The 60,948-nt window shown below is 39.8% G+C and overlaps 2 protein-coding genes across 2 annotated transcripts; one reads left to right on the top strand and one right to left on the bottom strand.

The window, feature by feature from the left end:
* The first annotated feature begins 4,324 nt into the window (after positions 1-4,324).
* LOC104565411 (interferon-induced GTP-binding protein Mx) lies at positions 4,325-18,978 on the top strand. The gene is made up of 13 exons (XM_088539358.1): positions 4,325-4,669; positions 6,249-6,441; positions 7,427-7,564; positions 8,925-9,079; positions 10,497-10,635; positions 11,123-11,321; positions 12,062-12,140; positions 13,119-13,241; positions 14,039-14,180; positions 14,695-14,853; positions 15,357-15,433; positions 16,623-16,871; positions 18,726-18,978. The coding sequence occupies exons 1-13, from the start codon at positions 4,439-4,441 to the stop codon at positions 18,966-18,968; spliced, it is 2,127 nt and encodes a 708-aa protein (XP_088395484.1). The 5' UTR covers positions 4,325-4,438; the 3' UTR covers positions 18,969-18,978.
* A 1,258-nt stretch (positions 18,979-20,236) lies between these two features.
* TMPRSS2 (transmembrane serine protease 2) lies at positions 20,237-32,998 on the bottom strand. The gene is made up of 13 exons (XM_010212108.2): positions 32,842-32,998; positions 31,561-31,756; positions 31,143-31,226; positions 29,735-29,854; positions 28,320-28,449; positions 27,107-27,217; positions 26,271-26,314; positions 25,609-25,783; positions 23,650-23,825; positions 22,373-22,468; positions 21,878-22,020; positions 21,149-21,301; positions 20,237-20,954 (listed from the first exon to the last, which is right to left on the bottom strand). The coding sequence occupies exons 1-13, from the start codon at positions 32,854-32,856 to the stop codon at positions 20,943-20,945; spliced, it is 1,455 nt and encodes a 484-aa protein (XP_010210410.2). The 5' UTR covers positions 32,857-32,998; the 3' UTR covers positions 20,237-20,942.
* Between the last annotated feature and the right edge of the window lie 27,950 nt (positions 32,999-60,948).

Raw genomic sequence — 60,948 nt, 5'->3', positions numbered from 1 at the left:
AGGTACAAGTGAAAACATTCTGGTCTTCAAAGTGTTTTTCTGTGAGCAGGAGGGCATCTCTGCAGAGGTGTAGAACAGAGCCATTAGTTTGTTTGCCAAGAATAGAGGGTATGGAGCAAATGAGGGTTATGAGGTTAGCAGGGAAAAAGACTCTCTGTCGCTGGAGCAAGAGGCAGGAAAGAAGAGACTGCTATATAAAGTACGTGTAGAGCTAGGCAAATTGTCTCAAAGAAAGAAAAGTGTCAAAAAATAAGATTATTTCTCCCAATTTACAAGACTCTCTTGGCCAACGCACTGTTAAATGGTGGGTTTCCAGCAGCAGCAAGGACTGTACTAGGAGGTATTTGATGCACAGTTCAACACAAAAAGTGCTTTTTATTCATCTCTTGCAAGCTCTAACGTCCCATCTATTTACATGACAGAAAGGGGCAAGGAGAGGGTTGACTCTATGGGGAGGGTGAGGGGGTGAGAAAGGCCTGTGTGTTTGTTCATCTTGTTCTACAGTAAGCGCTGAAGGAGACTGTGCTTCGTGCAATGCGCGATGGATGCAAAGGGATTAGGACCCTCCATTAGGCTGTTGGGTGTTGCTGTAATGCACACAGCAAGTAACTACACGGACCCCGCAGAACCAACAGGGGAGAGAAAAGTGCTGGCAGATGGGAAAATGTGAGGGGAAACTGGGAAGCTGGACATTGCGGTAACAGCAGAGAGGTGGGTTTTGCAAAGGGAAACAAAGGGAAAGTGAAGACAGGTTTGTTTTGGTGTTTGTAGTTTCTGACTAGGATGCCAAGAGGGACATGTGGGTTCGATTCTATGAACAAGCAGGGCAGCATGACTAATTTTGAGCCTGAAAGAGCGTCAAGGTTTTTGCTGTCTGACTTAAAGCCACAGATTCAGCTGTTAATTGGTTGGTAAACAATCCCATGTTATTAAGAAAATACATATTTAGCTCTAAAGTTTTTGGAGAAAAATTTCAGAACTGGGCTTATATAATCTTAAAATAATAGAAAGGAAGAATTTAGAATTCCTACTATTTCTCTCTTATTTTCCCTTTCTTTCATTCTCTAGGATCTTGTGGTTTTAAGACAGTTACTCATTTTTGGTGCTGTTTTTATAATAATTTACAACAATAAACCCAAGAGTAGGTTATACAGAACATTTTAAAACCACATTTGGTCTTATGTCATCTTACATTTATTTGTAACTGTTGAAATATTAATACATGAGAAACATAGGAAGTTTAATCTCCATGTGAGGAAGAACTTCTTTCCTGTGAGGGTGACAGAGCCCTGGAACAGGCTGCCCAGGGTGGTTGTGGAGTCTCCTTCTCTGGAGATCTTCAAAACCCACCCTGTGCCACGTGCTCTGGGTGTCCCTGCTGGAGCAGGGGGATTGGACTAGATGATCTCCAGAGGTGCCTTGAACCTTAACCATTCTGTGATTCTGTGAGAAAACATATATTAAATATGAGGAAAAAAAGGTATTATGGATGCTAAAAAACATCATTTGAATACCTTACACCTGTCACAAAATAAGACGATAGATCACACTGTAAAGCTAAATGTCAATAAGGCCAGCTGTTCCTTTGAGGAGTTTAATTTCTGTTTTCTGGAAATGCCATGTCAGAAAATTTGCTAGAGTATGAGGAAATGAAAGTAGAACAATAAACAGCCCGGTTATTTTGAAATATGTCTTACATTTAGTTTTGTTTCATGAGTTAGTTTCATTTCTCTCCCACTCTCCAGTTCTCATCCTCTCTTTGTGGGAGGAGAAAAATAGAAAGGACCAAGAGAAGCAGGAAAAGGCTATTGTTTCTTCTTGCTACTGTGGACACTACACAGGTAATAATGTCTTTCACTTCTCTTTTAAAGTATCAAGGGATCTTAAATTATCTTTAATTCATGAAATTGATTGAAAGATGGCATGTAAATTGGAGTGCACTTTTTTAAATTCACAGATTGTGCATACGTAGCATGTTTTTTTGTACTGTGCAGAAACATGTTCTAGCGTTATAAGCAGTGCATTCTTTCGCTTCCTCGGAAAAGGCAGATAGAGCTGACAACTGACAGATAGCTCTGATAAGGAAGAGTGTTATCCCACTTCTACTATTATCAGGTCATTCACGTATGAAGTTTTGCTAGTTTCAGAGGACACTTGAAGAAACTGCCTCTCCTTTTCTTCTATCTGTCTGTTTTTCTGCCTGTGGTTCTGCTTGCTTTTAAGGCTGTGAAGGCTCAATGCACGATGTCTGCATGGCATGATGAAGGGTTGCCCCAACCTACCTAACTTTATTCAGATCCGGGGGCAGAAAGGTTGGGTAGCCACTGAAACCAGCACATTTATTCACTCTGCTGCTTTATATAGGTATATTTTATAGCCTGCACATCCACGTGGCACTTCAGTCTGCACTGTAGACCTAGCTGGAAAGGGAGCTTATGAGTGTGGCAGGAAATACCTCTGAAACTGAAATGTTTCAAACTTTTTAACTAGACACTTTAAGTTTCGGTAAGTTGGTTGTGTCACAGGTTTATCTTTCAAGATCTCCTGTTGTTCCTGGTTGCCTTACTATGTTATTTTTTGCATTTTCTCTTATTTTTTATAAGGATGTCTAAAACTTCTGTATAACCACTCTGTGAATGAAATATGTCCATATTTATGAGGCCACCTACTAAAACCTGTATGTGAATGACACTTAAGGAATGTGAATAAAAATGTAAAAGAAGGGACAGAAAATTGCTGCCTGGTAATATTTCAGGCAACACAAAAAATCATATGAAGTGTTCCTTCTTCTAAATTGAAAAGAAGGGATAGAATAGATTAGACAAGACAAGAGAGGCCGTAGAAGGAATTATTATTAAAGACATTATCAAAAAATATGTCATGTGGCAATAGAAAAGGACAAAAGAATCTGGCTACCAGAGGACAGGGAATGTATATTCATTGCAGGTTAAGCACTGAGCTCTCACTCAAGCGGAAAAAAAAACCTCTTTGTATTCATTAGTAGAAACAGTTGTTGAAACAGTAGTGAAAAGGGAGAGGCGCAGAAAGATGGACAAAGTGTGCAAAGAATAATTATAAAGAAGAAAAAGTAGGTCAGTTATCTCTTATTTCTGGTCAAAAATTGAGCTTATTCTCTCTAGTCATTTAAGTTTATTTTTTACTTTAGCATTTTCTTTTATGTATCAGCTATATATTGCTATTTGGGTATCTAAATATATGAATGGATTATTTTCTGGAAATATATTTGAGCTCATGACTGAGTCTCTCTGACCAAGAGCAGGACTAAAACAAGATCTGGCCTAAGTTTTCTTAATAAGGCAGAAATGTCAAAGAAAAAAAAAAAAAAAAAAAAAAACCTTTGTGATTGTTTTATTACAAAGCAGGCCAAAACAGGAAGTGTGGAATTAATGTGTTCTTTTTTTTTTCTTTCTGTCTCAACTTATTTTGTGTCTGATCTTCCTGTTTTGACATCTGCTCAAATTAGAAAATCTGTAAGTTTAATTCAGCCAAAAAAAGCAAAAAAATAGAACAAAAAAGAACAATATTTATTTCAAAAAAATGCTACTTCTCATTCTCTTTTCTTATTCTTTTTCATTTATCTTTCATTCTCATTTTGGCTTTGAAAAGTATGGTAATCACTTGTTCTTTATGTTATTTTCCTTGTTCACACTTTTCCTGGAAAATGTCACACTGTAAACCTCCAGGCTCTTCGGTCACTCATCAAATTTTCCAGGAAAAGCTCATAGCACAACCTCACTTTTAAATGAAGAAAACCCAAGCAAGCAAATAAAAAAGCCTCCCAGACCACTTTTCCCAATACAATGTTGAGCAACAGTATGTATTTGCTTCTTGAGAGGGAATTTTAAATAGGAGAGGGAGCCCTAAAACACTAAGCTTAGTATCTTAGGAGCTATTTCTGTTACTGCTTCCCTTGTCCATGGGTCCCTCCATGCCCCTCTTAAGCAGACATGCAGCTGTGAGAAGGTGACCTCGAGTGACTGCAGCTAAGCAAGCATTCACTCAGTCTGGGCAAACCTGCCCAGTAGGTGCTGTAGTGACAGAACATCTCAAAATACTTTTCAGCAAAAATCTTTCACTGAGGAAGATGAGCTTTCCACAAAAACTAGCTTAGCATTTCTTTTCTTGTTCAGAATATTCTCGTTTACTCTCTTGCCACTTTTGCTTCTAAAAACCCGAAAAAGCGGAGGAGAGGCAGAGAGAAGTTTTTCAAGTGTATCTTCTGGAAAGCAATCATTGTTTTGGCAAGAGATGTGGCACTTGAGATCTGCTGAAAGCTTGACAGTAAATAACGGCAGTGTTTTCATCTTCTCTGCTGTTGCTACTATTGCAAGTTGGATTCACTTAACGTCCTGTGTTTGATTTCAGAAGCTGTACAGAAGAGCGGCTGGACCAGCGATCACCTTTTTGTGAAACACTGATGAACAAGCCGCAAGATAAGCCAAGAAATCAGCAGATCATGGATAAGAAACATTTTCATCCTTCTGTGGAGGAAAGGGACACTGTGCCACCTTCCAGACAAGCACTCAGAGATGCTTACGCAGTACCTCTTCCACCAGATTTCGATGATGAAGAAGCTCCTCTGAAACAAAACGAGATGGCATCACCGGCAGCAACGCAAAAGGCTCCATCTGAGAGAAAATCTCAGAAGGTGCAGAAAAAGTTAGAGAAATTGTATTACGAAATACAGGATGAGGTAAGCCAGGTAGCAGAGGAGGACACAGATCGTCCTCTCAGTAACTCTCGTGTTTTGCTTTGTGCCCCCAAATCAGTTCCTGTGTCTCCTTGGCTGATCTGTACTTAGGTCTAAAGGCTGGAGTTCTGGGATCAGGGCCCAAGCAATAATTTGTATAACTAGGAAGATGTCTACATACAATTAATCTGCAGACATAAAAAGTACAAGTATAAAAAGTAGGATGGGAACAGCCAAGCAGCAAATTTACTGTGCAATATGTATCTATTTCATTGCTCACAATTAGCAAATGTTAAATGGAAATCCTAGAATCTAAGATACTTTTTTACATAAGGCTCCAATACCTTCAACAGGAATATAAAGAAATCTTAATATATATCCATATTCTGTTTTTAACACTGGATTGGCAGGGCAGATATTTTTCGAGTCTGTGGCATAGTAAATGAAATTCTGAAGAATGGTTAAGCATTTACTAGCTAGCAAACATTGTAATGAAGATAGTGGAGAGGTGTTACCAAAATGCTTTTAAAATACCTGCATATGGGAATGAATACTGTCTTTCTTATCTTTGAAAGACAAATCTACTCTTCTTGCTTACATCTGATACACATATTTTCAAATATGGTTTTCTTAGACTAAGGTGATGGTTAGCCACTTCAGCTTTTATTTTCTAAAAATGAATGAATGTGGTTGGACTGTTAAGTCTTATAAAATATTGATGTCCTCAAAATTTATAAATGCTTTTATAAATCAGCAGTCAGATTGGAACATAAAAGGAGGAACTGCGAGAAGGTACCAAGCTATCCCTTCACTTACCTGGCAATATTTAGCAGCAAGCAGACCAGTTTTGGGAAAGGCTGGAAAAAAAAATGGTTTCATAAAAGGAAGATCCCGTGTTAACATCTGGTACATATTACCAAAAACAAAAAATGGCATTAGTTAGTCATTTAAAGGAAATCACTTGCTTTCATTTACCTTACTTTGGATTAAAATGAGGCAACAAAAGAAGACATGATTTAAAAGATCTTTTGCCACCTATTAAAGACACTAGAGCAGAATCCCTTTGATGTCTGCACACAAACTAAATCTTCAGAATTCAAAATAAAGATTTAATATGCTCTTCTGTACTAAATTATCTTATTTTTGATTGTATGCATTCATTCGCATATATCCTTCAGTACATTTATAGATGAGTAAAAGCAAGGATGGAAGTTATCAAAAAATAAATGAACAAAACATCTTTAGTAGTGGGGTCTCTTCTTACTTTCCACCTGTATAGTTCTCAGATGATAACTTATGAAGTTTGGTATTTTTATCAAAAATGTTCCAATCACTAAGTCAACCTCAAATAATTTGGTTGTATTTGCAGACACCTGTTTATAACATGGTAGCGCAAGGATGTACAATGATATGAAACATAGAGTGACATCAGTATGTAAGGTTTATTAAAGGATGATAAGCTGGAAGAGATGCCTAGAAGGTTTTGTGAAAATAACTTAGCTAAAAGTAACAAAAAATGCAACTTTAATTCTAACAGATAGAAGAACACACCTTGTACAAGCAATATGAGCAAAAGATCCGCCCCTGCATTGATCTCATCGACAGTCTGAGGTCTCTTGGAGTAGAAGAAGATATGGCTTTGCCTGCAATTGCAGTGATCGGAGACCAGAGCTCTGGAAAAAGCTCTGTCCTGGAAGCCCTGTCTGGTGTTGCTCTTCCTAGAGGAAATGGTAAGAATTTGTCCTTTCTTTCACCCAAATTTCTGAATTTTATATTGATGAGGTAGAAGAGTTTTTTTTTTTTTTTTCCATCTGGGAGTAGATAACTCATGATAGAGACTGTATCATCTAAATTGTGGAACATAGGGATGTTGTCTCCCATTAGAATAATGTCTTCCATTAGAATAAATGGATGCGCAGGTGGGGAACTGCAGGGTTGTGCCGACAGGTTGCATGTTCTAAACAGTCTAGGAATCAAAACTAAGAGAAGTATAATGTAGCATACTTGCCCAAAATTGCTGATAGCCTGAGAGGCAGCATCAGCTGACACAGCGTATTCCCCAGAAAGCTATACTGCAAGTGCAGCAGAGTCTCACTTCCATACGAAACACTGATTTTGAAATTTGCTTTCTTGGGGGTTAGGGTTTGGGGAATTTTTTTTTGGATCACAGTTTTCTTACTTTTTTTTAGGATAAAATATGAAATAATCTTTACATGATCACCTGCCTTCGATGTTTTCAAATCAGAGAAGGTTGTTGGAAGTTATTTGCAGCACAAGATGATTCACCTTGCAGCTCCATATGTATATATGTATGTGTGTGTGCCTATGCTATAGGCCTATACACCTGTAATTTCCACAAGTTCTGAATCAGTTGAAATTGCCTCAGTTCTCAGTGCATGTAGTCTTTTGGGGGGACTTGAGAAAAAAAACTTTTTCATAGGATGGTGGTGCAGCATTGAAGCAGGTTACTCCATCCAAGTTAGCAAGATGTAGTTGGACAAAGCTGAGAGCTGATCACATCTAGAGTTGGTGACAGTCCTGCTTGGAAACAGGAAGCTGGATGACAGCCTGTTAAAGGTCCCTTGGAACATTTTTGTGGCTCTATGAAACGTACTATCTATCTTTGTGTACACGACACCATTTGCAGCACACTTACTGTGTATTATATGTAACAACTGCTAACATGAGTTAATTCCATCTTTGGAACTATTATAGGTATCGTTACGAGATGTCCCTTGGAACTTAGACTCAAAAAAACAGCTGGTACCCAGAAATGGAAAGGGAAAATTAGTTACCGACATATCAGTGAAGAACTTGAGAACCCCTCAGAGGTGGAGAGAGCAGTAAGAAGAGGTAAGCTATAACATATTCCCCTCTGATATGACTTGCTCAATCTCCTGTCACTACCTTTTTCTTAAGATGGACAGCAGTCCCCATACTAACATACAGTGTGATCATAACTGCTAAGAAACAAATTTAAAGTAGAAGAAGGTGGGATAGCATAGATACATGAAGAGTGTTTTACTACTCACCACTTCAGTGGTGAATATGATCCATGATGTCTGATAAAAGCTCAAGCCAAGTCCTCAATTGGATGTTATTTATCTGTTTTTTTGTCTGTTGAGTTGTGAACATATCAAGCCTTAAATGGCTCATATTTCCAGTGCAAAAGCCCAGGGAAAGATTGTGGCATCTAGGGCTGGAAACCTTATGATTTTGGAGAAAATTAAAGAGCACACATTGGAGGATATACAGGGTTTCTACCAGTTACTGTGAACACAGCCCCAAGCATTGCTTTACTTTTATGATATTTCATGCAGTGCAAGAAAACACTTTTGTTACTCAAAGGGCAAATAAGCACGTGCCCCAAATGTCTTTCTGGACATAGGATTTGGATTGTCCTTATGTTCTTGATTTGCACTGCTCTGCTACCTTGTCAAGTTGTTTCACTGTGTTTTGTATAAGTTGCTTGGAGTTTTTCAAGAAATATTTCAAAAAATAGTGATGATATTAACTGAGTAAGATAGCTACAGAGTTCATCTCTCACGAGAAGTTACTTGTTTTGGTATCAAACATCAACAGAATTTATAAAATTGCATAGCTATATGAAGTAAATGTAATGAGTGTGATTCAGTGCTCACAGGAGAATGTGTGTCCCTGCTCCTCTGTGTTGTTCACAGTGTTCATCTTATTTCTGTATAAGACATGGAGTAAATTCCTTGAGCTCTCAACCTCGCAATCAACTTGTGAAGAATATAGAATAATATCTATTTATCTTTCAAAGCTGTCAATAATTAATTAATGTCTGAAAAGAGATTTGATATTGAGAAAGCACTTCTGTAACTGGCTAGTATCCTATCACTTCTGTTATAGTTTGTTATATTGCTTGTCATATTGTTTTGTTATAGTTTGTTATAGTTTTGCATATTGGGATGCATTTTGTCTGTTTATGTGACAGTAAGTCACATGAATACCCTGCAAAATATTATAGTTCACATTCAAAAAAGAGACCATATATTCCCTACTAATTTCCTTAAGATTTTGCATAAATGGATTTCCATGCTTGGCCATGCCAGAGAAAAAGTCATACCTGAAAGAGCTTTAGGTGGTAGTAGATACTTTTCATTGTATAGCTATTGTTTTCCTTTCTCAAATTCACTTTGGTGCATTTTTTGAACCTTGTATTCATTGCCTTGCTCTTTTCTCCTTGTAGCCCAGGATGTTGTGGCTGGTACTAGAGGTGCCATCAGTAGGGAACTAATTTCCCTAGAAGTCTGGTCCCCAACTGTGCCGGACCTGACACTAATTGATCTTCCTGGAATTGCTAGAGTGGCTGTAGGAGATCAGCCAGAAAACATCGGTGACCAGGTAAAACTCAGTCTTATGTGCTAACCTGTGCAAAAGGTCACTTTTGTAACCTACCTTAAATGTGAGTCTTTGATACAGGATACTGGGGTTGTTATACTCAGCTTCCAGGCCAGAATTAAAGCTACAGTATTGTAGCTAACCAGCAAGGACCAGGATCCTTCTCAGTGCCACAGTGCAGGAGCAAGCTGGCCAGGCTAGCTGTAAATGAGTCTTCTCAGGTGCTTGACATAACCACCCATGGCAGCTTGGCATAACCCAGTTGTATGGACACTGTTTCATAGGCAGACTGTCTCTGAACACAATGCTTGACTGGAGATAGATGGGTCTCAAAATGCCTTATGTCCAATCTGTGGATGTATTTAGCAAAGGTGGCTACAGTCGAGGTCATGAAAGCTCTACTGGAGCAAGCAGGAAAACTTTCTCTTACTGGCTCAGTGCTCTGTTGTGCCTCACATATAGGGTTGATCAGAATGTGACCCACTCTTTTTCTGATCACCTAAACGATCCCAGCAGACCATTATTCATGTAGCTTTTAGAAGAAACGGCTAGGGAATGCCAACATAGCTGTATAATGACAGGACCTAAACATGATAAGAAGGAACTGGGTACAGTATTTCTAGTAAGATAGCTTCAAGTACAAAGTTGGAATAAGAGTAACACCAGCTGGACATGTCAGTATAAGAATGAGAAAGGACTGGGTAATCTTGCAAGAGCAGCAAAGGAAATAAAAATGGGTTTTACTCTTGGGATAGGAGTAATTTAATTTTACAATAAGATAGTAATTTTTCATCTATATAAAAGAGAGAGCAGCTAGTGCAACATCATCCATACATTTCCATTGTCCCCAGAAGCCTGCATGTTTCAGATATGGAGGTTATATAATTTTATTTTGTCAGAAATCAATCTGGAAGGCAAGTATAAAACATAGAGACAACTTAACCAAAACTCTGGATAAAGAGTTAATTTAATTCAGTATAAGCACAATAGAGCAGTGTGAACATTTGCAATACAACACAAACCATGAGAAACTCTGTTATTTTGGCATTGCAACATGGAAACAATGCCAACTAAATGTCTCATAAGATTTGTTTTTATGCTAATGGTCCACTGAAATAGAAGTCAAATGCATTTGCCTTTCCATCATGAATGTGATGGGGTTTTTTTTATAGCTTTCAGGACAAGTATAACAGTCTGTTTTCATTCATGTTGGATGATTGGATATATCTTTAGAAAGCAGGAGGCTGCATTCTTTTTCTGACATTTCCAGGACATCTTTTAGCATGTAAAAGTACCCTCAGTGTATGTGACACTGCATGGCATCAGACAGCGAAATTAATTGGTATTGACAGAGATGGTCACATCCGACATGCTAGCATCTGATTTTACTGAACTTCATCACTGCTGTATTATATTACAGATCAAAAACCTACTTAAAAGCATTATCAGCAACAAAGAGACACTCAATTTGGTAGTGGTGCCATGTAATGTGGATATTGCAACAACAGAAGCACTGAAAATGGCTCAGATGGTGGACCCCAAGGGAGAAAGGACACTCGGTGAGACTTTTTTATGCTACAAGTTGAAGTGTGTGTTTTTTTCCATGCAATCTAGTGTTTTGTACCCCTCACCAGTTCTGCAAAGTTTACTGCTACAAATTAAAAAAAAAAAAAAAACTAAATAAGCTCTTGTAAATTTATTTACAAAACTGAAAGAGAGCCAGTACGCTTTCAGTACCTTGGTTTTGAGTCTTGCTGACACTGGAAACTTAAAACCTCAAAGCTAATGGTGGGAAAACCTTGCTGTTGTGTATTAGAAAGGTGAGCAAGGCAAAAGGTGTGGTTGGAAGTCCAACTGTAGAGTAAGTTTTACAGTGCTAAGCCCAGGAGCTGAGAGCTTTCTAGGAAAGAAAAAGCAAAACAGAGATAAAAAGTTACTTTAGAAACACTGTACAGAACATTCCTGCTCTGATGATAAGATATCCTAATGGATCTTCTCCACCTTTACTTTCTGTGCAAGTAATTTTCTCTCTGTGTGACTTAACAGGAATCCTCACAAAACCTGATTTGGTGGACAAAGGAACTGAGGAGTCTATTGTTAAAATACTACGAAATCAGATCGTCCACCTCAAGAAAGGTTACATGATCGTGAAGTGTCGTGGGCAACAGGACATCCGCAACAATCTGACCTTAGCCTCTGCGATCCAGCAGGAGAAAGTTTTCTTTGAAACTCATAAACATTTTAGGTAGTTCTCATGCAAAGGATCTATTCTAAAGCGCTAAAGTCACTGAAGGAAAAAAGAAAGTGTTGACTTTCTGAGACTTCAGTTAGGATTGCAAACAGGAATTCTATCTGCTATTTTTTTGTCATTGCCTATGTAGTGTTGCCCTGCAGTAAGTGAGCAGAATTTTACATGTCAAATGATTGTTTTAAATATATTTTAGTTGCAAGTTTGAGGAATTGCTTAAGCTCCCCTCCGCTGGAGAGGTGCAATGAACCTCAGAAGTTCAGAATAGCCGCAAGGAAATCAGGCCAAGTATCTGAGCACTTCAAGTTAAGTACTTTGCTGAGTATTTCTATTCACTGAAAAACTGTGAAGTTTAGCAAGAGAAAAAATAGCTGTCTGTGTTGACGGCACCGGCACCGTTTTCCCCAGAAGATGACTTGGCAGCAAATCAGCTGCAGTATACATACAAGTGAAAAGGATTTCAGTTCAGCATGCAGTTTCAGTTTCACATGCAGCAACAGTGCAACAGTATTCCAATGTCGTGATAGTAAACGCTATTTTTAGTCTGTTTCCTTATCTTTAACAAGTATCAGTAGTTGTCAATTCTTGTAGAAAAGCTGTTGGGCTCAGAAGCTCCTGAGTTGCTCCTGTGTCTGCACTGGCACTCCCCTTGCATAGCAGTAAAAACAAAGGAGTGTTGCTCCCTTACCCTGTAAAAGTGCTCAGCCCATAATCACCTTTCTTCCCTTTTTTGGCAGCATTTTTCTGAATGAAGGAAAGGCTACTATCCCTCTTCTGGCAGAGACGCTCACAAGAGAACTTGTGGGACATATTATTGTAAGTATAGAGATGTCACATTAAGCTTTTTGTATGTTTTACTATTTAAAAATAAGCCAAATCCTTTAGTCTTGGATTGCAATTAAAAAAAAAAAAAAAAAAAAAGTTAAAGTTATTTGCATAGCATTTATGGAAACCCATATCTGTTCTCAAATTTGCTTTTAGCCTAAGTAAGGATTGACGAGCAAATCACTTCATTTGCCTGTGACTCGTAACCCTTGTTTTTTTATTGGTAGTGATGATATTTCCTTTTGTTTGCAAACAGCTTTGATGGCTTGGTGACAAGTTATTAATGTCAGGTTGCCAAAGCAAAATAATTTCTGTGAACTGAATATGTCTTCAAAATCTCAAGTAGAAACTTAATTACTTTATTATAGTATAATGTTAATATATTGTTTTATTATATATGTAATATACATTATTCTATTATGGCAAAATGCTGAAATACAAAGATCTTTTCAATTCAGGGCTGAAGGAGGAAAAATATATGTATTTATGTAAGCTTACATAAAATAAGAAATCAAATAAGCAACCGAACAGCTATGATCAGTCACATATTTATCAGAAATGAAGGATTCCGTACCTTCCCCGCATCACCACCTCTCTGCTACCGGGGAATGGGACATACTTTTTGGCTCACACTATAAGTGAAAACTTCTGCTAGACTACAGCTGTTCTGCCCACCTCACCACAAGACCCAGCCCTGATATCAAAGCCTTTCCCTGTCATTTTTTTTTTTTAAGTGAAGGTCATGTTTGCACTTCTGTGTTGTCCCGCTGTCATCCAAGGGATACAAGCAACAGGAAGCGGAGCTGCTCTCAGTCTCCTAACAGCAACAGTTTATGTGCAGGCTTGAGTCAGTCTCAGCATGGTTTTCTTTCATTTCCCCACTCCTTCACACCCCATCAAAAAAAATTAAAAAAGAGTCATGTCCAAACTACCTAATCATCTTTCATCTTTCTGACTTCCACCCTCCAGAAAACTTTGCCTACTGTAAAGAACCGAATACACATTGAACTCCAAAAAAACTTCCAAGAACTACGCAAATTCAAGAGAGGCACACTCAAAACAGAATCTGAAAAGCTGTGTGTACTCACAGATGTAAGTATAAATGTTGGTTTAGTTACAGAACAGCAAAAGGAAGTAGGTGCTGGAGAGATAAATGTTTTACAGATGGCAAGACATTGCTGAACCATTGGTGTGCGTTACTTGTAGAACCTGCCATTGAAGGATCTTGACAATAAATTGCACAAATATCTGCCATCATGTCTCCTGGCAAAAATAATGGACTAGAGGACCTTTCAGCACTTTCTTCTTTTTTTTTCTTTTTTTTTTCTTTTTTTTTTTCTTTTTTCTTTTTTTTTTTCTTTTTTCTTTTTTTTTTTTTTGTGATTACGTGACAAGAGAACTAAAGTACAACGTGATTGGTCAAAATCAGTCATGCTGGAGAGGGAAAACTTATAGTCTTCCTAGCGTAGCATTTTGGAAGATTGCTGTTGTTTATGGTTCTCATAAGATTAAATGAGGCCCTGATATCAAAAAAATGGTTTGCAAGTGCAGCTGGGTTTCTCTGCTCACGGCAAGAATCGTAACTCAGAGTGTATTTTCTGCAGGCCAGTGGCAGCACTTGTGCAGGCCTGTCAGTCTTCAAAGATTTTGTCTGTCAGGTCCGTTTTAGAATTTAGTAAGTGGTTGTATGAGCCCACAGATCAAGTTAGTCTCCCCTAGATGTGCTGATTTTGCAGAAATACCAGGAGCAAAAGAGGAGTAAAGGATATTTTCAATGAACAGTGAGCCTACTTGAACATCAAACAACTAAAGATTTACTTAACATATATAAATTAGTCTGAAAAAATGAAATTTTACTACCTTGCTTGCTTTTTTTTAATATATTGCAGCTAATCAAATATTTTAATGAGGATATTGCTCATTCAATAAAAGGAGAGGAACATATATCTGAAAACGAAACCAGGTTGTTTACAAAAATCCGCAGAGAGTTCCAAACTTGGGAAGCAGTTCTCCATGAGATTAGTATGAAGGGTAAGCAAAGAAAAACATCACTTGCATTTGATTTGAAAGATTCAGTATTTCTCATTTAAGATGGTAAATTCCTATAACATTAACAAAGGCATAATGACTATGCTGTCTTAACCAAAACGATCTAGTCTACATTAGGTTCCCTGAGATAAGCCTCTTTAGTGGATTTTATTTTAAATATATATATATATATATATATATATTTAATACACCTCAAAATTGGCTGGTAGTGTCAAAATCCGAGAGAGTACCAATTACAGAGAGTCAGTAATTTTGAGCCCATTCATCATTTATGGGTTGCTTTCTGTCATTTTGGATGCTTACTCAAATGAGTGAAATGTCTCATTCATAAGGCAATAAACTCTCTTAGTTCAGTTCTGTAATAACCACATTCCTTAAAAGATCAGATCAGTAGTAAGTCCTGCCAACAGCATTTCCAGAGAGAAGACATAGACTTCCTTCTTAAATCTGTAATTTATAAATCTAGTATTAAAGCAATTTTCTTTTAATTTTACAGTTACAGATAGTGTACCTAAAAATGTAGAGAAATACGAAGCCCAGTATCGTGGACGGGAGCTCCCGGGCTTTACCAATTACAAGACTTTTGAGGACATTATAAAAGAACAAGTCATGAAACTGGAGGAGCCAGCTGTTGCGATGCTGAACACTGTGATTGGTATGTCTGGTGTCTCTCATGTGGCCTTCACTCAGGAAGTGCAATGCACAAACCCTAAAGTAGGAACTTAGCATCTTTGCAAATTCATTGCACATTTACTTTTATTACACACCAACTGTGTGAATGGGTGGAAGTGTCCATAATTCATCCAGTGAAAAACACCAAAGGAAGGAGTATGTTGTCATCCCGTGTCTCCCGTTGCTGACCCACCTGCCTAAAGTCCTGAATTAGACTCTGTGACTGTGAGATTTTATTATCCGTCCAATCCAAGTAGCCCTTGGCAGGGGAAAGAGGGTTTATTGGAGGTCTTTTGGCCATTTCTGCCACCAGGCTACTGGGAAGGGATGCAGACGTCAGCAAAAGAGTAACACAGAGAAAGCCTGACTTGGAACCTGCGAGCATGATGCTGACTTCCAGTTCCTGTGCTACTCCCCTGTGAAAACAGCTCATGGCAAGACCATGAACTTGACTGATTTCATATTGTTTCTCTCTTCTTCCCATAGGCATCGTTGAAGAGTTTTTTCTGTCAGTGACTAAAAAGCATTTTGCTGAGTTTCACAATCTATATAGAGTTGCCAAGGTGAGAGACTGCATATAACTTGGGATAAGACAACAGTAAGACAGAATGCCACTTGTAAATACAGCCTTGCTTATGGTACAATAGAACATTTATAACAAAATTAATGAAAGTGTATTTTGTCAAATACGCTTTGACAAAGCATATTTCAATATCTTTTGGCAAGGTCTAAAATGCACCTTTTTCATTCATTCTGGTTGCGTTTTTGATGCATAAAACACTGGGCTAAGAAAACCTAGTATGCCTGTCTTGAAGAGTTCAGAATTTGTTTCAAATTCCAGTTCTGCATGTGGGTCTTTAACATCGAGAATTTAACAGTGCTTTTGGCTTTCTGAAAGGCAAGCCAGAGTGTTAATCAGTGTGGCAGTCTCACTGTTCATGAAAGACAGCCAGAAGTAGACAAGCCCAAAACACCCCGCTGTGGGAGAATTCAATGATGCCTGTTCAGGTTTTGGTGGTGTTGGGTGCTTTGGGGTGGCAGAAATCAGCTATTTCACCCAAGCACAGATGCTTCTAGGGAGCCTCTTTAGTCATAATGTGAGAAAGATGAAGATAAGGTAAGAAAAAGATTAAAGATAAGAAAAAAAACTTCATTTTTTTAAGACTTCAGTCTAAGGGATGCTAAGAAAGTATTTCAAGAGACTTTCAGGATGACTGAAGGGACCCTCCTGCTCCCTACAATGTTTCAGATGAAAGTTTCAAAAAAGACCAGTAAATAGCAGTAATAAAAAAGCCCAAGAATTAGGAGTGATTTGCTGACAACAGATAGAAGATCAGAGTTTTCTGAGGAGGGCAGGAGAGGAAATGGAGTTCATATGGGTACCACTGTCACTGTTCTCTGCAAAAGCAGGACACGATGAAAATACCTGCAAAAACCTGAGAGCAGGCTGAACCCATCACTGGAAATTGCTGCCTGCTCCCATCAGGCTTGGTATTTTCCAGGAGTCATGTTTTGCCAATCCTGTGCAGGAGTTTAGGGTGAGGACATAGTGTCACGTTTCCTTGGTCTTTCACCAGAGAGGAATCAGTATCTAAACCATGATGATGAGCTCCCAAGCGCCAGGCTGGGATTAGACAGTGCAGCAGTAAGAGCTGTGTCCAACCTTGCCTTTCCCTGGGGACAGTGCTGAGTACTGGCATCTTCATAAACGAAGCAAACTTCTCAATAGTTCACCATTTTCTCCTATCCTAGGCCAGCATTGAAGACATTAAAGAGAAACAAGCAGCAGAGGCTGAAAGAACCATCCGGACCCAGTTTAAAATGGAGCAAATAGTGTACTGCCAGGACTACAGCTACATTGCTTCTTTAAAAGCTGTTCAGGAGGAAAGAAAGAGCGCCCAGGTGAAACCACAGGTGTTCGGTCAGGGCTCTGGAGCTGTTGCAAAGCAAGATCCCTCCATCGCCGAGGGAATGATTTTGCACACACAGGCATATTTCAGCGTAAGTTTACAGGCTACAGACCAGTATTTCTGCTGCACTCTGCATGCTGTAGGCTCTGCCCTGCGGCCCAATCTTGCTGCGGTGAACACAAGCATCAGCGCCAGGCACCAAGCAGTTCCCTGCACTACCACACACGAAGAGTAGTCACGGGGTGCTGGTGCCCTGTCCATGTAGCTTCTGTCCAAATCAGCTTCTGGCAGCCAGCACTGAAAAAGCCAGGGTAAAACTGGCGCCACGGGCCACATCATGTTAGAGTGCGGCAGCAAAGAGAACACCTGGAATTGAGAACTTGCTTTTCTGGTGTTGACCTTTGCTTCGTATAAGTCCCTCAGAACGTAACAAGTTAAATATTAATAACCGGTAGCTTAGGTAGTGGCTCACCTTGAATTTCAATAGCAGGATTTTCATGAATTCCTACATTTCAGTGTTCAGGCTGTCCTTCCAGGAAGTGGCAGTACGAGAGCATGAGCCAAAGGCGTATTTGCAAATTTCCTTCCCTTCCCTGCTATACACTCTGCTGTTGGACAAAGACTTGAATGCTAGTTGTACTTTTTGACAAAAGCCTCAAGCACCAATTTTTCAACAGTAACAAACACCAGGGCATCTCATCACGTTGTACTTAAGATGCTGAATTCACCTCCCTTGAGACTGGAGCCCTTAAATGTCCATGGCTTTTGAAAATAGTACCCACGAGCCTACCTCATTTATGGCAGCTCTGTGAAGGTCTGGGGGGGATTTAGCTTCAGAAAACAATCACATCTGAATCACCAGCCCGCCCTCTCACCATAGTCAGTGGTGCCCAGAGAATGGGTAGGCTCAGTAAGTGCCTTATTTGGCTCAGTAAGTGCCTTATCTGACCCAGTTCTATATTGACTACCTCTCCACAGACTAGGTGGGGAGCTTAAAGACCTAAATGTAGGGATCTTTTCATCTTGAGCTCCCCTCCATCCTCATGTAAAGGACTTGCAGCTGGTAAGCTCTAGAGGTATTTAAGGCCAGTAAAAGTTTAGACTTCATTGGTAAGGGACTGCTTAAGCCCTTTAGGACTTAGAAACCAGATGTACCTTCACCTGGTTTTCCCAAAGTTGTTCTCGTTGGCTCCCACATGCAGAAAGGAGAACAGCACTACTAGCATCTGAGTCTCTCCCCTGGGTTAAGGATAACTGGATTCAGGTCCCACCCCCCAGCAGTGGAGAAGCTTTGAACCTTCCCTTGCCCAAAAGCACGAGCTGATAGCCCTCTTCCCACCACAATGTAAACTTCTTGGTGGCAAGAACCTCTCAATCTCAGATAGATAGGTTGTCACATTAAGCAGAAAATTATCTTGTTAAGATACAAATAGTTGTATTCACAATCAAATGTTGTTATTGTCATAGACATTTTTTTCCTTAAGATTAATGCTTATTCCAAAGTGTTCAGACTTAAAAGGACAGCCACATCCAAAAAGACATCTAAAGGATAAAGAATTCCAAAATATAGGAATTTACCACCTTGGAAAATTTCTGTCCTATCTCCTGTATTGTAGTGGATTGGTACTGTTCATGCAAGTCAGGTTTGAAACTAGAAACTGCAAATAAATAATATTCATCAGATATGTCCCTAGTACAGCCGATAGCCTTTGATAGCCATCAGAGATGTGTAGGGAATAACCTATACTGAGTTTAGATCCTTTTGGGAAAAAATGAGCTGGTGAAATTCTCAAGTCTCTTAATATTTGTTTTTGTTGGTGGTGTTCTTTAGGCACTTTTAAAACGTGCTGTCATTTCTCACTAGATTGTCTATAACTCTTGCCTATTGCTTGGTTTGGAAGAAAAAAAGAAATCTCATTGTCATTCCTTTCTCTCTTCCTTGCAGAGAGCAAGAAGTCGCCTCTCCAGCCAGATTCCTTTGATAATTCTGTTTTCTGCCCTCGAAAACTTTGGAGATAACTTACAGATCAAAATGCTCTATCTTTTGCAAGAAAAGGAAAAGTTGCATTTTTTACTCCACGAAGAAAGTGATGTTGCTAAATATAGAAATTCACTCAGTGAGCGAGTTGATCGTCTCACCCAAGCCTACCAGTATCTAAGAAACTTTGCCAGTCTGTACTTTCCTTGAATTTTGAAGTGTTTTTTCAACTGTTGCTTTCTAGTATTATTGACAAGCTGTGTATAATCTGCTAAAATATTAATGTAGTCATTGCCCTTTAAAACTTACTTTTAGAATTCTCGAAATTGGGCCTTCTGCTTTATTTCCCACAGTATATACACACATTTGCCTATATATGAAATTAATCACAATATCATATTATAAGCATTCATTTTATGAGCTTATGGCATATCATTAAAATAATTATTAAAAAGCTAGAGTTCAGAGGGATTTGTTTGTTTGCTTTTTAAGGTGAGGATGGAGAAATGTTGAACATTCCTTAGATTTGCTGACTCTTCATGGTATTCCCTAGGGCACACTTCATGCTCCCATGCTATTGAAAACACCCTCTCACACCTCGAGAAGAGAGGCAAGTACACATCGCTTCAGGCAGGAGTAACAAATATGGGTGCATTAACAGACTATATTAACAAAACAGGGTGTGACTACCTCAACCCACTGCCGTTAGGGCAGCTGCCTGGTCTGGCTCACGCTCACCAGCCACAATGATCTCATCCGACTCAGGCACTGAAGAACCTCAGTGCATGTGGACATGCAACTTATTCTTCTGGCCCTGGGTTCGGTCAAGTATTAGAAGTATTAATGTACTGGAATTAAAAAAAAAAAAAAAAAAGAAAAAATCTTGAATCGAGCACTTGAATTTTGTTTAAAACAGATTTTTAGAGCACTTCAGACACGGAATTCAACAACTGCTTCCAAGAATACCCATGAAAACAAGTACAAACCACCACAGAAAACTATTTGTAAAAAAAAAAAAAATTTATTTGGTGTAGTGTTTGCTTGCAAGACAATTGCATTTCAGTACCAACAGAGAAAACAAGACTAGTAGAGTCTTTTCACACAAAAGATGCATCCTTTTTATCAAAAGTGACTTGTTATGGCTTTTTGATCCTCTGTACTATGATTATAAATTATTTAAAAAAATCCTAGCTGAGATGGCGCTCTGATACTTAACATATTTTATTAAAAACATACATGCAGATTCATAAAGGAGAGCTTTAAGGAATTAAAAGCCAAATTTAATAAATGAGGTAGTCATCTGGTTAGGCAGACACAGATCTGTGTTCTTTGCACATAGCATCCAGCCTGTGTATGCACAGCTGCAACCTGAGGCCTACAGCTTGCAACACAGCCGTAGACTGAGCAAACCTTGCCCTTTGGGAGGCATGCTCTGATGTGTGCAGGTACCGACCTCCCCAGCAGGACCCTTATTTCACTGCTCCCTGCTACAGCCTGGAGCGACGGCAGGTCTTGCCCTCGGGGAATTCACAGTGGCTTAAGGCAGAACAGCGCTTTAATTACTGAGGTGGCCAGATGGATCTTGCCTTGAACAATCCGACCTGGACAACAGCTGTCAAGATCCTGAGGATTTTTAACAGGTTAAATGTACAGTATGTTTCTTCTGTGCCTCTACTGTAGTGCATGAAAGCTTCCCTTCATATATTCCATATATACCAAAAAAAAAAAAATTACTTTTTTTTTCCTTAAAATGCCAACCAGCAGCTCACAGATTCTATGTTCACATCATTTTAAAACACTACTAAACCAACTGCCTGAACATCCCACTACAAAAATCTTAAGTTGAATTGTGATCAAGATTGTCATTATGAATGTGCACCTGATTATCCAGTGAAAGTTACTTAAACAGAGCGAGCAGTTGACTTTCTGCTTTCTCCAAGCAGAACAGCTTTCTGCCAGGCACCACATTCAGGAGAGAGGTGCTTATTGTGATAATTCTTCATTGATTAAATCAGTCACTGTAACCAGCACAGAACCGAGTGTGTGATCCTTCATGTTGCTTTTTAAAAAATAAAATTCAGAAAGAAAAATCATCTGCAAGGTGAATAAATATCCCAGGAACCCATGGCTTCATTTAGGCTTGTTCTCAGAAACATCGATCAGCAAGAAGGACAGAGAGTGTTGTCATCTGTTTGCCTGTTTAAAAAATAGGGAAAAAAAGAGGCTTATTCAAACAAAGCAGCTCTGCTAAGAGACTCTGTCTTACCAATTATTTGGATACTTCTCAAGGAAATAACTTTAGTGCCAGACAAGATTCAGGTTATCAATATTTAAGCTCAAATTTCAGGATCTGGGGTATTTAAAAATATTAAAACCTCCAAATATTTTACCTGCATAATTTTATAAATCCAATCTGTAAACACAGTCATATTCCCATAAACTCCAGGTCTGTTGGGAGTAGCACAGCCAGTTCCCCAGCTGGTATCTCCAACCAACCACCACACAGAGTTTTTACTAGTTACTAAAGGACCTCCACTGTCACCCTGCACAAAACATAAGCATATCATTAGTTAACAGACCACCTGGAAAGACACAGTTCGTATCATTTCAGGAATAGGTTCAGATAGGCTTAAAATAAAGAAATATAATTTCCAGAGTAAAACAACTTGTTGCAGCAATTACAATATTAAATGTGATATGCATGAAAACTTTTTGCCCAAAGCATTGAGACAGTTTATAGACTTCCCCATTCACAAGTGCAATACTAGAGTACTTATGTGGCTATGAAAAGCATTATTCATTTATTTTCAAGCACAAGACAACAAAACACACCATTAAAGCATTGAAAAAACACCTGCCTCACCCTCCTCATGTTTTTAGCAAGAACTGAGCATTGCCAGCTATTCAGAATATCGTAACAAAAGCTCTTCCTTTTAAAAGGATGCAACACAAAAGGAACTACAAGCCTGTCAAAAATGTTAAGTCACTTCAAGTTTTTTTTCTTTAGTACAATCAGTTTATAACTAGCAAAAGATTTTTTAAAATTACTAATAATATGACTTAAAATAATCAATCACATCATTATCAGCTATTTAAAAAAAAAAAAAAAAATGAATTACCTGACAGGAATCAATTCCTCCTGTGAGATACCCAGCACAGACCATTGTAGGTAAAACCATGCCATTATAGATATAGATTGAATTACAACTAGAACGTTCTATTAAGGGTACCATAGCAGAGTTCAAGCTATCTGATGTTTTGCCTGAAGTTGAGACATATGCAAAAATACAGACACAAGGACAAAATTAGAACAAGCATCAGATAATATTGCTGTCACAAACCCCAAGATGAAAAAAAAAAAAACTTACTGGAAACATAGGAACAGACATTTAGGCGTATGACTCCTAGCATGACATTAAAACTCCCTTCCAAGAGGTCAATAAGTTCTAGTGCATATCGTAAAGCAAGAGGAAGTGGAGCCTGCCAATTGCAACCCCAAATAATATGGAGTATTTATTGATCTGGCTCATACTTTCTGCTTATAGCCCATGAGATGTATTTGTCAGACTGAAGGGGACTGATTTTGTACAAAAGCATCCTGGAGCTGCTCTTACCTCCTTCGTACTCTGCTCCCCACCCAGATATCCAGCACTCCTGGTTGGACTGGAACATCATTCCCGGATTGGGCAGACAAACTGGCCTTACATTGTCTACAAAGCAAACAGAGTGGCAGGCTGTCATTCCAGATGTCCAGGCATAATTCAAAATAAACACACTGGAAACATTTGAGCATGGCCAGCTCTTACTTTATACATAAATACATATGCACCACACATTTTCTCTGTACTTCAGAGAAATTGCATTTAACTGCACCATGTAGGCAGCAGTGCAGAGCTTAGGAGCTGCCCTTTCCCAGATGCTGCTTAGCCTTGACCTCAAAGTGAGGAACAAGCACAGTGAACCACACTAGCCCAATTCTTTGAGTATCAAGGTAATTAATGCCAGCTCTTTTGAGTAAAGGAGTAAAAAGGAGAGGAAAATCTTCAAACAACTTTATCAATAACAGATAAGCAACGGGCCCTTCACAATAGATTTCTGCACTCTCTTTGCAAAATCCTGCTGAAAGAATAATAGAACAAGTGGGACTGGATACAAGAAGTGTTAAATGCATGGGAAAACAAGGCACAAAAATGTGTATGGTAAACAGACAATCTCCATATTCTCAGCATCAGAAAACTTCTTTCAGATTGTTTCTAGTAGCTTTAACTTGAGGCACTGAAATATAAAGCACCTATACAGATAGCACCTGTATAAAGTCCTCTGTTTAAATAATTCTTGGTCTTCTAGTTTTTATTGCTTGCTTACAACCAACTGACACCTTTAAGAAAAGGTTATTTCAATTTAACAAGTTTCAGAAACAAGCAAACAAAAAGAATCTGAGCAGGAACTTGGAACATTTCTCTTTTTTTTCCATAACATTTTTCTATATTTGGCTTAAAGCTTAGTCAGTTGCCACAACGTTATATCCTGAGACTACGCATATAAGAGCCAATGATTCTTACGCACCATATAGTATTTTGCAGCAGAAGTACAATACTTAGAAGGAGAACAGTGAACAAGTCAAAAGCTAACCCTACCTCTGCAATAAATTTCTATATACAAACCCTTGGTATGTACTAGATTTGAATAATCCTTACTTAGAAAATTCTGTGTTCAGCCCCCATCACAGGGGAAACAGCAAGATGTCTCTACCTACACTTCATGTTCTTCCTATGGGTAAGTGTCTAGAAGGATCTCTTGACTAACTTAGTAAGTTTTAAAGGATATGCTTATCACAATTTTTTCTTTTTCTTTTTTTTTTTTTGGTCTTTAGGAAGAGCAGAGTACATACCATTAAAAGTTAATGGAGCCGCTAACTTCATAAGGGCAACATCGTTGTCTTTAGAATCTGCATCATAATCTGGGTGGGAAATGACTTTTTGCACACTGTGTCCATCGCTGTAGATCATATCTTGCTGATTCAGGATCCCAGCATAAACTCTCCAGCTGTACGGGTTAGAATATTTCCTAGAGAAAAAGCAAAAGGTTAGAAGGTTTGCTTCTCTGGTAAGGAGTCACAGTTTACAACTTCAAAATCTATTATCCCCAAGAACGCACGTACATTTGACAACCCTTTCTGAACACAAAAGTAAACAGTAACCTTTCACTTATTTACTTTTGGCCACTCTCTCCACACCTGCCCACTTCAATAGTGCTATATTTTGCTGATGTTAGTCCAAATGAATTAACACATTCAGAAAAGGAGAAAGTCAGTGCGCAAAAACTATTGTTCCATAAACATCAAAAAGCCACAAACAGGAAAACAGTGCAAGAGGGAGATAATTTAACAAAGATCTCAGAATCAGTTTTTTGAAAGCCTGAGTGCAAGACATCAAGTTTAAGAAAAGCTTGACTCCGGTTTCTAAAAATAAATACATAAAATTCTTTGATATACGTTAAGTATCACTGGCTATCCCCTTAGCCACTTAGCAAATTACATGGGAGACTGCCGCACTGTGGTCTCTTTATTGATTTCAAGACACCAAACAGTCATTCCTAAGTCTCACATGCCAGTAGTATTACTTTTGTGTTATATCAGAAGCACAGAAGATTCAGAAGCCAGAGTGAGGTAAAACAGAACCCTTGAAGAAATTTCAGGCTTTAAAAAGTGCTAGAACTATTTACGTTTTACGTTTACACTTGCTAGATGTATGTTAAATGGTCTCTTGGTGCAGTTTACAAATGCTCTGTAGAAAACTGCCCACAGGGTTAAACCTCACTCTGGAAGAGCTGCCAAGGCTGCAACTAACTGTCCTGCAAACAGTGGGGACTGAAAACCAGCTTTGTACCAGCTACCGCTCGGTTGCCATTCCTAAAACTTTTACCTGTTACAGAGCCCAAGCTAGCAAACAGAAGAGGAATAAGATCTTCAAATAAAAATAAACACTTGCATTCCTTTCTCAAGGTTAAGGACAAAGTCTTTTTTCCTTGTCTTAGCCCCTAGCTGTGATCCAGCTAAACAACAACCATTATTTTTTTTTCCTTAATTTTAGTGGACAAGTCCTATAAAAGTGGCTAATAGCACATTCTGACAGAGGACACAAGGTACCAGACTTCTGAATGCCCTCTAAGATTCTGTTTTCATAGGTTAAAAAAGACAAAACACCAGCTTTTTGCTGCCGTTGTTATTGCTGATACCGACATAAAGTAAGACTTTGTTACCCTGTAGCCCAAAGATGTGGGGAATTTAAGATGTATCTGCTGTTAAATTCTGCACATCTTTGGGCTGCAGGGTAACAAATCTAGACCAACTTTAAACTGATCACATGTTCAGTTGTGTGATATTAGAGTTGTGGGTTTTTTCCTTCCAAGGTTTTTTCCTTTCCTTCTTCTTCACAAGGGCCAAAGTAAATTTGGTACCTTGAATTTGCAACTTATTAGCCTGATATCCGAGCCCAACACCACTATCAAATTTAATTTCCACCTTTACCAAGTAAAATCAGATTTCCTTTCTATAGGATGCAAACAGCAAATCTGCATCTAGTTTCTTCTAAATCAAATCTTCCCTCAACACCTTAAAGCCACACAGCTGCACAGCTGCATTAGCTAACAAAATGTGTTAGCTAATACCTGCACTCAAGAGGGGAAAAATGGCATTCAACTTAGTTATAAAGTGGGAAACCAGAAGTCTTACGTGGTTAACCTTTATTTTGGCCTGAAGTGACAAGAATAGCTATTCTGAAGATGAATGCAGATAAATACATTTATTTTGTGGTACTGTGGATGAGCGGCCCCAGGGTTTGGCACTCACCCTTCCACGCAGTGAGCAGCGGTCACTATCCACTCAGGGGTGATGAGGGAGCCGCCACAGATATGGACATCCTGCACGTGGAGGCTGACCTGCCACGGCCACTGGCCCAGTGATGCAGCGCTTCCACCCACGATTCTGCTCATAATTTTCGCGTTTTTAGTGGACACGCCACAATCTAAGGGGTTACATATGCAGGCATTAGTTAAGGAACAACGTAGTCTGGAGGACAGTTTCTCCAGGTCAGTTCAAGATGACAACAAAACAGTGGTTTGCTACACATTTGAAGGCTGCTGCATTCAGACATCTTTGTCAAGCCACATAAATACACATTTTTGTGCTACGCAACAAAACAGAAAATAGTTAGAGGTCATCTCTTCACAATCATCACAGTTTGGAAAGCAGAGCCCACCCAACAGCCACATGCCACACAGCAGACATGTTACAGGCTTCCCACCACAACTGCATAGCAATGGCCAGCACGTCTCATCACGGGAAAATTAGTATAAGGAACTGGTTGGTGACAATAAAGACAAAAGCAATTGGGGATCCAGTATCTTCCTTGTCCCACCCCAGCTTGCATATCCCCTGTTTGAGGCTTGGGAACCACAGCTAAATCATCTACCCATCAAAAGATGGCAAGTGTGAGAAACAAAGTCACTTACTTATGCAGCGCAGAGAAACCACATTTCCTGAAACACAGGAGTCACTGCAACAGAATCAAAAGGCAGAGAGGCTTTTAGGCACACAGCGGATCCAATGGTGTACACAAGCCACCCTGTAGCTGTCTCCTGTCCTTCCCAGCTACGTGCCCTGCCTTCAACACTCGCCTTCCAGATGAGGCTGCCTCCTTTCTTTACGCTCTCCAGCTACACTAATGGCACCCATCTGGCTACCGTCGTTTCATCCATTCACCAAAATTTTTATGTGGAAGAGTGCAGGCACTAGCACAGGCAGGCAGTATAAGAGGCTTGTAAGCCCACTGAGGAGCAAAACGAAGGAGAGCCTAAGGAAAAATTGAAGTGATATACTAAGAGACCTTTGTTGGTACAGCCATCTACAGGCTAGAAACTAAACTCTTCAGAGGTGTTTAATGATAAAAATGCCTTATGCAGTGAAAGATCATTTTCCAAACCATGTGTTCATGTGACTTGGAAAAAAAAAAAAAAAAAAAAAGGAAAAGAAAAACAGTACCAACTGCCGTGAACGTATTGCAGCTATTAGCTATTGCTATCATTCTGAAATTCATATTAATGACCGGATAGGCTTATGATTGCTTCCTCAACAAGGAAATCTTCTAGATAGCATAGAATGGGACATTTTCTCTAAGAGAAAATGAGGAGTGGAAAGATGGAAAAATGAGAGCTGCAGTTTTAAGTAGGGAGAGTAGTTGCTACAACCACATTAAAAGCAAACTCTCCTCTGATAATTCACATTGAAATATGTCCTAAAACTTCTGAAAAGGCTCCAGATAAAAATGAAGAAAGTTAAGCAAAGATACCTGGTATAGAGCCTTCTGTACAAATCTATATTCTCAGCACTTGTATTCAGCATCATAAAGCTTTCAAAGTCAGTTTCTGGTGCTACTCCTTTACTATAGTAATACGTATCTCTGCAAAACAGAAAGAATCCGTTAAGAAACCAAATTGTTTCAGATTTCAAATACGCAAAAACAAACTGTACCAAGCTAAATCTTCTGACATGAACAACACTAAAATACCTTTTTTTTTTTTTTTTTTTTTGGCATTAAGCACACAACATATTAAACACAGTATAGCGTGAGAAGCTCAGATACTTTAAAGATTGATTTATCAAACTCGGATTCACATCAAATAATCAGATTAAAATGACATTTTTATCTAATACGCATGCATGGTAGGAGTCTCCTGCCCAGTGAAATGGAGCATGATGAAGCAATGCTTCTACTAGTGCGTTTACACATATAGCATAGCAAATTTCTGATCCAAAGAGCAAAAATAGTAATATTTGCATGGGGCAGCCCCAGTGATAATTAGTGTTAATAAATACTTGCCCTCCTTTTTAGTGGAGGACCACTCTGTGTAGTTACTGTGAGGCTGTCTTACTGATTTGGAGACACTCTGGTCATTGCTGGTTCAGAGATTTTACTACCAAGTGTCCCTGTGCAGTGTGGTCACGTAGAAGCTCTGCCTTGACAAAAAATTTGCCCCATACGCCATGCATACCACAGGACAGCACCTTAGAGAGCAGTAGCATAAAGTATCTCAACTACAAAAAAAATGTAGGTTATGGAGTTATGTGGAGCCTATCTGGCTAGCCTACTGGGTGCAAAAATTTATGATGATCTTTCATATTTGTTAGTTGTATTCTCAGAACAAGAGAGGCTTTCCATATAACACTAACAATGACAGATTAAAAGTCAGATTGGGTGTTATTAGGTAGTTACAAAGAATTGAAACTAAACTGAAGTAAGTTCCTAAAGACCTTTGTGAAGGAATGCATTAGATGAGTGATCCCACACCATAAATGCTTCATATATGCCAGGAGCTGTGATATGTTGCAGAATTGAAGTTTTGTTACAACACCTGTCATTATTAAAATCAGCCCCATCTGCATTCATGTGAGCTAGATTAGCAACTGCATTTTGTATCAGATGATAGACATTCTTAGGGAACCAAGGTAGGGAAATTTAACCTTTCTACATATTTGCAAAGTCTGAGCAAGATTATACTTACACATCGTAGCCCATGTCTTGACACGCTATCTTTCCGTAATCGTCATTCCAGCCATCTTGGCAAACGGGATACCAGGAGTTGCTGACAGGCGAATAAACTTCCAAGACAAAGTCTGGTCCATAAAGTCTAACTACCAGAAAAGGAAGAAGACGGAGGAACACCACAAACACTACATTTAATAGTCATTCTCTGCTTAAAGTTATTGTTACCCATGATATTTGTTAGATGATATTTGTTTGCATATATGAATTAACTCATGCTAATTTAATGCTGTCCTCTATACAGGTTTGGGATACATACCCAGTAGACAGAAATAGCACAATAATTGAATTTCTTGTGTAAGGCGATTTAAAAAAAAATACTAGTGTAAAATTCAAAAGTACAGTCTTTTCCATCCATCTTTCATCTCAGCTTTTAAACCCTGAAGATTCCTTCATATTCTACCACTGATGACTTCAATGTCTGATTTTTAAAAATCTTTTCTCTACATGCACTGTGGGTTTATTAATATACCATATTTTATATATAAATAAAATAGAATATATTTATATGTAATGTATTAGTACACTGTATCTTAACATATTTCTGCAGATAATGTTTTAGAGCAAGAATGTAACAAGAAGCAGTCATCATGTTTACATTTGTAGAAGGATTTAATATAAAATAGGTCAAACAAAAGAGAAGATGGAACAAGCTTCTACGAAACAGAATATTCAACTAAGTGAAAGGAACAGATTTACAGCTTACTTCCTTAAACACTGACACTGCATGACGCATGTACAGAAGACTTCAGAAGAAGAGAATAGGACACAGCAAGAGTTTTCCATAGAGGCACTGACACAACATAAGTATTACAAACATAGTTTGGAATGGACAAATTAATAACATTTACACCTTATACTCTAAATTCTACAATAAAGCTTCCTTTGCCATCTTTTCAACTGAAAACACTAATCAAATCAGGCTGCTTTCTAACACAGTGGAGCTATGAAGTAGCTGAAAAGAAGCACTGACAAGTCAAGGAAAGAGGAGTGCTAATATGTAAGAAAAGAAAAGCCAGGCCACTGAACACAGCTGGATTAGTACTATCACTTCAAGTCCTACTAAGAATTCAATAACAGTGACTGCCATGCAAGAGCCTACATCTCATTTAGATCTGCACAAACTAGGTTCACCTCAAGAGATAGTATTTTTAAAACTGATTTCAAGTTAAGCCAGCCTAAACCCCCAAGTTAGTCATTTTGTATCAGCAATGCAGTGTGACCAGAAAGAGACTGAAGATCAAGACTGGTCTTCAAGCCAACCTCAACCAAGACTGGTTTAGGTTTTAATTTAGACAAGCTTTGGGCAAATAAGTTGCTGAAAACCTCTTACAGTTAGTGGAATCCCTACCCCTACAACCTGCAGATACTCACCACACCGATTTTCGTCCTCGCCGTTGGGGCATTGGATCGTCCCGTCACACCACTGCGAGGCCAACATGCACACTCCTGAAGAGCCACACTCTATTAGAGAGCCAAGACAGCGATTCTCCACTGCAGGCGAAGAGCAACACCCAAGTGTTAGACTGAGCATCAACTTAGCATGAGGTGACTACTGCAGCTCACATCTTAAGGAGTGTGCTGGGTTTGACAGAGCAAAATATTATCTTAATCAAACAAATTCAGAGATGAGAGGAGACCTAGCCTGACACGACAGAAGATTTACTGCTCTGTCCTTTACATTACTAGCCAGATTAAGTCATTGATGCAGCTAATTGGATTTTGTCTGTTGCCTCCCTTGAATTAAGCAAGCACCATCAAGTTGACTAAAAGGAGTTAACCTTGCATTGATAGAACTTATAAACAGGAGGAAAGTCATTAACTCCAATTACAACCCGTTGCTTTCAGTGCAATTCAAAACAAGATTAGTCTGCTGAATATAAATCAAAGTGGTAAAAAACAAACAAGGCCTAAGAATACAAAAGCACAAAATGTTATCCTAACAGTTTTAAATGAACCCTCTTGTCTCTTATGCTTCCCTTTCCTCTATTACAACAGGAAAAAAAAAAAAGGAGTTTCCTAAAAATACAGTAAATTGTTTTCTACTGTGCTTTTAAAATTGTTTTTAACTGAAAGTGAAATTAAGACAGCACCAGACAAACTTCACCTAAGCTGAACAGAATGGCTCTAGCCCAGTTTCAGAGCTCAGTCACTCCACTTGGATGATTTCCAAGGTTAACATATCACTTGTGTTTCCACTCAATGTGGTTAGGCTGACACAACCTTAACACGCTTTCTAAAGGAAAACTCTCACAGAAAATAAAATAAACAAGTGTACATGAGTTACTTCATCAGCTCCCAGAAAGAAAATAAATCTTGACTATACTCTTATGGTTAAGTTATCAAAATTTATTTCAGTTTGCTTCCTTCACTTGAAGCTCAGTGAAGAAAGAAATTAAACTAAAGTTTAATTCCAGAGACAATACACAGCAGTAATTTTCCTAATGAAATTCCTTGTAAAATATGCTATCCAAGCAAGGTCATGCTCCAGCTTACCCTCCATGCAAGAGGTCACACAATATCACCCATATCACACAATGTCTAAAACACATTTATTCGACAGAGAGAAGGAAAGCAATAGCAGCAGTGTTTATTCCAAACAACTGAGCAACTAGGTAGCCACAGAAATTGATCTCTTAAGAGACCGGTGACCAAGAGTTTCCTCTCTTTAATTTTAGCACCAAATGGAAAATAAAAATGTATATTTCTGATTATAAAAGCACATCTTTGCTTTATTTAACATATATTCTGTTACAACAACAATAACAAAAAAAAATCTTACCAAAATACCAAATGAGGAATGCAGCTATTATACAACATATGACTATTAAAATGGATATGATAATGATTATGATTTTCTTTGTTTCTGAAATGAAAACAAAGACAAAAAGACAAATTAGGTTCCTGAATAAGGTAGTTTCTAGCACTAAAGCTAAAAGTAGTTTCTAGCACTGTATTTTTTAGAAATTAAAAGCAGACTTTTTGATGGTCAGACTTTTCTCCATTCCACCACTCTTCCTCCAGATCACATATGTTCCTATCCAGTTACATTGGCATCCCAGCTACTAGTACTACTTTTTCATCCATAGAGTAGTGACAGTCCTCGTGGATTCCTTCAATACAGGAATTTGAAAGGAAGAACCCTTTTATTTGTAAACTCCCTCTAAAAAGCATTAAGCCTAAAATCCTGACAATCTTACTTGGTGCACAGGCTCTCCTGGATGAACGTGCCACTGGCCTGCTTGACTGACAGGTAACAACTTTTGGGACGTAGTTTGGCACTGACGGAACATTTGTAGAGAGGTACGGCGGATATGCCTGAGCACCTACTGGTTGTCTGGCAGGGGGGGAGTTTTCTGACTGAAAGCCATGATTTTCATAGTATGGTGGTATCCCCTAAAAGAAAACATTTTGAAGAGGGAAACAGGAGAAGACAGAAAAAAAAAAAAGGGCAAAATAAGTTTAAAGATGTAATTTTGCTAATGCAGAAACCACCACACATAAATTCACCATATATACTTAACACATATTAGTGACTCAAATTCACATAAGGAAAGAGATGTACAGATTGTTAGCCTAATATGTCACCCTTTAAATAACAACAATAATATATGGTGCTGGTTAAGAGATCAGTTTCCTGATCCAAACCACTCAACCTAAAAAGGATTCTTGAACCCAGTCAACCAGGTGGCTATACATTTCAGCAGAGCATCTGACAGGATGGAAATGAGCAGCAAAATGGCTGGAAATGACCTTTAAGACCATCGAGCCCAACCGCAAACCCTTCAACACCTTGCCTGCTAAACCATGTCCCTAAGCGCCTCATCTACACGTTTCTTGAACACTGCCAGGGATGGTGACTCCATCACTTCCCCGGGCAGCCTGCTCCAATGCTTGACTACTGTTTCCATGTAGATATTCTTCCTAATGTCTCACCCGAACCTCCCCTGGCACAACTTGAGGCCCTTGTCCTACCCATGGTTATTTTGAAGAAGAGATCAACCTCCCCTCACTAGATCGCCTTTCAGGTAGTTGTAGAGAGCGATAACATCTTCAGAGTCAAGACAGTTTAAAGCAGTACCACCATCAAAAGAAATGTTGGCAAAGGACAGTGCCAGTGTATCCAGGAGTCCCTGTCTAGGGAAAACACTTATTGACCCATTTTGTCCTATGCCAGGACTAGCCATACCTAAGCCATTTCTGAGACACATTGACCCACAAGACCTTGGAAGACCTCTAAGAACTAGTTAGAAGCCATTCCAATCTGTCCCTCAAATACAAGTTCTAAAAGTACAAAACCCTCACAGTAGTATTTGAGCAGGTGATAAAGTAGCTATTTCAAGTCTCTTTCACCTCTTTTACAGTGTATCTTTCCCATATTGCATAAAAGAAAATGGAAGAAATGCTTACATTCACATTTAAAAACACTTTATAGGCCCATTAAAAAAAATAATAGAGAGGAGAATGTTTTGTTTACTTACTACAGTAGAGGTCATCTTCCTTTGTCAGAAATGCTGAAATAATTCAAGTGTTTGGAAATAAAGTGTCAACCTACAAAGAAACAGAAAGTCATCACAATCAAAAGCTTCATCCAGCTTTGTTCTCAGCTCTCCGCTGGAAAAATGCCAAACCAGGGGAAAAAAATGTCAGAAGTATTTCAAGAGAGGGTATAATGTAGGATATAGCATGAAACCAGATCTTAATAGTCTCTCAATACATTCTCAACTATTACACAGTGGCAACTACTCATTAACACGAATGCTACACAGACTAAGATTAAGTTAGTGCTCACTCACTAACAACATGAGAGTTAAAGAAAGAATATTCTGGCAACCACCCATATGGTATCAGTACCAAGTTCAGTTCCTCCCGTCTCTCTCAGCGCTTACTCATATATCATTCTGAAGTTTATGACACAGAAATGAGAACATGAACAAAGCACCAGGAAGTGCACTTCCAACTAACTCATTTAATACTGCTATAATGACTAGTCCCACAAGTCACAGTGTTTTGACTCTTCCGCACTGTGAAAAATGTATCTCTTTGGTTGTATTGAAGTCACTACACCAAAAACAGGGAAAGAAGCATAGCAGGGAGACAATATGCCATATAAATATAACATTTTAAAAAAATTTACATCCCCCATTTAAATCATAGCAGTTTATTTAAAAGTCAGAAGAGGCAAAGGAAAAAAAAAAAAAAAAAACAGATTAGAACAGATAACAAAAATTCCAAGTGTTTGGTGCTACACTTTTAACACAGGCAGTTACGGCACCCAACAATCATTTTAATAAAGAATTAATTTAATATGTGGAGACCTCTCATACTATTACTCTACATTAAAGCACAGGAAGATCCTCAGTCATCCGCTGAGAAATACTCTTCTCCAGCCTCCGGAGTGGTACCCCGTGTGAAGGCACAGTCATAAACTCTGTTGAAAGCCACTGTTATCAAGAGTAACTGAATTAAAACACAACATATTTCAGCCTGAAGGATAACATCATATTTTAGAGCTTGTACTTCGATGTCATTTTACCTCAGACTGAACTGCAAACATCTTAAAGCAGATTTCAACAGCAACTTAGCACACAGAGCATGCCCATACTTTCGCACAGTCCAATAAAGATGATTCTGGTATTTGTCCATTAAAGACAGCAAAACAACTTAATAACACACCATTGAACCCTTACTTGTGCAGCATATTGAGGAAAACAGGCTTTACTCCTACTTACAGTAAGTGCATCAAGATTGGTGACTAAGTCTTCAAACCTTCTGGTTTATGTCGCATCCATTCTTAACTCATCTCGCCATAGTAGTGCTGGGAAGCAGTTCTGCCCAGACGTAGATTGGAGGCCAAGTAATACTTTGAAGGAAGATATGTTTGTTCCTTGTTTCCTGAAATGTACGCCAAAAGAGTGGTACGAAAGCTTAGTGATAACTGAATAAAGACTACTAGGCGTTTCTGAGGTGAGCCAACAGGCACGCTATAACCAAAAAATACCAAAACTTTCCTTCTACAACATTACAGTTTGAAATGCTTTGCAAGATGGAAGATAACAGTCATCTTCATCCCATTTTTTTCAGTTAATTGAGAAAAAAAAAACCCTGCTTTTTAACCAGCTTTAAAATCATTGTTACCAAAGCACTTCTTGTTAACTTACTTCCAATACAACTGCTTATTAATATTTTTTTTTTCTGTGTCAGGACATAAAACACAGCAAAGACTTGGGTATATTGTACTTCCAAGGAAATATTCAAAGGCTATTAAAAGAGATTAAACCAAAACCACTAGTTGCACTCTTTTGAAAGTTAGGCAAAATCAATGGATAGCATCCAATACAATCTGTTGTAGCCTGTTTTTATAACAGGCATCCTCATAACATATACCTCAAAAAGTTTTACAAATAAATCAAGGGTAGTGGAACAAATTTACACATGAGGAAACCAGGTCATAGATAATCAAGCTGACTGGTGAAACAAGCCCTGTATCACCACCTAGGTAGAGCTAGAAGTGACCTGCATCTCTTATCTCAGCCCAATATTTTAGCCTCTAGCAGAACTTCATGCTTCAGATAGATTTAAACAAATCCCCACATGAAAGTATCATAAATCTGCCATGCACAGAACTATCCTTCCTTGTATTACCAGTCATTCCTACAGATGTCTGCTAAGTATTTGACACATACGGGGGCACAGCTGAAGAGGAATTGATAAAGCAAGCTGGGGCAGCCAAAGTGGAGAGTGAACCTTCAGCTAGGAAACAGAGGTGGAGCTCACCCATGTAGGAGGCAAGCCCCCATGAGCCCAAGCTTTGCAGGGCAGCTTGCTAAATCCTCCTGTTTCCCGTGCATCTATTAGTTTTGGAAAGAACAAACCCAGGTCAGGAATAGACTTGCCACTTGGAATATTGAAATTCAGGGCCTGACTACTTCCAGTATGGATGTGTTTGACTTCCAGAGATGCAGATTTCCCAAAGTCAAATCCGTTTTTGTTTCAGACTTCTGAAAATAAGGAAATAATGCTGCTATTCCTAAAGATGGTCACTAAGACTAGCGAATAAAAGATACAGCTGTTACTCACAGTATTTAGTGATAAATACAGTGAAATGCACTGTGTCACAGCGAGCAGTTAACTTGAAATATCTTAGCTTCTTCTCACATATGCCTTGGGAGTACTGTAATTAGGTTCCGTTTTATGTCATCAAGGCTGAAAAAAAAAAAAAAAGAAACTTGTTAGAATGGGAGAAAAAAATAATCATGGAAAGGTTTAGATTCATCCAATAGAAATTGAACCCAACGGCTCTTTTAGGAAAGGTTTTCAATGACACATTTCAGAACAGATCTACTCTTAATCGTCTCAACCTCATAAATTCTTTACACTTAAGCAAAAGCTGCAATGGTTTGTTACTTCAACTGATAACATTTACTTAATTTAATACAAACTTCTTAAAGCGTCAGTCCTCCAAAGGCTGGTTCGCCTCCTAACCTCCAGAAGGACCATTATCTCCATTGAGTGTAGCACTGTGCTGCCCAATCCTAGGTGGTCCTCCCTGCCACCACATCCTCCTAACCTCTATCCTCCTCACCCTGCACCTGCTGGGTGAAGGAAAGCCACTGCCTCTGGCTCTCTCAGGTCAATTATAATGCACTGTCTTCACTAGTTAAGAGCTAACACACCCAAAACACAAAGGAGAGAACAAAGGGCAAAGAAACCCTAAAACTTTAACCCTAGTTTTGTTAACAGCTGCCGCCTGCCTTCAGATAAACTGACTTTTGCCCTAGTTTCTGCATCCAAGGAGTAATAATAATAATTCTGATTATACAGTATGCTATAACTGTTAATTAACAGTGATAGCATGATTTGGATGTGTAGAGTACCTCTAGCTATATTAACTTCCACTTCCATATAAATAACATAATATGTTACTTCTACACCTGGACGCATAAATCCATAGGACAGAAAAATTACTTTTAGGGATATTGATGTAGCACTGCTGTTTTACCTTGGCCAAGGAAGTCAGAGGTGTAACCTGACAATAGCATGCTTCTTGTACTTTAGTGTTACTTCAATACATATTTTGTGTCATTTCTTGAAATAAATACTTTGTTATCTGTTTGCTTAGCTACATGACAGCTATCAACAAATGAAAAACAAAAATCACAGACCAAGTCTTTGTAGTTATACCTATGTAAAAACAATCACATGCAAACAAGAAAGAAAGAGGGAAAAAAAGCAGTTAAAAGCCAAATTCATCAAAACAAGTTCAGCTTCTAAAAAGAAGAAGCCTCCAAACAAGCTACATGAACAGTGGCTAATACTCATATGCAAGAAATTAGGAATTATTATTTTCCAGATAAAAAAAATGAGAGACTGAGAAAATTCATTAAAATAGCAAAGGAAAAACTCCAGTGCAAAGCTTCATCTCAAACAAGAGCAGCCCAAAACTCTAGCTTTTGTTTACACTATAAAGGAAGTATGCTTTTATTTACTATTCCCACCAATTTGACGTCCTTCTAGAAGCCTCAGTAGTATATAAACATAGTGGTTTAACTGCAAAAGAAAGAGGGGAAGAGTAAAAAGAAAAAAAAAGAGAGAGAGAGAGAGAGAGAGAAAAAAAATATGAATAAAGAGCTGATTCCAAATTCACTTACATGATCTTTCTACTCACTGGGCAATTGCTATTTCTATTCTACCAGGAGTAGAGAAATGTGTTCAATACTCCTATTTAAAAAGCAAAAAAAAAAAAAAAAAAAAAAAAAAAAAAAAAAAAGGAACACGACTTACAAATTAAGTCTTGAAAATGATGAAAAGAAGGGGAAAAAGAAGAAACAAAAAGAAATCAAATGAGAATGTTCATCTAATTTAATTAACAAAATTTCCTTAATGCTTCAGGAAGTGATACTGGATACTTTTATTGATAGTTTTTTTTAAAAAATGCTGTTTACACCACAGGCTTAGATATACCCTGGGAAAAGAGCCAAAACCAAATTTACGAGCAACTGAAAGTTTTACTGCAGCAATCAAAACTATATTCTTCCGGTACTTTATTTTTTAGCTAAGTTTCTCAATAGGCATAAGCTCTACTTCATGTGCCCATACAGCAACATAAAGCATCTTGCAGAGACCTCTAAGAGACTATACAAATATTTATATGAAAGACAGGTTCCCGCAAATACAGCCTCAGCATTCCTAGCTTTCCCAAGAAATTGTTTGGAAGCTCTTCTAGATTAGCTCCTAAGATATCCTTAAACCGTAGGACTACTTATCAACAGGTGTTAAAAAACAGTGCCTCTTGATAAGGTCTACCGGCAATTCAAATAAAGTCCACAATACAGCAGTATGCCCAAGGCCAGCAAAACAAGATTATACCAATACTACTCCCACAGGCGGGGGGGCAAAAAATGTGTTAAAAAGCTCTGGGAGTAGCAGTTTCATTATAAAAGTTAATGGACACTGTAGTCATTCTATGAGTAACTGTATATTTGTCTTGTCTGAAAACAAATGACATGAAGCACTGCCTACCACATGCGTGATACCACGTCACATGATTTCATTTGAAAAAAAATATGTGACGTGGTCGAGAAAGGTAAAGGATACATTTGTCAGGAAACAACTGCAGGGCCACGGCTGCCCAGGACTTCCACAACCTGGTGCACAGATCACTTTTTTGCTAGAGGACGCGGCAAGCACCAGCCATGCATTTGGATACTCTCTTCCCCTATATTATATCCCCAGTTCTATCTATGCCCTCATCGCCCTGCAGCAACAGCAAAGGGCTTCATCCCTTTCGTAGTAAAGTCCAAGCCTCCCTACAGCACTGAGAGCCTTTGGCAGACTCTGGGGGAAAATAAAAATGCTCTCAGAGACACTTGATTCCTATATGCAAGTTGCAAATGAATGAGCTTACCACTAAGTGATAAGCATGTCTGCAAGTACAAGTGCGTACTCAGGAGGAAAAACAAAAAAAAAAGAAAAAGGCATCAATCAAAGGGGAAAGGAACAAAACTAGAGATGCAACAAAATACCTGTCTAGGGTCTAGGTCCACTGTTTTCTGCCTGTGAGACCCTGAGGAGCTGTAAGCCACTTAGGGGCTTACACTAGATAAGAAGAGGTCTTACAGTAAATAAGAAAGAAAAGCAAGGGGGAGTCATGAATTCCCTCACAGGGAGATCCCTGCTGCCAGAGACCCAGACACCCACTCATCAGAACACCAGCACAGCTGGCTGTGGCTTGGCCACCATCTCCCTATGGCAGTCATCGGTGGGGACTGGCCCTTGACTGACATGGTCTGCACATACAGGAGCCAGAGCCCACACCTCCAGCAGTGACGTCCCCAGCTGAAGTATTTGAACCAGCATCCTTGGCCTTAACTTGCCCTAAGCCTAGAAAACTGTTTCGACTTCTTCTCGCTTCCAAGTGAGGGTACCGTCATATGCATTCACCTTTAGCTGACTTCCTTGTGTACCAGTGTAACTTTCAAAAGCTTAAAAAAAAGGCAGGGAAAAGAAAGAAAAAAAAAAGAAAAAAGAAAAAAAAAGAAAAGAAAGAAAGAAAAAAGGAGGAAAAAAAAAAAGCTAAGTCCAACTTTGCCATCGACTTTTCTCCTGTTCACGACATCATTTTATATAGCATTTGTGTTGACATACCTGGGTAGCAGCCACGGCTGCACCCGTTTCCCCGTTTCACTTATCTTGCCGCGCACAACATCCATCACTTCCCGCAAATCCCGGCGCCTTAATTGATGCGAATGAGCCTCCAGAAGGGAGGCTGCCTCCTCCGGGGCTTTCCGATGCGCTCGGGGCACCAGGGACCCTTTACTCGGGGCAAACAACCCGGGACACTTAGCACAAAGCCGTCGGGGAAGAAGGGTCTCTCGTCTCTCAGACCCCACGGAGGTCACCCCACTTCACTGTCACCCCACGGAGCTCAGGGGATATTTTAGGTCCAGGCAGGCTCTGGCCATCGGTAAAGCCACAGAGGAGGGAAGGAGAGAAGGAGGGTGTATTTTCAGTGGGGTAAAGTTGTGTCCTAGGAAGCTGCTCTGACACTCGCCCGAGGCTACGCGATAGAACCAACACCCGCACGCAGGAATGGGCGCTTCGGCGAGGAGCTGCAAAGCGGCGGCGACACCAGGCCGAAGCCAGAAGGGTCCAAAGCAGCACCGTGCTCCAGTTTATCCTCCGCCACTCGCAACGCGACCTTGGAGAAGCTGCCAACGCGCCTAACCACGGCGGAGAGAGCACAGCAGCCCCCTCCGTGTCCCGGCGGGGACGGCGACAGGGACGGCGACGGGGACGCTGCGCCCCTCGCCCGTCCCCTCGGGCTGTGCGGGTGCCGGTCCGCCCCACGGCCCCGCCGTCCTTCCCGGGCGGCCGCAGCCCCCGCCTCGCCGCCCGGCTGCGCTTACCCCCAGACAAGCAGGAAAAGCGCGGAAGGGAAAAAGCAAATTTTATAAATGAATAGGAGGAGCGGATTTCTCCCGCCCGAGGCGCAGCCAGGTTACTCACCTGCCGGATCCCGGCCGGCCCGCGCCCGCCCTCCCTGCTCCCCACGTCCCGCGAAAACAGCGGCGCCTCTGGGCGCCCGGCTCTGCTGCCGGCGCCGCCGCTCACCTGGGGCCGGGCCGGGCCGGGCCGGGCCGGGGAGGAGCCTGGCCGGGCGGCGGGACCGGCGGGAAGGGGCAGGTGCCCGGGGGGCCGCCTGGGCCGTCCCCTTCCTCCTGCCCGCGGGGCGCCGCGAGGCGATGGGAGCGGGCGGCAGCCGGGCCGCCTCTCCCTCCTTCCCTCCTCCTCGAGCACGGCAGCGAGAGGAGATCCCCGCACCCTGCCCGAGGAGATGCCCCCCAAAGCGCCCGTTCCTCTGTTTTTCGGCGTTTCCTCGGAACCCGGGGCAGTGCGGGCCTTGCTCTCCTGGAAGCGTGGAAATCAGTCTCCTCCTCGGGATATGGTTAAGCAAATGGTTAAGCTCTGCGCGTCTCCGAGCTGGGCAGCTCAGGTGCTGATGAGGAATCCCCGTAAAAGTGTTCGGGATAAAGGAAACTGCTTCCTGCCTCTCCCTTCCAGTGCCACTCAGTACAGGGGACTCGTAAAAACTCCTGCAACCTCCACTGTCGTGGGACTCTAAAACCCGGGATAGCTCTCCAATAGATGGCAAAACGATGGCTCGAGTGCTCGTTTTCGCCACTGAAACTCAGCTCTAGCACTACTGCTACTACTATTGATTATAATAATAACATAAAATCAACAGGCAACTGAGAATTTCTATAGAGGTGTGAAAAACCTCCATTCGCTTGTAATAACACCTCCAAATTAACACAACATGGCCACGAGCTATGTTTAACATCTTTATAATGAGACCACTTATTATAATGGAAGCCTGAAAGTACCTATGTGTGTCAGGGGGTACGTCTGGGGTTGGTTTCTCCTCAAAGGCATGTGCGGCAGGTCCCGGACCCCATTTGGTGGACGTACCTGCGAAGTCTGGTGCATTCTCCAGTAGGGCCCTACAAGACACCTGCGAGGATGTGGCAAAATCATAATTTCTGTGTTTTTCCAACTTCCTGTGTATAGTTGACTATACATCTTCTGACTCTTTAGTACAAAACAGGTTATATGTGGAATGTATTGGCTGAAATACCTTACAAATCAATTAGGTTTTGTTCTTGTTGTTGTTGGGATTTTTTTTTCTTCAACTGATACCTTTTTTGTAGGGAAGTTTATACGTATGTTCTCCCATAAGGAATCAGTGAGATCAGAGGATCAGTTATTTTCCAATGTGGATTCAGTTTCAGGAATTGCAGCCTTAATTTCACCTAAGTAAAATGTAGGATTATCCCAAGTCACACCTACTGTCACTCTCTAAAATCTTTAGTTGTGTGGCAGGTCCCCATCTCTAAGCAATCTCTGCCAGTGGCTGTTATATCTTACAACACAGGATGTAAGATTTCCCTGATATATTTTCTCACTGAAACAGAGAAAAAAATGGTATATGACAGACAGGGAGGCATTTGTCAAGATTTCTGCTCTTCAGGGAGAATCTAAACACTTCTCCACCTTGGAAATTCATGTCTTTGAGTCTTTGATTGAGGGTGGGTTTTTTGATTTTGTTGTTGTTGTTGTTGTTTGGTTGGTTGGTTTTTTCCCCCTTAAATTCTTTGGAGTACAGGAGACCATGTACTCCTGTAGTGATATTGTGTCCACTTTCTCTCTTAATTAAGAGGCTCTCATAATTATTGAGATACCAATTGGGATTAATTCTCCTAAAGCTATTTTTTTTTCAACTTAAGGATATATTCGTATCTCAGATTTGTCCAAACATCTTGCACAATGGCTACAGGTAAGAAGGAAGGGTGATATAAAATATATGTGCAAGTTCCTGTATACTTTGGTATTGTCTATATGTAGGCATTTCTAAAGTATTACAGTCAGTTCAGGCATCATAACCCGGAAGCGGGCAGAAGGACACAGTAGCAGGGATAAACAAGTATGTTCTGCTGGCAAGTGGTGCGCTCCTGTGACAGAGGACTCCTGCAGGTGACCGTGTTGCTTTGCAAACTATCAAATAATACCAGATCGGTGGGGATTCAGTGCAGCTCCATTAAAATTAATGGGATCTGCTCAGTTACATACTTGAAGATCTGGCCACGTGCCAGGAGCTCGTTGATTAACACTGTTAACACCTTTTCTTCTTACTCGCTAGAGTGTAGTCAGATGAGATGGCTGAACTGGCCAAGAAATGTGCTGCCAGTGAAATGGGCATTCCTTCTCTCTGACCCCCCAAAACTCTCCCCCTCACTCGGGTCTGGGACCTCTTCTGTGTGAAGCTGGCGTTTGGCTCACAAAACGGATGATGAGAGAGTGCTCCAATGCGCTAAAAGCTTCCTTTCTCTCTCTCTCTCTCTTTTTTTTTTTTTTTTTTTTTTTTTTTTTCAGTTGGGTTAATGTTCTGCAAGATTAACTGAGTTTGCTAACAAAGGTCAAATGTGCCCTGGAGCTGGAGCACGGGAGGCAGTGGAGGTGGGGAAGGGGACACTGCCTCCTCTTGGCAGCAAAAGTTGTAAGGTCTGCTCGTCTGGTCTTCTAGTCGAGGATCTCTTTAAAATATTTGTGTATTTACTTCAGTGCGTTTTAATTACGTAGATCCGGTTTTAGAGAATTAGGATGCCAGGTATTCTTCTCGTTAGTGGATCACGAGCCACCTTAAAAATAAAGTTCAGACCTTTTTTATTGTTGTTTTTTCAGAGTTGCTAAATTCTTCTACAGGGGCAAGTGAGTGCTTTGCTGGCCAGGGACATCCTCTTTTTTCAGGATCCCTTTGACAGACTCACAGCCCAGAAATCCAGATACCTGAGAAGTTAAAAGTTATCCAGGGTAACACTCATCATCCTAACACTTACTTCAAACATATTTTGTTGTTGTTGTTTGTTTTTCTCACTTAATAGCTTAAATGTTCAGCGAACCAGTTCTTCCTCCATATTTATACATGGCAGAAGGAGGATGTTTACTTTTGTTTTTACCGACATACAAGCCAAAGCTTTTAAACACTTGTGCTAAGTACTTCAAATTCAGCATGTAAATAAGCTGCTCTCTTTAGATGCCTGGCATCACCTGTTACTGTACATAGAATCATTATGGTTGGAAAAGACCTTTGAGATCACTGAATCCAAGATGATCTCCATGTGATAGTCTTGCTGCTCTTCGACTTCCTAGGAAATCATTTTTTTTTACTCTATTCTTTAGGATGCCTATTAATCATAACCTGCATTGTTTTTCAGGGTGATTTGTCATCACACTTCATTTCCTATTCTGTTAACACTCAATATAGCTCCGTTGTCTTTCTTGTTTCTAGATTTTGCTCATGTATCTAGAATCTAATACAAAACCCAGAAGAGTGGGAGATAAAGTCTCTCAGAATGAACACTGTGGAGCGCTTGCTCAACACATTTCAGGATGTGCTGTGCAGCTTTGAGACCTTACTTACTTTTGCCATAGCATTTCAAATAAGACTAAAATTAAAATCAGTCATAAAACCCTCAGCTGAACAGAACATCAAAACATTCAGATGAAGAAGTGACTAACACAGCTTGATGCCACGTTTCGTTTCATGGCCCAGATGTGTGCTAGGAAATCATTTTTCATTTTTTGATCACTACCACAACTGATGGTTGCCTATTCTGTCTGTTTTTTTCAGACAAATGCTAGTGTCATGCACTCATGTACACAATTATGCCAGAAGTCTCCCTAGTCTTGAAAACTGAGATGGACTTTTAATAATTACCTTAACATTGACTTTGAAAGTACATATCTGCTGATAAAAACATGTAAAGAAACCTACTCGCATAGAGTATATTTGAAAATCAAAATAAATCAGGACATGCGTCCAAAAAAAAAAATTATTCTAATTCTTGAATATCTATGAAACAAGAAGTGTTCTTTACCATGGTATTCACTAAAGATGTTGGGGGAGAAAAAACGCTTGTACTTAAACCAATTACTCTGTTATCTGGGAACTGAGAGGGTGACATGCGCCTGCAGATTAGAAAGGTGTGTCCTTGCAAACATTCTCACTTCTTTCCCAGCCTTTCAGACACCTTTTGAGGGATTTCAAAGGAAGGCACCGATGACCCACAAAATGGACTCTCCTTAGTTCCCAGTTTCCTGAGGCCCACAGGAGGGAAAACTTCCACCTACTCCTCTCTGAATCCTGGAGTTTAGAAGGTGAAAGAGATAGAGCCATTGCATCTGCTTCTGTCAAACACATCTCAGAGGAAAAAAATGAATTGGAAGTGGCATAAACTGAAATTTTAGTTTAGCTTTCTACTATAGAAACGAAGAAAGTCTCAGAGGTATGAAATTCTTCGCTTTCTCCCAGAGGGAAAAAACTGTCAGGCTGTCAGGTATAATAAATGATCTCAACGTTCCTCTTGGTGGATGTTGTTAAAATGATTTCAATGGATTCCTTGTCTGTTAATTGTAAAACAGGAGAGAATAAAAAATCAAACACTATTCTTTGATGGATTTCTCTGGGTGTAGCATGTAAATACAGCTGCGTTTTTTTCCACACCAGAACAGAATTTGACCTGCCTTCCGCATTAAAGTAATGGCAGTCTTGTTGGCACAGCAATTGAATAACATATATATATATATATATATTTTAACTTAGCACTTTTTTCACTCGTCTTCTTGTTCGATTTGTGTTGCACTTGTATGAGAAAGCAGCCACAAATTCAGGCTACTCAACCAGTTAAACCAGACTTATGATTAGTTACTCTTGTACTAAGGATAGCCCTGAAGCAACTACAATTTATCAATGAATAGAGATCTTGATGTAGACTAACTTCATTGTTTTTATAAAAGAAAAATAACACAAATACACTTTCACCTGTTTAAAAAATAATGAGAATTTGCAAAGGAAAAGTTTTAATTAAAACGGTGAATTCTGTTTCAGTACAAATTAAAATCAAATTTGCTAGTTTTGCTGATATACATGGAAAAGTAATCTGATTGGCCAAAAAATGAAATGAAATGAAATGAAATGAAATGAAATGAAATGAAATGAAACGAAATGAAATGAAATAAAGCCAGATGGCATAGCTGGACATAACAAATCTTAAATTCAGATTACTTCTTCCAATTAGGAATAAAAACCAAAAGTGTTGTTTTGGATCCATATGTAATCTTGAACAAAATTCAGATTGATTTAATGTAACCAGAACTCAGCTGAATGCGTAAGAGACGCCATTTTTAAATATATCAAATGTCACTCATGACAACTTATATCAGCAAAACAAATCTTCCTCTCCTCTCCTCTCCTCTCCTCTCCTCTCCTCTCCTCTCCTCTCCTCTCCTCTCCTCTCCTCTCCTCTCCTCTCCTCTCCTCTCCTCTCCTCTCCTCTCCTCTCCTCTCCTCTCCTCTCCTCTCCTCTCCTCTCCTCTCCTCTCCTCTCCTCTCCTCTCCTCTCCTCTCCTCTCCTCTCCTTTTCTTTTTAGATCTGGAAAGACCACTGCTCCACTGATTTTCATGTGTTTCTTTGGTAATAATTCTATACAGAAGACAGGGGAAAAAATAGAAACAGACTTGTTGAACTGCTGAATTTTTTGAATACCTGCATGAGATAACCAGAGATAAATTGTATCTGAAAAGAATTGTCTTTTGTTTGCTGAACAATAAAGAGCTATTTTTTTTCTCTTTAACTGCAGGTTCAGCTCTAGGTTTGCCACAGAACTTTGGCTAATTTTGCCTTCATTTCCTGTTCTGTGAAAGGTTATTAGTGGTATGCATTATCAGAAGGTATACAGCTATTTTCACATTTAACCAAGTATTTATAAAGTGCTTGGAAACTCATTGATAAGAATATTATAAAAGGGCAAAAATAAAGTGTCCTCTTTATATTCATCTGCCGCTAGTCAATCTTTTATGGCCTGTTTCAGCATCAGATAAAACTGTTTGATTTTTATCAACAATTGAACATTGTTTTAATTCCAGGATAAACTGCGTAGATGAAGTCAAAAAACTGTAAATCACTGCTTAGCTGCAAACAAAATACTGATTCAGTTCACTGGATCAGGCATGCTAGAAGCAAGTGAAAGATCTAGTTTAGTTTTGTGCGTTTATATTCTTCGGCCAGCAATTAAATTAGGAAAAAAAAAAAAACACTTTCTGAAAGTCTCTCTGAATCACGGTTAGTGCTATTGCATATCTCAGTATAAGAATTATTAATCTCTAGTAAAAGTATGTGTTTTTGGCACTCTTACTGCTTGCTACATTTTCCTTTTGACTTACTAAAATGTGCTTACATTTTTTCCATCATTCTTTGTTTAGGTCTGACTCTCATTGGCTTGTTCTGGTTCAGTTGCTCCATTAATTCCTCAAGAAGGAACTCTGCCTGCCTGCTGTGTATCTAAAGTTTTGTGTTTAAAGATGCAAATAAAACAAAACCAAATACTTCTTATCTTCAGAGAAGACAACATGAGAAAACAGGTCCTTTCTTGTTGATAATGAGAACCTCAGTTCTGCTGTTTTGCTCTAAGAGGTGAAAGATTGAGGCTTTAGCTCTACTTGCTCCCCAACTCTTCATCATTAACCAAGCAAGTTTTTGAGCAAGACATTTCTATGCTGTATTAACTAATTGTATACTAATTTTGATAATTTTGTAGCCATTTCCCAAATACACTGAAACATTCTGAAACTCAAATTGACATTAAGAAGAAGCTAGAAAAAGTATTTGCTTTCTTGGTGACTGAATTTGGATTTTGATCAACAAAACCATTGTAAAACCACTAGATGAATAATCTTCTACTCCTCTTAACAGCAGAATACAGAAAGGGTTCTACAGGTAGACAGGGATGACCTTTTCTCCTCCATATTTCTTCTCTAATAAAAACAGCAATAATACTTGTAAAACAAATGTACCAATTTTACCAGCTCAAACAGGCATCTATATTGCAGATTTGCTTAAAAGTTTAGTATAGGTACAATGAAAATGCTTTGGCAATATTGCGTGTGCGCTATAGAAAAGAGAATTAGTCATACTGTGTGAGAAAATATCACTTCCCTAAATATCCCAACCCAGCAAAGACAGTGCCTCAGGTGGTAACATAGCACTGTTATTACTAGTTGTGGCATAGGTTCAGTGGGGCTTATTCCATCACAAAATCCTGATTATCTCATTTTCCATTTTCACATGCTTTGAAGAAAGAAATGGAGCTTAGATGCAAGTTAGATAACAAAAGCAGATTTTATTAATAAGTCTCTGTATTCAGTTTTCTCTGTTTCTAACACCATTAGAGCTGTGTGAATGCTAGAAGTGAAACGAACTGAGAAGATACAACATGTAAAGCTAGGTAATATAGTAGGTAGACCACAGTATTTTGGAAATCTATGTAAACTGCAGAAATTAGGAGGCATTTGAGGTATTTGAAATCTAATTTTCTTGCCCCTCTGCTTTTCTTAAATATTGTTTTTAGAATGATTTACTGAGTCATTTTGGAGTCATTTGTATGCAGCCAGAGTTGTCTGAAAGTTCAAGTTTATTTCCACCTACTTGTATTTTCCTGTAACTTTTTTTTTTTAATTAAAGATTTTTAAATTAAAGATTCTGCTTTTCAGTGACTCGCCATAAAGTTTTACTGAACAAGATTTCAGCTTGCTTATTATCCACAGAGAAGCTAAGGATGAAAAAGAGGTACCGGGTTACTCAGTCCCTTTCCCACAAACAATTGTCTCTTACAGGACTTTGCGTTCCTAGACTGTGTTCTACTCTCTTGCTTATGTATCTACTATGTAAGACAAAACCCCCCTTTATTCCAGTCTTGTTTATCATTCAAACAAGTACTTCCCTATTTCCCACCTTTATATATTTGTAGGCATATCCTTCTTTTCACATGATTCTGTTCAGTTAGTCCTATTATATACATAGCATTCCCCCTTCAATAGTTAATACTATTGCTCCTGCTGTCATAAAGCTCATGTTGCTACTGACTGGATAACTAGAAAACCATTCATGGATACTGGTACTGCAGCACACATCAATGCACGCAATATTCCCAAAACATTTACCTGAGGAGTAAAAAGATTTTATGAAGTTAAGATGCCTCTGGTACGTGCACTGAATTAACATTGCTATCTTTTTCGTTTGCTGTTGTTACTAGATAATTCCACAGACAACAACTCTGCAACCGGGTTATAATTGTTTTGAGGGAATTGTGTTTCCATTTCCTGTTTATTTTTTATGGTCTGTTTTTACACTCTCATTCAGTTTTTGTTATTTTACTGAATTGTATTTTTTTTTCTTTTTGTCATTTTCATTTCTTTCATCCCTTTATTACTAGCTTTTTTTCTCTCTCTTTTTTTTTTTTTCTTTTTGACTCTCTGCCTGGCTTTAGGTACATGTTCGACTATTAGTATTTCCTATACAACAGCTGGAAATACTACCATGTTTTACTTTTCCCTCCTTCTGTTTTTGTGTCTTCAAAACAAAACAAACCTATGCTGTATTTTCAGTGAACTTAGTTTTACTGAATTACTCTGCTTGATAAAGAGGATTTTTTTTCACATCTCTGAACATCGCATGCACATTGTAAGGTGCCCACTGCACAAAAATGTAGAGTTAACCTCTTCTCAAATGGTGTGTGTTGAAGTGGGACAGAGAATTACAATGTAAGATTGCTGTTCATGAGTAAGTTCTTCAGAAATGAGGTAAGAAAAAACTCTGCTTATGTTTTACCATTTACTGAGCTCACTAGACTTGTTTGTTAGGAGATTGTCTTATCAAGAGCAAATGCAGAGAGGTTCACCTGGTAAACACATGAAGCTTCAGACCTTGGAAACTAATTCAAATAGCTGTGAGTTACATTGCATGATAGTCTCTCAAAGACTAGGAGGAATAACTAAGGTTTGAAATAGATGCTGATTGCTATAGATGCTGATATAGCTGCAAGATTTTCAAGATTTGGGTGAGCTAGATAACTATAGTGATTTTTAATGCCTTTAAAAAAAAATCCATAACTCATTCCTATGGTTTATGGATACTGAAAAAGAGAATTCTTAAAATTATAACTTTGTTCTGCTCTTGTTCACATGTCTTGATGTGAGTCGGATTTATGAGAAAAGCCCAACAAATGCACTTTTTTTTTTTAAACCTTGGACCACATTTAAAACAAGGAGAAATGCGGGTTTTCATTCATAAAATGATATCCTTGCAGAGATTAGAGCTGAGGCTTAGAGAAGCACTACTACTAGGATAGTAACTGATAGGATAGTTAATTGATGTGAATTGATGTTGCCTTAATTTCATCTAACAAAATACTTGGACCTTCAGCAGCCCATGACAGGAATCAGAATGACAGGTATGCAGCCAATGGGAGAGCGCTAGTGAAATGCTACTTGTCTGCACTCTATCTGAGAAGACTTAGCATTTTTGTCTTCAATATGCTGAAGGTGACAAATCTGCTCAAATGCCCATTAGCTGCTTCGTTCATCACAAATTCATTGACCATCAAACATCTGAAGTTAGTCACTCGAGGCCACAGAGTTTCTTGTGGTACCCAGAATAACTTGATGGAGTGCATTTAACACAGTCTGTCTGCCCTAACCCAAAGAATGGGGTGGGGCCACAAAATGCTAGTCAGATCAGGAAGCAGGCTGGGACAACAGGGATCTGGCCAGGTGTCAAGGCCGTCCCGGACAGTCCAGGCCACGCTGGGGAAGGCAGCTGTGTGGTATAGCTTAGAGGGAACATCGTTTCTCTCCTCTTTTGGGCTGTTGTCTTCAGAGCTGCTGGTGGTGCTGATCTAACCCGAGCTTCTGCACTGCATGTCAACAGACTGAGGGAACAGCCCCTGGGACTGAGCCAATACTGATGACAGAGCAGGGCAAAGGCCTTGCCTCAAGGCTGTGCTCACATATGACGGACTTAATACGCTACAATGGTGGATTTAATGCAACTGCACTGATGAGAAACAGCAGCAGTTCTTCAAGCAGTCAGTGAACCTGCCATAGTGCATGTTTAAAAGAAGGATGGAGCTGTGATACCTCAGATGAAATTAGTTGCTAAACACAAGGAGGATGGCAGAGGATGATCGAGAGGCAAGTGTTTTATGCTTGATAGAGATACAATCCTATCCCAACGGTCTCAGGGGCAATAGGGTTCTTTGCTCAGACCCTTACCTCAACAGGGAGCCCCAGCTATCTGTCAGGATATCAGCTATCTGTCCCTGGATGGGACAAGAACAGTGGGTTTTCACTGTGGTGAGATTTTGCATGCTTGCATGTGAGATAGGGGAACTTAGTGCCAATGCTTCTGTACTTCACCTCACCTCAGTCTTCAAAGGCTGCCAGAGCACCTGGCAATACTTCTTCAGATGTTTCATTCTGGAAGTATTAAGTAGGCCAGAAAAAAAAATATTTCAGCCAGATGAGGTTAGCCTGCTTTTCTTGTGAAGGATGGGCAACAACAAGCCCCTGGAGAACAGAAACATGCAAGCAACTTCACAGCCAGAAGGAATCTGCGGTGCCAGCCCACAAGGTTAGGGTTGTGTACCTGAACATTTCCTAGGCAGACTATTCTGAAAAGCCCAGTTGTGAGTTGCCCAGAGATAAGGCAGTAGAAGTTATGACCCAATATCCAGCAGGCTGATGGTAGAGGGCTCTGTCCCTCATGGGACAGAAGAAGCCCATTAGGACTATGCTGCTATGAAATACAGTATATGCTAAAGTAAGGTTAGCTACCATGTCCCACCAAGGTTAATAGTGCAAGTACTTATTTACAGCATAGCGTCTCTTGCTCTTGGAGTCAGAATGCAAACACACAGTGATCCAGAAGATTTGGTAATTCAGGGAGGCAATTAACCTTGCGAAGTTCTGCAAAATCAAACAGATAACCCCAGCAAAGTCTCCTACACTCACTCTCCTACACTCCTACACATTAGTTCTCCTTTTTCCTGAATTATGGAATTTTCATCCAGTGCTAATGCAGAAGGTAAGTAGTTCTGTAAATTGTCTGTTTGCTTATAGCTATATATATGTGCATACATATAGTTAGCTATCGATAAACATAGTTATATATCCAAAACTAAAACCGCGAAGAGAAGAGCACATAATCCATTACACCCAGAACACTGGCATCTTTTCCAGCATTCTCTTTGAGCTGGCGAGATTGCTCTCCCATCACCTGAGTGAACAGAAAGGGAGCAGGGTAAGAGAAGACTAAAGAGGAAAAAGGTGCATCTATCTCAGGAGTACCTGAAAGACTGAGTCTTCCCTCATAGCAGGAGCTGTAGACACATGGCACAGACTTGGTTTAAACTAGGAAGAAATCACCCCCTCTGCGACTTTTTGAGCAGGTTGATGTCATGCACAGAAGACAAGAACCTTGTCTAACCTCACAGTCACCTTGTTACATGGTACGAAATGGGTTACGTGGCTGCGCTCTGCAGGATCCCAATTCAGCTGAGTCACTGCGTCCGCAGGGCAAAAAAAAAGCATGTTTATGTACGTCATTTTTTCCCTGATGCCTTTTTTTTTTTTTCCCTCTCTCTGTTTTTCTTTCTGGTCATGTGTCCAAAAGAGGACCAAGCTTTTTTTTTTTTTTTTTTTTTTTTGATTATTCTCCCCAGACTGCCCAGGGCAGGAGCTATCTCATAAATACAGTGTCCATTGAAGGAACTAGAAAGAACACTAACCCAGCTCTGCTCTAAATGCTTTAAATACTCTGTTGGTTATGGGTAAGACTACTGTTTTCACAGCCTCTTGCTACCAGTAAAAACTGTTTTCCTGACCATATTTCATGCTTCTTCTGTCCTGCAGCAAAGCAGTTGCAAATTACCCTGTGCTGAGGTTATTTTCTCATCGGGTTGAGGAACTCAAATTTTCTGCCTGGCTTTTGCTTAAGGCTTACAAAAGGTCGATGGCCAAAATGTCCAGGGCTACTGTCTACCATCCACTAGTAGAAGGGTAGATATGGAGGTTTGACTTACCTATAAAATACATGCTGCAAAAAGTTACATTGGTGCAATGCGTAGCGATGGTACCACTATTGCTAATCCTCCAAGGAAAAGTCATAATCTTCACAGGGATTTCTGCCCCAAACTCTGCTGTGGATGCTTGGCCATAAAAATACTAGGCCTATTAGAGGGGGATTTTGTTTGTTTGTTTGTTTTGTTTGTTTTAGATGACAAAATATATTCCTTTCTGTTCTGTCTGTGGTTCAGAACCTGGTGGGAGGGCATGGCAGACCTGCTGAAGACCCAGTTTAACCAGTGGAAGTGTTATAACAGGAGAGATTGGAGTAAGATAGCTGTAAAGCCTGGAACTAAGAATATTCTCCTGCTCTGCCTCAATTTTCATGGTCAACATGATACTATTTATGTCAGCTCAAATGTAAGCATAAAAGAACCCTGTCAAATATATTGCGTTACCTCTGAAACCTTGCCTGGATAAACAAAACAGAAAGCTTTCCAGGGCTACAGATCTGTATCAAAGCAAGAAGCTGGTGCACCTTCCTGCTACAGATAGAGTGCATGTGTTTGTTTGGAACCGTTGCTATTGTTTTCATTATCGCACCCAGAAGATCCATGACTTAAGATGAGATGTAGGGCTATTAAGATCTAAGGCTTTCTGTCAAGTATTTCTAGAAATGGAGAGGCATGATCAGTCTGGGGACAAGTACATAGCTGGCATCTACACTATCCATGAGCCTAATGGACTTGCTTCTCATTACCTCAGGAGTGTCAATAGCCTGTGCCAGTTTGACGTTTATTCAGACCTATCTTAAAAAGTTACTAAATATGGACAGGGAAGGTCAAGTGCATTAGGACTCCCATCTTTATAAAGAGCTACTCAGAAATCCTGCTGGTTGCCAGGGTTCACAGGAAAGGGTCTGAGATCAATCCCGATACCTTGTTCTTGGTAAGCCTCCTCTTATTTAAGTGATGAGGTCACCTATGGCAGTGTAAGTAAGTCCCACCTGTAGCAGCTGATGGCTGTTTTGCATTCACTGGGGCTTCAGCCTTGCCAACTGTGCTATTTCCCAGGGTCTCCCAAATTCTTCTGAAGAGAATGATTAAGCGCAACCTGGCATTCACCAAAGTTGTTGCCATGTTTATAACCCCAGTTTCTCAGAATAGAGGCGGGTATGTTTCTCTTTTTTTCTCCTGTGGTATTTATAGATAGCCCATCCCATGCTGAGTTGCTTTTACTGCTGCAGTGACAAACCCCATGAAGAATACTGCTACCAAGAAGGTAAGGCTTTCCAGATCCTGAAGGAAAGAATTTGTGTCTTCCCAGTACAGAAGAATCCTGACATATGGCAAAAAAATAGATGCTCTGGAAACCTATATGTGTTGTTTCCTGAGGAGGTGACCGGAGAAGAGCAACCATATTACACCAAAGCTGTCAGTAATTTCTATAAGTTAGAGGAAGAAAATTTGGTCACCACAGAAATCCTTCTTGAGGCTACAAAGTTCCTGATATGCTATATTCCCAGCAATGTTTGTGCTGCAAAATGGCTTAGCTCTGTGATAAGGGTTTTTTTGCTATCACTGACCTGAGGGAGGAAAGACCCCTTAGGTCAGATCTCAGGTTGTAGCAGGCTGTACCTGCAACAAATACCTGTTCTCCCATATCCCACCCTGCAGCAGAGAAGCAACTTCCCATAACATGACACCTGAGCAAGCTTAGAGAAGATCCCCCTGCTGCAGAGCTTGGAGAAGGATCCTGTATTCCTGCAGATACTCAGAACACCTTCATTAGGACATACCTAAGGAATGACCTGGTCCTGGGCTGCCGAATAAGGTCCTCATATATAAATAAATAAATAAATAAAAGACCTTTTATAAGGAGTGAACCCCGTGGACTCTGTGACACTGCCTGTTTCTGATGTGTTTTCTGTTTTGCTTTGTCCTAGATCTAAACTCAAAGCAACCTGCAAGGGTGAAATTAAGGAACAGGGTTCCTGTAAGGTGGTTTGAGAGATGAAAGGTGGAGAGTTCACTATAAAACATCTTCCACATTCCTCAGAGTCTGACTGATGGACAGATATCCTCTTGGGGAGACAGCCTGGCTCTACCAGTCTTGAAGGACAAACAATTAGAATAAGATTTTTCACACTAGAAGTGCTCGAACTTAAAAAAAAAAGAGAGAGAAAAAAGGAAAAAAAAAAGAGAAAAAAAAAGAGAAAAAGAAAAAAAAAGAGAGAAAAAAATAAAGTAAGAAAGTATGTAATAACAACCCTCATCTGTCAAACATTTAATGGACTATTGCATAAATGAGTCTGCTGTGATATGACTTGAAAGACTTGTTTCAGCAATGTTGTGTAGGAAACAAACGGTAAAACAGCTATTTTGGCCACACCATTTTTTTTTCTATGATTTTTTTTCCTGCAAGTTAGCAAGTGTAAAGCTAGCACGTGCTCTTTTCTGCTTCAGAAACTAGTGCATGACTTCGCTATCTTGTTAAACATAAGGCATGGTTGCAGAACACACTTTTGCATGTTTTTTCTCAAACAACCTTGTGTGAGATGCTAGAACAATGCATAACACTAGTGCCTGTATAAAATTTGTTCTCTCTATTTTTTTTTTTTAGTGTCATACATTCCTTAGGAAGAACTAGAATTCTGAGATCGAGCCCCAACTTTCACATATCACAGTAAACCAAATACCATTTAGCCCTCACTGGTGACTGCTTTGATTACTTAAATTGAAATAATACATGCATAAATATTTATCATAAACATATACTTGTTGTATAACTAGTATTCACTTATTTCTAACTGAAATATTAAGAAACTTGCCTGAGCTTTCTTGTAGAGCCTTGTGGCAAAGAGTGCCTGTTTTTGCCTGTTCTCTTTCTGAAGACCGAGACAGAAGAGGAAAAGGATCAACCTACCTGAATGTCTCCAGATTTGACCAGTGTCAAGGCTGTCCTCTGAACAGCACTGTAGCTATGCTGAACATCAGCCTGAACCTCATGTTCAGCAGTTCTCTCAAGCCACTGTGAAACACTGCTCTGAGAAGCTCTGTGTAGTCTATGGATTGAGACCTTACCCGGAGATCAAAAAGTTTTTGTTGTTGGTGATATGTTTTTTTTAGCTTTTTATTGTTGTTGTTTAGAAAAGGCAGAATTTTCTTCATGCTTCGGGGCCTTTAGCATCATGCAGATGGGTAAGCCCAAAAGAAAGTCACATGTACATTGAGAAATCCAGGACTAGGGGAAAGTACACATATAATGTAACAGCCAGGGGATGCTGGAGCTCTTCAATCCCCAAGCTTTATTTGATTTGCTGTTGGAGACCACTATCCTGCACTGCCACCGTGGTTGAACAGGCTTACAGCTAACTACGCTGATATCTATTAGCTGCCCCCTTTCCCCGCCTCTTTCTCTTTTCTCTGACCAGGATTTCACCTCTAATATTTGAAGTGACCCAGCCCTGTGTGGTTCAAGTGCATAGTTGGCATACATCCAATTGACCTGTTTGGCTCATGAGTCTAACAGAATTCACTTCACTTTTCCTTCAAGTTGTTCTTTCCACCCTCTAGGGTGATGCTGTAGGACCTGTTTTTTAGTCTGTGTGAGACAGAGCTTGCTTCACAGAGCGACATTAAATAGACCCAGGTAACACTGAAGTGCACAGATTTCAAGCCTCTACTGTTGGAGTGCACAGTCTGGTAGCGCTTTTGGTTTATACAAAATATACCTTCATCCTTGACAGCAAAAGCTGGCTTTATGTGGTTTGATATGCACAAGTCTATAACTGTTTCCTCTTGCAGTTAAACTGCTGGAATTTCTTGCTTAAAAGCACAACTTTGAGATTGCAGAGGGGCATTTTTGCTCTTGATTGCAACACAGGTGAAGTACAGTTAATACCTGCAATGTGACTCTGGCTATCAGTTGTAAGAACTGAAATTTCTTTGAGCAAACAGACACTCTCAGCCAAGGGTCCCTTGCAGGGGGCACTGTCCGCCCAGGGGCTCTCATGGGGGACAGCCCTTGCTGCAGTTGCTGCAGTGGTGGAGAACGCCAAGGGCAATGAAGCAAGTGTGGTGAGGCCCCTGCTTCCCAACCCCATGCATTTTTCCCAGTGCAGATAAGATCCTAGACATTCCTCTGACAGGAGCTGGGAGACATGTGGGCAAGGGGAGCCTGTGCTGCCACTGCCCTGCTCACGGTAATGCCAAGCTATAGGTACTTGGACTGGAGGAAAGGGGTTTTGTATTGCATGTTATGAGCATGAACAGAAACCCACCTGACGCCCAAATCAAAACCCCCATCAATGGCAAAATGAATGATTATATAAGGGCTTGATCCAAAGTGGAGTTCAGGGTGTGGTTTAATGATCTTTTCTTTTTCAGGGGATAGGAGGTGGAGGACATACCGCCTAACTGAAACCATAACAGAAAATTCAGGCTATTTACAAGACATAAGTATTCTCTGGAAAAAAGGTTTGACTCAGTTCTTACACAGAAGAACGTAATATGCAAAAAGAACTTCTGTTTCACAAGTGTCTTCTTTCCTTTCATTTGATTTTTGGAATAAATTCTTAAAATTGATTCAGCTTTCAGAAATGGAGCGTCACTTTTAATCTCAGATCCGGTCAGATAGTGTAGAAACTTTATTTCTTTAGTACACCTTGCAGTATTCCTAAATACTGAAATAAATGTTATGGGTCTGCTACACCCTTTTCCCCTATTTTTTATTCCTTGATTGACTGAATTATCTATATCTAGATTTACCTAAGGTAAGCAAATTTTGTAAAAAAAAAAAATCAAACAGTTCTCAAATGTGAAAAGATATTAAAAATGTTAAGTGACTTTTTTTTTTTCTGAATGTGGGAAAATGCTATAGAGGAAAAAGAGACTGTATGTTTCACTTCTAGACAGATAGATTGGTTCACAGATGCATGAAGATACACACATAGATAGACCTGGGTTTTTGAAAAACAAAACTCTGGAGGTTTAATGCCATAACTGTTGCTGTTTTAGTTATTCAATAGTACCCAGTGAAGGAGCTTTTCTACATAAAGGTAAGAAAATTACACATAATTGCACTGGATATCTTTTTAAAACTGGTACTCTCAAAGATGCTGTTTATTGCTGAAGAAAATTAAATTATTAAAATAATTCATTTTGCCTCCACCTAACTCTTCATGCTGAATGGAAATTGATTATTAAAATTGCACCAAGTGTTCTTACACATCAATGTATCAGAAAATACACATTTTTTACACATTATTTAGTTTTACTTTCACTGTTGTGCATACTATTTACAGTTATTTGAAAATGTAAGAGTATGTTTAGAGAACAGAAGCATATCTAGTACATTTCCATTGTTGTAGTTGCTTTGTTTGTCCACAAGCCGTTTCACTGTCAAACAACGGTTTTATAATATTCAGACATTTACATAAAAAAAAGGCATTTGCATGCTATGAAGCAAGCTGGAGGTATCACAGAAGTCAGAATAAAAATAAATCCAGGCAATATTTGAAGCAGAGTTTGCCTTAGTTTATGGGTGTGTGAGAGAGCTGTGTTACTGGGATTTTGGGAAGAGCTGTTTTCATTTAGACTCTCCATCTCCGCCAGAACCTGCATTAGACACACACAGGTCTATAGGACAAGGCAGTGATGTCATTGTGAGGCCACATCGTTATCTTGGACAGGTCACAGTTATTGCTTGAGGTCCTTGTTGGCTACAAAAATGCAGGCATATCACTCATCTTCAAGAAGGGCAAGAAGGAGGATTTGGGACATTACAGTGGTGCTCAGCCTCACCCCAATGAAAATGCTCTTAGAAGATCTTTCCAAACACAGGAAATACAAAGGTGTTTGGGAGCAGCCAACATGGATTTACCAAGAACAAATTATGCCCTTCCAGGCAAAATGCTTTGTCTGATAATATGATTGGCTCCGTGGATGAGGCGAGAGACATGGATGTTGTATTGCTAGACTTCAGCAAGGCCTTTGACACTGCTTTTTACAATATCATTATGGTTACATTGGTGAGATATGGAGTGGGTAATTGAGTGATAAGATAGGTGGAAAACTGGCTGCAGTGCTAGGCTCAGAGCTGTACAATCAGTCAGCGGCACAAAGTCCACCTGGCAACCGGTTCTTAGCAGCATCCCTCTAGCCTCTAGGACATCTAGCAGCATCTAGGGATCAATACCGGTATCAATACTGATTAACGCCTTTATTATCAACACGAACACTGGTGAGGCATGTGCTCTGCACGTCTGTGAAGGCCACCAAGCTGTGGGGAGCAGCTGATAGTGCAGGAGGGCAGGCCTGGTGTTCAGACACCCACACAAGGGTGTAGCCAGCGGGCTGACGGTTGTGATCCTCGCCCTCTATTCAGCGCTGGTGAAACCACATCCCGAGTTGTGTGCGCAGCTCAGAGCTCCCCAGGACAGCAAAGACATGGGCATGGTGGGGAGAGGCCAGCACAGGGCCACAAGATGGTCAGAGGCTGGAGCACAGGGCATACTATGAGGAAAGGCAGAGGGAGCAGAGGCTGCTCAGCCTGGAGACCATGGGGTCACGGAGGGACCTTATTGGTGCCTGGCCCAATGGGGTCTCCCTGGGGAGGGATGTGGAAAAGACGGAGCCAGGCTCTTCCTGAAGGCGCAAGGTGACAGCACAAGAGGCATCAGACACAAGCTGCAACATGGAAAATTCTGATTAGGTGCAAGGAAAAAATGTTCACCATAAGGCTGGTCAGACACCAAGTAATGTCCAGTCTTCGGAGATACCCCAAATTTGACTGGACTAGTGCTGAGCAATTTGAGCTAATTGGTTCTGCTGCTATGAGCAGGGGACAGACCTCCCTTGCAATCTCAATCATTCCGTGATTCTGCGGTTCCTCCTCCTATTCTAGGGTCTCGAATATTGTCTGAGTTTTATTCATTACTTAGCTGAGTGAGGATAAATCTGACAAAAAAAATCAAAGAGTTCTACAGGATTTTTATGAACAAAAATAGTTAAATGTATCTGTATCAAAATAGACACAAGTAGCCTTTTAAGTGTGAAGAGACCGTATCTATTCAGTTGTTCAACTTCCAAAAGCTTAAAGGGCGCTTGTAGCAAGGGCAGAGTTGTTTGCATATCATGGTTCAAGAACATGGGAATGAGATAAGAGGAAGAAAAGTTAGCCTGAGTTCCAGAAAGAGTACCAGGAAGAAAGTTTTCATATATATTCATCGTCAGAACAAGCTTCTAAGGAACTGTTCTTGTTAGGAGAGAACTGCAAAATATCTCTTGTAGGGAAGCTTTCTGTGTTAGGCAGATTATCCAACTGCTAAAAAATATTTCCAGGGTATTAGTTATGTATCATTATGCTCTATAAAAATCCAAGTAGGTCTATTTCTCCGTGTCTTCTTTATTACTTTTTGAAATTCAAGCAGATGTTCTTGTAGCATATAGTTTTTCCAGAGCTTTGCTTTCTATTCAGTCGCCCAAGCAGATTATTTTTTATGAAGAAGGCAGTGCACCTAGCAGTCTATTTTGGCACAAAGTTTAACTAAAACCTAATTATACCATAACTATTCTGCATTTTTTTTTCACATATGCAATACACTTACCATTTAATTTATTTAAAGTTTGATATTAGAACATACAATTTCCCAATCAGTTGTAAATAAGGGAGTATCTTTCCCACATTTTCCTGGTTGCCTGATGTATTATCATAACATGATAAAAGTTATTAACAGTTAAACACAAAACCGAATGTTTTGAGTTGCAAGTGCCCTTGGGGCCTTGTAATATGAAGATGCCAAAACTCTGAATAATAACATTTCCTTTGGGCTGTTCAGTTTCTAAAGTGCAGTTATTTTATAATCTTATAATTAGTAGCTACACAACTGTGTTCCTCTTTGGCATGTAGCCACAGGCTATGCCTAACGTGCTGGGTTTTGGGACCCTGAGAAGCTCACATTACACGGAACAAATTTAATGTACAATAACCATTTTAGCCAAAGGACTTGCAGTAATTGTAATCGAGAGAGGGAGGTAATGTAATCAGGTGAATTCACAAATATTCGTGAAGCACACGTGGCTATATTTGGAGAGATCCCTAAGAGGACGTGTACATATGTCAGGTACTCCTTCATAGTCTTCTCCCCTCAGCACTCCTTCATTTTAAGAGGAAACCAGGAAAAATGCATAGGTACGACTGGAGTTTTCTGGACCCTCTAGGAGTCCAAAGGAAATAAACACTGGGTGTGGGGTGGTACCTGAGTGGGAGTTTGGAGGCCTTCCGTGGTATTGGAAGTTTGGACTTGAAAGGGTTTTGGCTCTGCAAGGAGATTTAACCCCAGTTTTTCTTTTCTTCTTTCTCTCAGCTGTTAAAATGGGAGGTGACAGTAGTTTCCTGCTCAGGTTTGTGATATAAATACAGCAGGAGACACTATGAAGATGGAGGAAATAGGTTACCTTTTATATAAACAGAGAACAGCTGGGCTTCCTGGCAAGAGACAGAAGAGAGAAGGAGGGGAGAAATGGGGCTTTACTTGGCCTAAAATGAACAGATCCAGCACTATGTGTGTGTTACACAAACCTCTGTCGTGCTGCTCGCATGGCCCTGACAGGGCCGATCTGCCCACAGGCAGTTACTGGTCAGCAGGACACATCTGCCCCCTCATCCAGGAATGCTATACGCACAGTGCTCTCTCTTAAGAGCACAGGATAAGCATCGAGGCTGTGTTTTAATCTAAATCCGCATGCTTATAATTTATCACAGTTATTTGAACTGCTTGCAACAGGTTTTCTGGATTTGCTCCAGAAATCTGCTCCAGGTTTTTCACCCCTTCCTGCATTTCCTCCATTGTTCAGTATTCACAACGGGGAGAACAGGTGGCACAGTTCAACTCTGAGAGAGAAGAATGTATAAAATGTGCTATCTTCAAACTGTAGATCAGGTATTTTTTAATATAAATGTATAATAACATAAATATTACCAAAAAAATGGGTATTAAAATTTCAAAATATTTTTATTCAGTTCTGCCCAGCTGCGTATGGAGCCATACCCACTTGTGGGGACAGAACCCTGTTGAGACCGACCTTTTCCTTCTTTCTGTGATTCTGGAAGCTACTATAGCTAATGG

The sequence above is a fragment of the Tinamus guttatus genome, unplaced genomic scaffold (assembly GCF_059628265.1).
Source record: "Tinamus guttatus ecotype Peru unplaced genomic scaffold, ASM5962826v1 Tinamus_guttatus_pri_ptg001602l, whole genome shotgun sequence".
NCBI lineage: Eukaryota > Metazoa > Chordata > Aves > Tinamiformes > Tinamidae > Tinamus > Tinamus guttatus.
Note: the sequence above shows the minus strand (reverse complement) of the source record. Positions and strands in the feature narration are given on the sequence as shown.

Coding starts and splice junctions, on each gene's coding strand:
- LOC104565411 (XM_088539358.1), top strand. CDS start 4,439: ATGAACAAGCCGCAAGATAAGCCAAGAAATCAGCAGATCATGGATAAG. Junction 7,565..8,924: donor GGAGAGAGCAGTAAGAAGAG/GTAAGCTATAAC, acceptor TTCTCCTTGTAG/CCCAGGATGTTGTGGCTGGT. Junction 16,872..18,725: donor ACACACAGGCATATTTCAGC/GTAAGTTTACAG, acceptor TCTTCCTTGCAG/AGAGCAAGAAGTCGCCTCTC.
- TMPRSS2 (XM_010212108.2), bottom strand. Junction 27,218..28,319: donor CAAGACATGGGCTACGATGT/GTAAGTATAATC, acceptor TCTGTTTTGCAG/AGATACGTATTACTATAGTA. Junction 23,826..25,608: donor GCTGCTCACTGCGTGGAAGG/GTGAGTGCCAAA, acceptor CTTTTTCTCTAG/GAAATATTCTAACCCGTACA.